At 37.4% G+C, this 71,685-nt stretch overlaps 5 protein-coding genes, 1 long non-coding RNA gene and 1 other non-coding gene across 9 annotated transcripts in view; 5 read left to right on the top strand and 2 right to left on the bottom strand.

Moving 5' to 3' along the window:
- The window catches only part of LOC137730970 (auxin response factor 19-like), a 6,888-nt gene extending 3,606 nt beyond the window's left edge, over positions 1-3,282 (top strand). For both annotated transcript variants that reach the window (XM_068469994.1, XM_068469995.1), the window contains 3 exons: positions 276-2,080; positions 2,185-2,375; positions 2,636-3,282. In XM_068469994.1, coding sequence (XP_068326095.1) covers positions 276-2,080; positions 2,185-2,375; positions 2,636-2,774 — 2,135 coding nt within the window. In that variant the 3' untranslated portion in view covers positions 2,775-3,282. The remainder of the gene's footprint in view (positions 1-275; positions 2,081-2,184; positions 2,376-2,635) is intronic.
- A 34,987-nt stretch (positions 3,283-38,269) lies between these two features.
- On the bottom strand, positions 38,270-43,343 carry LOC137730982 (proteasome subunit beta type-6-like). Its single transcript, XM_068470010.1, has 8 exons — positions 43,103-43,343; positions 42,844-42,920; positions 41,965-42,020; positions 41,425-41,497; positions 41,098-41,209; positions 40,614-40,687; positions 39,038-39,112; positions 38,270-38,583 (listed from the first exon to the last, which is right to left on the bottom strand). Exons 1-8 carry the CDS (start codon positions 43,215-43,217, stop codon positions 38,446-38,448), a joined length of 720 nt encoding a protein of 239 aa, XP_068326111.1. The 5' UTR covers positions 43,218-43,343; the 3' UTR covers positions 38,270-38,445.
- A 70-nt stretch (positions 43,344-43,413) lies between these two features.
- TRNAP-AGG (transfer RNA proline (anticodon AGG)) lies at positions 43,414-43,485 on the bottom strand. Its single transcript has one exon. It is a non-coding gene; the product is annotated as a tRNA-Pro (tRNA).
- Positions 43,486-44,354: 869 nt separating this feature from the next.
- On the top strand, positions 44,355-45,951 carry LOC137730501 (uncharacterized). Its single transcript, XR_011068169.1, has 3 exons — positions 44,355-44,805; positions 45,319-45,414; positions 45,497-45,951. It is a non-coding gene; the product is annotated as an uncharacterized lncRNA (long non-coding RNA).
- An 11,464-nt stretch (positions 45,952-57,415) lies between these two features.
- On the top strand, positions 57,416-58,459 carry LOC137732797 (uncharacterized). The gene has a single exon (XM_068472065.1). The coding sequence runs from the start codon at positions 57,416-57,418 to the stop codon at positions 58,457-58,459; it is 1,044 nt and encodes a 347-aa protein (XP_068328166.1).
- LOC137732795 (ATP-dependent DNA helicase PIF1-like) lies at positions 58,456-59,670 on the top strand. Its single transcript, XM_068472064.1, has one exon. The coding sequence runs from the start codon at positions 58,456-58,458 to the stop codon at positions 59,668-59,670; it is 1,215 nt and encodes a 404-aa protein (XP_068328165.1).
- Positions 59,671-61,452: 1,782 nt separating this feature from the next.
- Positions 61,453-69,722, top strand: LOC137731987 (DExH-box ATP-dependent RNA helicase DExH10). 2 transcript variants are annotated; one of them, XM_068471261.1, is made up of 17 exons: positions 61,453-61,607; positions 61,959-62,990; positions 63,596-63,910; positions 64,047-64,151; positions 64,274-64,342; positions 64,719-64,886; positions 64,975-65,046; positions 65,125-65,241; positions 65,890-66,099; positions 66,215-66,373; positions 66,680-66,769; positions 66,905-66,997; positions 67,180-67,333; positions 67,846-67,994; positions 68,078-68,173; positions 68,620-68,712; positions 69,340-69,722. In XM_068471261.1, exons 2-17 carry the CDS (start codon positions 62,028-62,030, stop codon positions 69,448-69,450), a joined length of 2,964 nt encoding a protein of 987 aa, XP_068327362.1. In that variant the 5' UTR covers positions 61,453-61,607; positions 61,959-62,027; the 3' UTR covers positions 69,451-69,722. The 2 variants fall into 2 exon arrangements, with proteins under 2 accessions (XP_068327362.1, XP_068327363.1); XM_068471262.1 differs by having other exon boundaries at positions 61,453-61,632.
- Positions 69,723-71,685: the final 1,963 nt, after the last annotated feature.

Below are 71,685 nucleotides of genomic sequence, written 5' to 3'. Positions count from 1 at the left end.
ATAATATAGCAAACGATAAATTATACTAGTTCTTTGTCGTAAAATGATCAACGTTTGACCTTTGGATTTCAAATGTATCATTGCTGTGATCTTTTGTATGTTAACGCAAATATGCTAACTGATGATTTGAATCCTTTGGAGGCTTCATTGTTCTTTTACTTGCATGTTTTATGCTCTATTTTTGAGTCGGTCAACAAACCATTAGAAACATCACCACATTTTGGATTTGAAATTTTGGAGAAAAGACATCAACAACTTTGATTTTTCTTTCACAGATGAGGACTCTGATATGGAGAGTCTTTTCAAGAGAACAATGCCTTGGCTTGGTGATGAAATGTCCATGAAGGACCCCCAGGTTCTACCTGGCCTTAGCTTAGTCCAGTGGATGAACATGCAGCAAAATTCGTTCCCGGGCAACACCATGCAGCCAAATTATATGCATTCTTATTCTGGTTCGGCTATGCAAAACCTTGCTGGACCAGATCTTTCTCAGCAGTTGGGCTTGTTGGTTCCTCAAATACCTCAGATGAACAATTTACAATTTAATGGCCAGAGGGTACCTGAGCAAGTGCAACAGCTTGATCAACTCCCAAAGCTGTCATCCTCAACGAGCCCATTAGCATCCATGATGCAACGTCAACAACAGTTGGGTGATAATTCTCAACAACCCCGACAAAATTCGGTTAATCAAACTCTGCCCTCGAGCCAAGTTCAGTCCCAGCTTTTGCAACCTCCAACACTTGTCCATAATAGTCAAAACCATCTTCAAAGAAACCTCCCTCAGAACTTAAAGCAGCATCAACAACAATTTGCGGCTCAAAATCAACAGCAGAGTTTTATTCAGTCTCAACCGCCTGATCAAATGAACCAACAGTTGCAAAATCTTTCCGATAATCAGCTTCAGTTTCAACTGTTTCAAAAGCTTCAACAGCAACAGCAGTCACTTTTAGCGCAGCAGGCACTGCAACAGCCCGGTCAACTTGTCCAACTCCAGGACCAGCAGAGGCAAACGTTTGATGTGTCCCAGAGCTTCTCGAGGCCTTCTCCCACCCAAATGCTAGATATGCCTCAAATGGCAAAAACCTCGCATCCTCAGTCAAGAACAATGCCACAGCAGATGACAAAGAATAATAACAGCCAAGCTAATAGTCAGTTTTCTCATTCACCTCAGCAGCCAAAGCTTCAACAGCAGCAACCTGGTGTGCTGCCTGAAATGTCCGGGCATATGGGACATCTTCCAAAACCAACAACCAATCAGTTCTCTACAGCTGCCAGCAATATGATGACTGGAGTTGCCGGAGCAGGGCAGTCAGGGATTACAGACGAGGTTCCATCTTGTTCAACTTCACCATCCACAAACAACGGTCCTAGCGTAATTCAACCATTGATGAACAACAGAGCCCATCGGAACTCATCAATAGGGGAGGACATGGCTCTGTCTGCGACCACAATATTGAGTTCTGGTGCCATAAACACAATGCCATCTCATGGTAACTTAATGAAAGATTTCCAACATAAGTCTGAAGTTACGCCTTCAGTGAACATTGCTCAGAATCAAAGTCAAGGAATCCTTACACCGCAAGCATACATGAGCGGTGCAGCTGCCCACACAGATTACCTGGACACATCATCTTCAACAACTTCAGTTGGCCTCTCGCAGAACAATGTCCATTTACAGCAGAATAATGCACCATTGCCTTGCCATCCACAATCAATGTTATTCAGGGATGCCAGTCAAGAAGTGGAAGTTCTGGCAGATCAGAGAAACAATGTTCTGTATGGTTCCAACATTGATGGCCAATTGGGGATACCCTTGAATCCTGATCCTATGTTGGCAAAAGGTGTGGTGGGGTTAGCAAGGGATTTTTCAAATAATCTCTCTTCGGGTGGCATACTTGGCAACTACGAAAATTCAAAACATGCTCAGCCGGAGCTTTCATCTTCAATGGTTTCCCAGTCCTTTGGAGTTCCAGATATGACATTCAATTCGATTGACTCAGCAATAAACGATAGCGGCTTCCTGGACAGTGGCCCATGGGCTCCGGCTCCGCCACTTCAGCGGATGAGGACATACACCAAGGTTTGATATTTTAAATTGAAAACTACAATGGAATTGTAGTACTATCTATTTGAAGTATTTCGGATTATGTCTTTAGCTCTAAGTTGGTTGGTGTTTATGTATAGGTGTACAAACGCGGAGCTGTTGGGAGGTCCATAGATGTGACACGTTATTCAAATTATGATGGGCTTAAACAAGATCTGGCTCGACGGTTTGGTATAGAGGGGCAGTTAGAGGACCGGGGGAGGGTAGGCTGGAAACTTGTGTATGTAGATCATGAGAAAGATGTTCTGCTAGTTGGAGATGACCCTTGGGAGTAAGTCTTTTAAGTCTCATTTCTGCTTGAAATTTGAAATACATCATGCGCATACACACATCAAAACATCATTTTCCTGTTTGTATAATTGTATACTGTAAAGTTCAACATTTAATTGTACCAATTAGCATGGCCTCTTTTTGTCCCTCGAAAGTTGAAGGTGTTTTGCATTAAAGATCCATTAACATTGTGGGCCAAAAGAATAGGATCTTGATTTGTCATTTTACTTGTTTCTAAATTGGTTGTTTCGCCTATTCCAGGGAATTTGTGAACTGCGTTCGCTGCATCAAGATCCTTTCCCCGCAAGAAGTCCAGCAGATGAGTTTGGATGGAGATTTTGGTGGCAACGCTGTGCTTCCAAATCAAGCTTGCAGCAGCTCGGATGGCGGGAAGGCCTAATGTTTCGTACCAAAAGCTGACAAATTTTCTCCTTAGTAGGAGCTTTAGATGTTTGTAGGAAAATCTTTCATGGTAATCAGCATGGTATAAGGACCAAAGTTCGATCTTTCCGGTGACTTACCCGTTACCACTTGCTGGAGCAAGCAATTTGAGAAGTCTTTAGTAGTTAAGGTTGGCGTCTAACTTTCTGGCCTAGCTCTTACATAAGCACTGGAGAGGATGAAGTTCTGAACAGATCCTAAACCAAAGTTTCTTGCAGTCCTAGTTGGTCCGGGTTCTGTTCGAGGGAGGGCAAATTTGTGGCCCAGTGAACAACCTAGTACGCCATATTTATATTTGCGGATACAACGATTATATCTCAAGTCAATTTTAACATTCAGTTTTCCACTCAAGTACATTGTAAAAATCAGCATCATGAAATTTTTATCATGCAGCTGTGAGTGTATAAATGTGCAGAAAAGTAGTTTCTAAAATTTCATTTTTGAAATAAATTTCACAACATTTTAAATGTGTTTAACCAAGCAAGAGCAATGCTAGGTAGACTAACTTGCAAAATAAATGATGTGTTACCAATAAAAATTAAGCATTTTATTTTGTAAAGTAAAGGATGTGTCATCGACTTCTATGTAATTTAGATAACAAATTTTAGTTTACAAATTTAGTCTTTCCAGCATTACTTATTCAATAATTTGGTGTCAAATAATTCACCAAGCTCAATGTGCATTAAAGTAAAAAATAGATGTCATCCCAGACTTTGTCTAAGTTGAAAGTAAACGATGAATTAGTTATGAAAAAACCTTCTCATCTAGTTTATTCATGATTAATTCATCTGCCTTCAACCTATATAAAGGTTGCGAGTTTAACGTCCACTTTCTCCTTCAACATGCATGAATCCACTGAGTTATTAATTTCAATCCAATCTTTGACGCCAAACGATGGCTTAGTGTTTGGACCAAAATAGCCTCACTTCCTATGGGTATTTAATTTCGACATAAATAAACAGTAATCGGCTTAGAATTTGAAAAACACTTTTTGATGTGGCAGGTTTGAGTGGCAAGACTAGCCTTGTTCACACTAGAAATGATGTTTTGCAAGCATATTTAGCGGGGAAAAACACTTTCCAGTGGCAAAACTTGTAAATTCAAGAGGATCAAAGCTCGGATATCTAAGACCAACTCCACCGTTGCAAAGGCCCCCCGGGGCTATTCACTATTTAATTCATCCAGTGAACAATAACTGTCTTTTACATCTCCACTCTTACACTGAATAGTAAAATATTAGTATTTATTTATTTATAAAATAATACAAAGTAATTTAATTTGTAATTTCGGATAAGATTTTTAATCGTTCTCGTTGCATCACGTGTCATTATCCAAAAAAACAATTATTGGTGATAGATTTCGATAAGATTTTGAAACCATCAAACCGCCACCAACACATCAGCCTGAATTTCCGATACACAGCAGAGCAGCACACCTGAATGCCTTTCTTAATTTTTGCTGCAATTCTGCAGTCCATGACTTCGCGAAACAGTGTGGTGCAAAGGGGTGCCGTGAAGCTAGATCGCCCGATTAATTTCAAAACGTCATCGTTCAAGTCCTGGCTCCCTCCTTCTCAATCTCCCAGATCCGCCATGTGCCGGAGCAGCCCCACGCTGTTTGGCTCCGAAGCTTCCAAGGACGACAAAGGTCATTTTTTGTTTCCCCAAATGGGATTCGATTGAATTTTGGAGAAAAATGGAAGCATTATTTCAATTAATCATTTAAATAAATGTTTAGAATTTGGAAAATTTGAGGTAATAGAATAAGCATGGCAAATTCAAATGAGTAAACGAAATGTTGCTCGTATGCCTGTTGCTTAACTTTTTTTGAATCGAATAGTACCCGGAAGAGTTCAAGTAGCTATAAGGTTGAGGCCCAGAAATGCAGAGGAGATGATGGCTGACGTCGCCCAGACGTCAACCTTGCGTCACATGGCCTTGCCGGCCTCTCCCTCGGGCCTGCTCAGGCTCCATCGCCAGCACACGCTAGACCTCCCCACTCGAGCTCTCTGACCCTATTTGAGAGCCAGTTCATCTGGCAATAGCCCACAGTGGAACTGCTCTAAGTAGAGACTCATCCTCTACCAACAATCACATCAACCACTTGGATGAAAGAGAATGTATCAAGCCAGAGAAGCTTAATTCACATGGCAGAAAGCCTCTATAAAGGCAACAGGATAATTAGAGGAAATGACACTTAACTGAAATAACCGAAAAGACTTCTAAAAGCTCTACCACTTTTCATACATTCTTTTTGTAGTTCAAACACTTCCTTTATAGCTTTAGCTCTGCTACTTTTCGTTTGTAGTATCGATTTTCTTGCTTTCAATTTCCTTTCGTAAGTATATACATTGTAACTGCAAATGACTTGCCAGACAAGCATCAAAGTTTGCCCGAATAGGTTGAAACTTTGTCTGGTCGTTTGTGTTTATTATTTACTTATGTGCTATTGTCTTTCCATACAGTTTGTCTTTTTAAACTAACACTTTATATGAATTCCTGCAAACTTTTTACCTTTGATTCCTGCTTGTTATCTGCTTTACTTTATTTCTGTCTTATCCTTTCACAAATGACTGTAAACTGATTGGATCATGGTTGATCAGTTTGTGATTATGTTTTTGGCTTTCGACATAAAAGAAATTTAAAGTTCTGGTCTTCAATGTATAGAAAATAACTTATTATGGATTTACCATAAACAATTTTTAGATTAAGAGGCTCAGTTAACTGGTGGCGCAATAAAACGACTTATAAAACATCTAAAACCAGTCTACAATGTGTTGGTCTTGGTCAATAGTGGCACGCCTGACATTCTTATTAACTTTGTAAGTGAGCCTAAAAGCCTAATAAAGGCTTCACTAAGACACCTTTCAAAATTAACTCAAGAGTTCATCATTTACGTAGGGGAAGTTGTGGGAGGATCTTATATGCTAAACATAATTTTGGCACGTCCAGTGGGACCTTTTGTGTTATATGCCAAAACAGAAAGGAAGAAACATAGACTCTGGAGGAAGATTCAGAGCAGCCTTGCCACAGCTCTTCGAGTGGGTTAAGGCATCTGACCAACATGAAGACCTTGCTTCTCCACAAAGCTCTAAAGTTACAGATAGCCCGACTCATTCAGAGGGATTGGGCAAAGGGTGACAAATGAAGACTTCCAGTCCACCATGATTTAAGTGATGAGAAGCATTGGAAAAATTGCTCAGAAACAAGAGGGGAAGTCAGCAAGTTATGCTCTGTCACTGGTGCATTTCATAAAAGGTTGGAGACATATTTTTCTGCCCCATCTCACCAAACAAATGACAATAACCTAGCTGAAGGAAGTCGATAGTCAAATCTGAAAAGAAAAAAAAAACAAAAAAAAAAAAATTCTGATGCTGCCTCTTCATCTCTGCAAGATAAAGGGAGTGGAAAAAGGAAGACAAATGAGGACCACCACTCCCAGCCCGACCTTAACGGTGAAATCTTCAAAATCGAGCGCCCGCAGTGGTCCTAATCACATCTATTAGAGGAATCACAATCGGGCAAAATAGAACAAATGTTGTAGCCTCCAGTTCAAATGGAGGATTGAACGGGAAAATCGTGCCTCCAATAGTGACTAAACCACATCCTTATATGACTCCACCAATGGCCAATAAAGGTGGGATAGGGTCCAATTGGAGGCAGCCTGAGACAGTGTTGGAGATGCTAGTCTACACAGAAAACAGCCCCAAATAGGAAGGAGTACCTATGTCTTTGCCAAATAATGTGGCAAACCAGCAACGTTGGAATGAAGTAGCTGACTTGGGGAGGTTAATAATGCAAAATGCACATCTTAAGAAACCGAAGGAAAATTGAAGGGCGAATTGACTAGGGTTTGAAAAATAGACAATTGGGTGAATGATTTTCTGATTACTCTCATTGTCAACAATACAAGGTATATATACAAATACAACATTCAATTACACCTATTTCTAAGGCTAGGAATTCGTGATCCACCTTCGGTGGGATTTGATCTAGACTAAATTAAGAAAGTAAATATTACAAATACATAACAAAGATAATTATTAACAGCACAACCTTCAACTCACCCAATGTTCAAGATAACCTATTAGAAGCCTTATCTTGCATACATTGATGAGCAAAACCATCTTGCCTTCAACTTCAAAATGCCTTCCTTCCCTACTTTCAGTGGAGAGTATTGTAATGGATCTTCTAGAGATCACATTTTTAAATTCTCAAATCATTATGTGGCATTTGAAGATAATCCCAACTACAAGCTGAGGCTATTTAGGAATTTTCTGGTTGGATTGGCTTCTCAGTGGTACTCACTCCTACCCCTAACTACATTGCTAACTGGGGGCAAATGGAGATGGGCTTCCATGTACAATTTTACAAAGTGGAACCTGAGGTGACCATCAATGATTTAGTAGAAGTCAAGCAGTATTAACATGAGTCCACATAGGACTTCATGATAAGGTTCAGGAATGCCAAAATGAGGTGTCAGTTCCTTGTAAACCATGGAGAATTCCTCAAAGCCGACTCCCTTGTATAAGAGCAAAGTTCACTAGTTGGAATTTGATGATATGGAGCAAGGGAAGGACATGGAAGCCAATGGAGGGAGAGTTGCTAGAGGTGTGTGCTCCTGAGATGGTGCCACCCTTCAAGCCACTAATAGTGAAGGATTTGGTTCAACCTGTCAAGGATCTGAAGGTAGTAATGAATAATAGGGGATTTGTGCCCATTAAGCCCCCAAAGTACCAGCCTTATTCCTTTGACCTCACTAAAGCAGCTGACATATATGAAGAGGTGGCGAGGGCTAGGGTTATCTTGCCTGACAAGAGAAATGCAAAACAGGTTCCAATCACTACCACAATAAAGCCCGCAGTAGAAATACTAGTCTTAACTATGAATGCAAAGAAACATGCAAGAGAAGTACCTCAATCCCAAAATGGCAAATACGACATTATAGGTCATCTTAAATGCATTTTAGCTCTTCTTATTGCGTATGATGCCTTGCGAATGTCAAAAGAGCTTAGGGGAGCACTCATAATGGCCCTAACAAGTTTTAAATTATTCAAAACAAGCTTCGAATCAGCAGAGATGGCTACAACATTGTTAAGATATTGAGGCTTGCCGCCTTGCAATTATCACATTTGATGAGGGTGACCTTATCAATCGACCCCTATATGTTAATGGACTGGTTGGATTTTGCTTGATTATGGATCAGAAGTAAAACATTTGCCTCTACGAACACTTCGTACAATGGGGATGAATGTCCATCAACTCTCACCGTCAATGCTAACCATCCAAGGCTTCAATCATGCTGGGGAAACACAATGAGACTATATCATTAGAAATAGAGATAGGGGAGCTGTATTCAGACAATTTTTTTCCACGTGATTGATGTAGAAACATCTAACAATGTTTTATTAGGGCACTCGTGACTTTATATATATTGCGTAGTTCCTTCCACATTCCATCAGTGCTTCAATTTTTTATTGAATGGTGAAGTCAAGAAGGTTTCAACGGACACTGATCCATTCAGAGGTGAAGAGGTGAATTATGCAGATATGAAATTGTACAAACCATCAAGTGTCACATTTTCACAACCAACAAAGAATGAAGAGGTGCAAAAAGAATCACAATTGCCAGCAACAGAAAAATTAAAGCCACCGAGGCTACTTCAAGTCAAAGTCACAGTGTGTTAAAAAACTCTGCGATCCTAGACGGAAGTTATCAGAACTGAAATATCAAAGAGAACCTGACCAGAAAGTAATGGTGCAAATCTAAAATACATTTGAGATGCTTAAAACCAGCTACACAAAGCCTTTTTTCGTAAAATCAACCAATCAATTCCTGGGGGCTATTTAATGGTCTCAACTAATTTGCAAAGGAATGATCGTCGACGTAGCCGCATCATTTCCTTCAAGTGTAATAAGTCCTTGACTACATCATCAAAAGTTCCACTAAAGATAAAGGTGGGGAAGCGCAAAGCTAAAAAGAATGGCATCAATGTCGCAGTACACCATGAAAATGGTATGCTTAAAGCATCTGCCTTGAAGTCTGAAAAACACGAGTTGGATGGTTTTACCGATCTCGAAAAAGTAATGTTAATTGAAGAAGAGTAAACTAATAAGCCACCTCAAGTGTCTGTCTTCCAAAGACTTGGAAAAATCCCTAGCTCTCAACCCAAGAAATCCCAAAGAAACAAAAGACCGATGGGGGATTTCAAAAGACAACAAAAGGTGGCACGAAATCAAGACAAGAGTGCGGACGTGCAAGAAGAAGCACAAGATGTTGCTCAAGTTTGCATGATCGCTAGTGAAGAATACGTAAATAAGCCAATTGGTCTTGTTAGTAATGCTGCACGGTTTTCCAACTTCTTTCCCGTAAAAAAAGAAAAATGGACAAGCGTGTACTAGCACAAGTTTCATGTTTCTCAATAGTGCACCTTCACTTCCAAAAGGTGAAACTTATGAAATGGAAGAGGAAGCGAGCATAGAAGAAGAAGTTTGTGACATTGCTTAAGTGAATTATGTTACCATTGAAGAAGAGAAAGAGGTGAGTGGTGACGAATAAATTGAGTTTATCGACAATGCTAAACCAGCGACACCTCAAATGGAAAATAGGGGGCAAGCTACTTTTGATGAACTCCGAGAAATTAACCTCGACACTAATGACGATCCTAAGCCCATACACGTGAGAGCCTTATTGACGCAAGAAGAATCAGAAAACTACAAGTGTCTTCTTTAATGAGTACCGAGATGTGTTCGCATGAGGCTATCAAGACATGCCTAGTTTAGACTCTAAAGTAGCAGTCCATAGATTATTTGTATCAAAAGATACGCGTTATGTTAAGTAGGCTCTAAGTCACTTTCGACCAGAGTTGGAAATGCAAATAAAAGTTGAAATTGAGAAACTAATAAGCGTTGGATTTATCAGAGAGGTCCAATATCCTACATGGCTCGCAAGCATTGTACCAGTTAAGAAGAAAAATGGACAAATTCGTGTCTACATAGACTTTAGAGATTTTAATGATGCATGTCCAAAAGATGAATTTCCATTTCCAATTACAGAGTTATTAGTAGATGCTACAACCGGATTTGGTGCTTTATCCTTCATGGATGGATTTTCATGGTACAATCAAATCTGTTGGATTTGTGACCAAGTGGACAACAAGACAAAATACCTTTCGGCTAAAGAAAGAAAGTTGGAACAACTTTCCTTGTTTTGGGGAAGAAAATATGGGTTGTTTTTTCTTTTGTCTACCACCCATGAGTTTTGGCTAAAAGGAAAAGAAAAAGTTGCTTTAAGAAAGGGAGCTCATTATTCGGTTTTAAAGTAGAACAAGAGACAAGAGAGTTAGCTCATTTTCGGTGTAGGGAATACAGAGTGCAAGGAGAGCAGAGGAGAGAGCATTCGGCTCTCCCATTTGAAACAGTGTTGCTCCTTCCCATTTGTTTGTAATCCCCTTTTGTTAGTGATCACTCAATCAAAGATATTAGTGCTACATTTTGTGGCTTTTGGGAGAGAAGGAATTTGGTATATGTTTCCATCTTCTCCATTTGTTCTTTGTGAGAGTGAGAGTTATTGGGTGTATGTGGGCTATTGGGTTTGAGAGTTAAAACTCTATTTGTAATCTCTTTTTGACATTACTGGAATTTCCTCGCCGTCTCGGAACTGGATGTAGGCTTACGCCGAACCAGTATAAATCCTTGTGTATTTTTGGATTATTTGTCTTGTCATATTTTGCCGTATTAGCTTTGGTTTCATATTTGAAGCTTCTGTTCAACAAGTGGTATCAGAGCTCTGGGTTTCGACTTGGGGCTTTGTACAAGTATGTCTATGAAACCATCGAATATGTCGGTGAAATATGATATTGAAAAATTCAATGGGAGGAATGATTTTAGCCTTTGGCGGGTTAAGATGCGAGCTGTGCTAGTTCAACAAGGGTTGCTTAAGGCGCTACAGGGTGTGGAAGCCTTGCCACAAGATTGGTCTGCTGAAGAAAAAGAAGACGCTTTGAATCGAGCACATAGTGCAATTATGTTATCACTATCTGATGAAGTTCTTCGTGAGGTGGATAATGAAACTACTGCAGCTGGTTTGTGGCTTAAGTTGGAGAGTAGATATATGACCATATCTCTCACCAATCGTTTGTATTTGAAGCAACGTTTGTACACTCTCCGTATGACTGAAGGTACGCCTATTCAAAATCATCTTGATGAGTTTAATAAGGTTATTATGGATTTGAAAAGTATGGATAATAAAATTGATGATGAGGATCAATCTTTGATTTTGTTGTGTTCTTTACCTCCTTCGTATGCGAATTTTGTCGAAACTTTGTTATATGGGAGAGATTCTATTTGTATGGAGAATGTAAAAGCCGCTTTGAATTCAAGAGAGTTAAAGAACAAAGTATTTGGAAATTTGAATGATTCTCATTCTGAGGCTTTGATAGCAAGAGGCAGAGATAGGGAATATGGTTCAGGTAGTAATAAAGGAAATTTGAGATCAAAGTCTAAGACCAGAAACAACACATGCAACTATTGTCGCAAGGAAGGGCATTGGAAAGTTAATTGCCCAAAACTGAAAGATAATGCTGGTGCGAGTGCGAATGTCGTCGATGACGACTTCGACTTTGTTCTATGATGACAGTTGGCTACACCAGATTTGAAATTTAAAAAAAAAAAAAAAAAAAAAAAGAAGAGAATCTGGTGTTGTGGGTACTCTTAAATCTCTCCACTACATATGGAGATTTAAGAGTTTGTAAGGATTCCTTGTTATGATTTGAGAAAGTTGCTTAGTAGCCTCTATGTATGTTTGTGTTATGTCAGTTGCTCTTCATCGGTGTTTTTTTATTGTTTTGGATATTGGTATGGTTTTGCTTTTTTTTGGTAAAGTTGAATTCAGTGAGGGCCAATTTGTTGAGTTCTGCAAGTTTGGATAGTGAGGCACCACACTATTTTGGATACACCACATGCACTGCAGAACATTTGTGTGGAACCCTCGTGTAGAAGGCAAGTTATATGCTTTCTAACTTTGTTTGGGCTATGGACATTTGGTTGGATGTGTTTGCCACTGCTATTTGGTCTGTTGGTCTCCATCATCTGCAATTAGTTTTCTTGAAGACTCCAGTTGAGGTATGATTTTGGATCTCCTACTGATTATTTGAATTTGAAATTTTGGTTGTCCTGTTGGTGCTCATGTGATGATGGTAAACTTGAGTGAAGGGCATATTTTCGTATGTGGTATGTGAGACTTTGTTGCCAAATTTGTAATCAGTTTTGACTTGGAGAATGTGCCATGCTATGTGAATGAGTCTATTGGTTCAGTTTAAGACCATGGTGTTTGTGAGCAGGTGGAGTTCATTGTGTGTCCAACTTTGGTATGGTGTACTTGATCTTTTGTTGGTGAATTTCAGTTCTTCGTTTGAATCACCTTTTGTTTTGATCAAGGCACTTATAGTTTGCAAATTTGGGGAAGACGGTAGAGAAATGGTCTACTTTTGTTGGCTTTGGTACAGTTTGAGTCGAGGTGGAAATTGTTATGAGCACTGGTAAGTTTGGGGAATTTGATTTAGTTCCCGTTGTCTTTAGTGTGTACTTTGGGTGCTTATGGTGATTGTTGATTCGATTCTCTGTGATGCTTTTGGAACTTGGTCAAGGTGGAGATTGTTGGATTTGTGACCAAGTGGACAACAAGACAAAATACCTTTCGGCTAAAGAAAGAAAGTTGGAACAACTTTCCTTGTTTTGGGGAAGAAAATATGGGTTGTTTTTTCTTTTGTCTACCACCCGTGAGTTTTGGCTAAAAGGAAAAGAAAAAGTTGCTTTAAGAAAGGGAGCTCATTATTCGGTTTTAAAGTAGAACAAGAGACAAGAGAGTTAGCTCATTTTCGGTGTAGGGAATACAAAGTGCAAGGAGAGCAGAGGAGAGAGCATTCGGCTCTCCCATTTGAAACAGTGCTGCTCCTTCCCATTTGTTTGTAATCCCTTTTTGTTAGTGATCACTCAATCAAAGATATTAGTGCTACATTTTGTGGCTTTTGGGAGAGAAGGAATTTGGTATATGTTTCCATCTTCTCCATTTGTTCTTTGTGAGAGTGAGAGTTATTGGGTGTATGTGGGCTATTGGGTTTGAGAGTTAAAACTCTATTTGTAATCTCCTTTTGACATTAGTGGAATTTCCTCGCCGTCTCGGAACTGGATGTAGGCTTACGCCGAACCAGTATAAATCCTTGTGTATTTTTGGATTATTTGTCTTGTCATATTTTGCCGTATTAGCTTTGGTTTCATATTTGAAGCTTCCGTTCAACAAAATCAAAATGCTGCTTGAAGACGAAGAACTTAGGACGTTCTGCACTCCAAAGATCTTACGCCGTAATGCCTTCTGGACTCAAGAAGGCAGAAGTCACATACCAAAGAGCCATGAGAATCATTTCCAGTGATATGCTACACAACACTATTGAATGTTATGTGGATGATCTTGTCGTCAACACAAGAAAAAGAAAGCGTTAGTTGAATGACTTAAGAAAAGTTTTCGACAGACTATGAAAGAAGATGTACCTTTGGTATGGGATGACTCATGTCAAAATGCTTTCAGTAGTATGAAAGAGTACTTTTTAAAACCTCCATATTGATGGTCCCAATTAAAGGAAAACCTTTTATTTTGTACATTACATCACTCCAACGCTCACTGGGGCAGTGCTTGCTCAAAATAATGAAGAAGAAAAAGAACATGCACTTTACTATTTAAGTCGAGCGTTTGTAGGGGCAAAGCAAAATTACACCTCTATGGAAAAGGTTTCCTTGGCTTTAGTTTTCGCTGTACAGAAGCTACGACAATATTTTCTTTCAGATAGCATTACTTTGATATCTAAAGCAGACCCACTCAGATACTTGATGTCAAAACCGATGCCATCTGGCTATCTCGCAAAATGGTCTCTGCTATTATAGGAATTTGAAATCACCTATGTCTTTCAAAAGGCAATGAAAGGACAAGCACTAGCTGATTTCTTAGCCGCTCATCCTATTCAAGAAGACATGGAGTTATCAATGATCAATCAGACGAAGAAGTATTTGTAAAGTTGTGAATGACAATGAATGATGTATTGGATTACTTGTGTTGTAAGCCACTTGTTTATCGAGTTGTTAACGACATAAGTAATCTGATAGTCCTAGTGAAATAAGGATTATAGAGTCTTAACCTTTGCAATTGACCTCAAAGAAACCTAATAGGTTTCGCTACAAAGATATAGAATCTTGGTAGGACTCAATCACTTAAGTGATATGGTTTGATTTTCACAACCAATAATAGACCGGCTGTGATTAAACCCTAATGATATAAATACTATGGTTAAGTCCCGGCTTCCATACACTTAATCTCTAAGATACGCTGAACCCTATTCATATAGCAGAGATATATTATTGAAGTATTGGAATGAGAAGACAACCTAGAGTTCATCAATGGCTTCATCTTCATAACAATGTATTCCGCATTATACAGATAAGTTTAATATAAATAGTCGATCTATATGTTATATTGATTTGATTTATTCGTGATCCTAATGTCTTGTTGTTATGATTTCAGAATATGTCTTACCGTATTCTCAACAGATATTTCTCCATGGCAACTTTACTTTGATGGAGCTTCAAAGAAAAGTGGAGCGAGGGTAGGTCTTGTGTTCATCACACCATTTGTAAGCTTAATCCCATTGTCGTTTCCACTCGTTGCTTTATGCTCAAATAATGTAGCAGAGTACAAGGCGCTCATTATTGGTCTCGAAACCGCACTTGAAATACATGTTGATTGTTTGAACGACTAGTATACTGTAAAAAAAAAAAAAAAAATATGATGTTGTATCATAACAGAGCAAAACATTTTGGTGTCACCATTCCAAGAAATCAGCATTGCTCACATTACAAGGTCAAAAAATAACAAAACTGATACGTTGGCTAAACTGGCGGCATCTTTAACTCTCATTGAGGAAAGAGAAATTAAAATCACAATTGGAGAACGTCATCTACTTCATTCGGGGTTAGAAAGCGGATTGAAGAATATCAGGAAGTCGATGCGGTTGAATCCTACAAGTAGAAGAATGTTCAGATTGGCAGCAATCCTTAATTAACTATCTTCAACTTGGAAAGTTACCTACTGATCTGAAAGCATAGGTGATGTAAGACGAAGCACCAATCAGTGTGTGTATTTGAATGATACGTTATATAAGAGGTATTTTCGAAACACATGCTGGCATCTGTAGAGCCCATCAATCTGGACCAAAACTTGCAGCTCAGTTAAAAAGGCTTTGGATGCTATTAGCCTACAATGGTCCAAAACGCAATGAAGCATGCAAAGTCATGTCAACCATTTCAATATGATAACAGCTTCTAGGGACGGAGTTAGAAATTTCTTGTAATGAGGGGCAACCTGAAATACAACTAAGAAAACTTTATTATAGTACGGCTTATACTCAATATGATAACAGAGATTATTTTAAACGATGATGTATCACAATTCTAATGTTGCAAAAATTTCAATATAGTAGTGCATAGTGATAAGAAATATACTAATACATGATAGGTAGAAGAGGATTTTTTCTGTCTGAATGACAGAATAAGAGCACTTTTGTTCATATAATATTTGATATGGAGTATAAGCAGTATGAAGATATGTTGGATATTAGATACATATAATTTTCTTCAAAGCTAAGGCATATATGTTATATAACTATAGTTTGCACCTGAACAAATGCATTACTTGAGTGGGGCATCTGTTCCCAGTGAACCTTCATTGGCTCCGTCCATGGATATTTCGAACACCAGCATCTATTGCCTCTCCACGTGACCATCTTATCTACGCCCACTCGATGCACGTCATATAGTTTGGTGTATGGATCACAAGCCTTGCTACCTTTGGAAATTCACTTAACTTCCCTAAAAGTAGCCACACAACTTGAAGCACTTGATGAAAAGTGATTTACAGTGCAACGAAGACTCGAAGGTTATCAAGTTCAAGTGGCAGGTGCTTTCAACAAAAAGGTTAAGGCAGGTTTGGTATTGTTGTTCTTTGAAAAAAAACTACTCCTGTTGTGCTGTGAGAATAAGCTCATTTTCTGCTGCTTCACGTTTTCAACTTTTTTTTTTACCAAAAACTGTGCAAATAAGTTGCTTTAAGTGTTTACCAAACACCTTTTTGAGCTTAGCTTGTTTTTTTATACCCACTTTTTATAAAAGTACCTCAGTACCAAACCAGTACTAAGTTTCGATCTTTCTCTGTAGGAGACTTGATCTTAACCATTCGAAGGCATGTTGTCATCACCAGAAAAGACGCACAGAAAGTTTGAAGAAAAATGGGAAGGACTATATGTCCTCACCAAAGTCTCTACCAAGGGTGCTTATTAGCTCTTCAAAGCCAACAAAAAATGCTTATACCCATGCGTCAACGGAACAAAGAAGTTCTACCCCTAAATCGTGCCTAGTGAAACGCTGAGAAGGAAGCTTATATAGCGGATGAAGTAAAGAAAAGTCCCGCTTTGAACTATGTTTGGCATGATCCTTCAAAAGGGGCACGTAGATAGTCTAGCATTAAAACTAGGTGCTGCCATAAAAACTAAAAATTTCTCGAAAACTGAGGGATGAACTACGTGTGACTTGATCCCTTCGCAGGGTACGTATATAGTCTAGCTTTAATACTAGATATAGCCATAAAAAAAATCCCAAAACCAAAGGATGAAGATTGGATACAACCATAAATTATCAAAAACATATTCTTCCCGCCAATCGTACTGCAAGTAAATTGTTGCATAACTATGATCGAAAGAATACATAAATATATCTCATTCATAGTGAGATCAAATTTTAAAGGGAGTTTCGATATGCAAGTTTTCACAACTTAAAAAAACAAAAGCCGAAGAAGGAAAGTTTATGAGATGTAAGAAATAATAAGCTCTTAAATTTATTAAAAAACTTCCAAGGCAATCACTTGCAAGTTTCAAGACAATTACTTGCAAGAATAAAAAAAACTAAGTAATACGAAGCGTAAAAAAAAGAAGAAAATTAACATAAATCGACTCTAACTTGCTGCAAAAAGGAAACAGGGGAACAATCAATTTTTGAATCTCTTATCAAGCAGATTTTCTCAAAACTTCAGCACGCTCAAATTTTGGGAGCATTTCTTCCTTTGCATTGAGCTTGGATTGACGAAGTTTGTCATCCAGATCATATTACTCCTTTATGGAAGCTTTAAGGTTGTCCATTGAACACATAAGAGAGAATTTCTTAGCATCATATTGTTCTCGAAGCACACAAGCTTGCTCTTCTACTTTTTTAGCAATAGACTCACAACATAAACCTTATCAACATCGGAATAGAATCTGATTGAATCCAAGGCCTTTTTCGCAGCCAAGCATTCATTATGACAACAAATCAGATCGCGAATATGGGACCCTTGCTTAATGGTCTCAGCACTATCAGAAATATTTGAAGCATATGTGAGTTACTGTGCCCATAACCCACTCAAGCTATGCCTTGCCAGAATCAAGAATATCGCACACTTGGCGCAAAACATTAAACACCAAACTCACATCATCTGAAAAAGCAAGAATATTTTCACGTAAGTTAGATGAAGAAAGTTTGACAAAAATACCTTGCACTTCACCAATCATAAACCCGTGTCTAGGGTTGTGTAGAAAAAGGTATGTAGGCTAAAAAATATATTTGTTATTGATACGTGAACGTGGAAAAATGGAAGAGAATGCTTCTTTTCTCATTGTATTTCTCTACAAGATTACAAGGATATATATACATGATACAAATGTGTAGGTAGGACAAGGTAGCCGTCCTAGTGTGTAGGTAGGACAAGGTAGGACGGCTGTAGAGGATAAGGTAGTCGTCCTAGTGTGTAGGTAGGACAAGGTAGGACGGCTGTAGGACGGCTTGACAGCTGTAGGACGGCTTGACAGCTGTAGGACGGCTTGACGGCTGTAGGACGGCTTATTCTTCCAATAATAATATTATATACAATTACACAAGGACTCCAACCATATTCCTTATTTGTCTAACACTCCCCCTCAAGTTGGAGAGTGGATGTCAAGAACTCCCAACTTGCGTAACATACCCGAAAACTTTTCTTTCCCAAGAGGTTTGGTAAACAAGTCTGCCAACTGTTGTACCGTACCCACATGCTTGGTCTCTATTGTGCCATCTACAATCTTATCTCGTATAAAGTGACAATCCATCTCAATGTGACGAGTTCGTTCATGAAAAACAGGATTGGCAGCTATATGTAACGCTGCTTGATTATCACAAAATAAAATGGAAGGACCATCCAAAGGAATGTTCAAATCCTTCAACAAAAAACGAAGCCAAACTATCTCGCAACAAGCACCTGCCATGGCCCTATATTCCGCCTCTGCTGAAGAGAGCGAAACGGTTTTCTGTCGTTTCGTCCGCCAAGAAATCAAAGAACCGCCCAAGAATACACAATACCCAGTAGTCGAACGGCGACTGATAGGGCAACCTGCCCAATCAGAATCACAAAACGCAGTTAACTTGGTCTGGTTGTCAGAACGAAATAATAAACCTTGACCTGGAGTAGCCTTCAAATAACGAACAATACGAAGCGCAGCATCCATATGAGATATCCTTGGCTCGTGCATAAAACGGCTTAGAACATGCACATAATAGGTGATATCCGGCCGAGTGATAGTGAGATATATTAACCGACCTACTAATCGTCGATACTTTTCAGGATCCTTGAGAAGTTCTCCTTTATCAGATAATTTTGTGTCATCCATAGGAAAAGCAATGGGTCGTGCTCCCAAAAAACCATAGTCCTTGAGAATCTCTAATGCATATTTGCGTTGAGAAATATAAATCCCTTGTTTGGAACGAGAAACCTCAATACCCAAAAAATATTTTAAATCACCAAGGTCTTTTATCCGAAAATGATCACGGAGAAAAGACTTCAGAGAATTAATGGCACTAGCATCATTGCCTGTAATCACAATATCATCCACATAAATGAGCAAAGCTGTGAAAGAAATACCAGACTTTTTAGTGAACAATGAATAGTCAGCTTTGGATTGTTGAAAACCGGCAGAAATGATGGCACTAGTGAATTTGGCAAACCATTGGCGAGAAGCCTGCTTAAGACCATAAAGTGACTTGTGAAGGCGACACACAAGATTATCCCCCTGTCGCCGAAGACCAGGAAGAGGAGACATATAGATTTCTTCATGTAAGTCACCATGTAAGAAAGCATTATTAACATCAAGCTGATGAAGAGACCAAGACTGACTAGCAGCAAGAGCAAGAAGACAATGCACCGTAATCATCTTAGCAGTAGGAGAAAAAGTGTCATGATAATCAATACCTTCAGCCTGAGTGAAGCCTTTAGCAACCAAACGAGCTTTGTAGCGGTCAATAGAGCCGTCGAAATTGTGCTTCAGTTTGTACACCCACTTACAACCAATGGGAATTTTGCCAGGGGGCAAGGAAGTTAAAGTCCAAGTACCATTAGCATGTAAAGCTTGAAGCTCCTCAGTCATAGCACGTTGCCAATTGGGGTCAGTGGCAGCCTCGGCAAAGGAGGAAGGCTCCACAGTCCGACTGACAGAGTTAATGTAAGAAAAATGCCTGGGAGAGTAACGGTGATAAGAGAGAAAATTACAAAGTGGATATCGAGTACCTTGTGTAGAACCGGGTTGCGAAGTCGAAGATGGGTGGGATGGCAGAATCACCTGCGAGCAAACGTAGTCTTTTAAATAGGATGAAGGTTTATGGGCACAGGAAGAGGTGCGGGGAAGGGGAGGATTGGTAGGTAGTGGGGGGGGTAGGGATGTCCATGGGTAAAAGGGTGAAAGGTAAGGAAGTAGCGGGGGGGAAGGAGGGGATGCCGAGAGGGCAGGGGCATGGGGAGGAACGGGTAATGGGGCAGCAAGGGAATCTGTGGGAGGCGTGGAAGGGGAGGAAGGTGGAGGAGGGTGAGGCGTCGGGGCAGGAAGGGGTGGGTTATATGTAAAGTCCAGAGGGGGTGGGATGGGTAGGGTAGGCGAAAAGGATGGGATAGGAGGATGAGAAACGGCATAAGGGAAAGTAGTTTCGTGACGTCTCGACTAGTGAAAATGCAGTGATTGTCGAGATCGTAAAGGGTATAGGCCTTTTGTCCATGAGGATAACCGAGAAAAATGCAACGATGAGCCCGAGGGGAAAATTTGGTGGTGGGAGTGACAGAGGTGGCATATGCCAGACAACCAAAGACGCGGAAGTGGTCATAAGATGGGGTTTTCGAAAAGAGAACCTCAAATGGGGATTTATGATGGAGAAGACGGGTAGGGAGACGATTGATGAGATAAGTAGCGGTAAGAACACATTCCCCCCAAAACTTGATAGGAATATGGGATTGAAAACAAAGGGCGCGAGCGGTTTCAAGAAGATGACGATGTTTTCTTTCAACAACGCCATTTTGTTGGGGGGTATAAACACAAGAAGTTTGTAAAAGCACCCCATGATCAGAGAAAAAACTACGAAGAGATAAAAATTCACCACCATTGTCAGTACGAATGCATTGGATGGTAGTGCGGAATTGGGTAGTGACATAAGCAAAAAAATCCTTAATTAATTGTTGAGTGTCGGATTTATGTTTCATGAGGAAGACCCACGTAAAGCGAGAAAAATCATCCACAATGGTTAAGAAATAATGAGCACCAGAAAGAGAAGATTGACGATTCGGGCCCCAAATATCACAATGAATTAAAGCAAAAGGGAAAGTTCATGAAATTGAACTCAAAAGAAAAGGTTGACGAGTTTGTTTTACCAACGGACAAACATCACAAATATGACTAGAATCAAAAGTACAATTAAGAAAGCTAGATGCTAAAGCTTGCAAACGAGTGGAGGAGGGGTGACCAAGACGCCTATGCCAGAGGGAGGAGGGGATGGTAATGATGTTGCAGAGAGGTTGACGGGTGGGGAGAGAAGAGGTAAGGGCCACAAGGTAATACAGATCGCCACGTCACTTACCCACACCAATCATCGCCTTCGAAACCAAGTCTTTGGGCAAAATCAGTAGTGAGCACGGCATTGGCCTGAGGAGGGGTGGTGGTGTCACGTAGAGCAGCTAGAACACGGGAGTGCTGCTCGGCAGAGAGGTCAGGCATGGCAAGCTGCAAGTCATGCAAAGTGGGCTGGGCCCCGTGCACTTGGTGGGTCGCTGGAGCAGAAGAGGAGGCGGGGGCCTGGGTGCCTTGCACGTGATGGGCCTGGGTGAAATTATGGGGTCGGGAAGCAGAAAACCGTGGCACTTGGTGGGTCGCTGGAGTAGAAGAGGAGGCGGGGGCCTGGGTGCCTTGCACGTGATGGGCCTGGGTGAAATTATGGGGCCGGGAAGCAGAAAACCGTGGCTGCCGGGGAGGACTGGAAGGTGCATGGCTGCGGGAAGAACTGGAAGCAGTGGCACGGCGCGGTGGTCGCCACGGTTGGCCATGGAGGGGATGGCCAACGGGATAGCCATAAAGTTTATGGCAGGTGTCTCGGGTATGATAATCAAAATTGCAGTAGGTGCAGTGGAGGGGAGGACGAGTAGAGGAGGGACGGGACGGGCCACGAACAGCCATGGCAGCAGGTTGATCGACAGAGCGGAGGACGCCCAGGGAGCGTTGTTTTTCAGCTTGAGACACCGAGGAACAGGCCTGACGAACAGTGGGAAGGGGATTCATTAAAAGAATCTGGTCACGAACAGCAGCAAAGGATTCGTTGAGGCCCATTAAAAATTGCATGAGTTGTTGACGGTCATGCTTGGCGTTGCAAGAGCTCGTGCAGCCATCATTATAAGAAGCAAGCTCATCCCAGAGAGCTTTCAGGCGAGTAAAATAGGCGGAGATAGAAGAAAAACCTTGAGAAATTGTAGCAAGTTCCCGGTTGAGTTGGAAGATGCGTGGAGCATTACTCTGATAGAAGCGTTCGCGAAGATCATCCCATACAGCTTGGACAGAGGTGGAAAAAAGCACAGATTCTTGAAGGTCAAGTTCCAAGGAATGCAAAAGCCAAGAGAGAATCATGTCATTGCAACGACGCCAAGCCGCGTGAGCATCAGGATCGTCGGAGAAAGAAGGTTCTTGGATATCGCCAGTGATGAAACCAAGTTTATTCTTGGCACTCAAGGAAAGCTGCATGCCACGGGCCCAGGATGTGTAGTTATCACCATTCAACTTCTTGGATACAAGGACAAGATTCGGGTGGTCGGAATGATGAAGGGAAAAAACACCATCGGAAGAAGAAGAGTCAGCCATGGGAACGGCAGAGAAAGCTGCCGAAAAAAACAAAATTAGGGCTAGGGTTATAAACCTGTTCTGATACCATGTAGAAAAAGGTATGTAGGCTAAAAAATATATTTGTTATTGATACGTGAATGTGGAAAAATGGAACAGAATGCTTTTTTTCTCATTGTATTTCTCTACAAGATTACAAGGATATATATACATGATACAAATGTGTAGGTAGGACAAGGTAGTCGTCCTAGTGTGTAGGTAGGACAAGGTAGGACGGCTGTAGAGGACAAGGTAGCCGTCCTAGTGTGTAGGTAGGACAAGGTAGGACGGCTGTAGGACGGCTTGACGGCTGTAGGACGGCTTGACGGCTGTAGGACGGCTTATTCTTCCAATAATAATATTATATACAATTACACAAGGACTCCAACCATATTCCTTATTTGTCTAACAGGTTGTCCACCTTAGAGCCAAAAATTTCAAGAGTAGACTTATTGGCATCAGACAAAGGCAAAGAATCCTCAACCCAAGGAGGAGAAATCACATAAGTTATGGGAGAAATATTAAAAGCCTCTTGTTGAGTGACTTATTCACAAAGAGACATATCAACATTCAAAGAACCAGACTTCTCAACACAAACAGGTTTGTCAATATCAAAGAAGTATCTTTTCCGATGACTTCCTCAACACCGGAGCTACTCGAAGCAGTGCGCTTCTCATAGAGAGCTCGCTTAAAGTTAAAATCCTGAACGCTCACAGAAGGAGAGTGTTTTTGGATTATAGCCCATCATCAACTTGTTTATCTCCTCATTCCCCGGAGCTAGAACTTTGACCTAAGGGAGGAGAACTTGGGGGTAGGTTCTTCACCGAAGCTTCCAAAAGCGGGATAACTTTTCTCAAACTTGTAGAAATCTCTCCTAAATCCAATATTACAAAGGATCTTCTTTTAAGGGTATGGTGCATCAAACCAGTACAAACAGAGGCCACAGAAAAACAAATATATGAAATAGTAAAAGCCATCCACCATCCACAATACAAATAAGTGAGCTGAACAATGCATGTAGAGCGTGGAATATAGAAAAACATCATTCTATTCCTCCTCATAAGCTTAATTTGTGCACTGAACAACAGTATAGTAACTCCTCTGGGAAACAACAAAGTCCAGCCTATTAGTTGGAATTCCCTGATTAAAACCAAATTGAGGACCAAATTATTTGGGTAATATGGCTCAGTCTAAAGATAACTGTCAACCTCACAAGAAGCTTTGCAGAGCATGTACAGATCAACATTTCAAACTTGTCATCAGGCAATTGGTCATCATCAACAAAATCCACTCTTCTTCGATTTAAGGGCAGTTAGACGATATTGCACAAGTATGTTGCTTTTAAGGCCTTCTCTAACCCTGGGCTAAAACTAAAATTTCCACTTCTATTATCCCCCCAAACCCAACCCAAGTTAAAAATGTGGCCTAAAACCTAAAACTCAAATGGAAGCCAAATACCGGCCCCTTTTTAGGCCAGAAACCAGGGTGGGCCCCACCCTTGCAAGTGAAAACGGGAGCGTGAACGCGCAAGCACCGAAACCCAGGTGCCCAACGCCCAGGCTTGTCCCCCGTGTGCCGCACTGATGTGGTAGCCTAACGACTACTTTTGCTGATCCAACGACCAGATTTAAATGGGCCGTTGATTAATCCAACGGTCCACATTCAAATCTTTTTTTTTTAAGTTTTGTATTTATATATTTATTGAATCCAACGGCTTAGATCGAATATAATCAAATCTAACGGTAAAAAAAAAAAAAAAAAAAAAAGATCCAGGGACCCAAATTTAAATCCAACAGATAAAATAATTTAAAAAAAAATATTTAACTCAAAATTCACCCAAAAACTCTATAAATACCTATGTATTTGTTCAAACATCCACACAAAACTCACTTTTCTCCTACAATTCTTCCAATTTTTCTTTTTACCATTTCTTCTCATTTCCAAAATTTTCAAGATGGCAAAAGAGCATCCTTTGAGGAAGATATTGCTTTATGTTTGGCATGAGTTTCTATTAGCGAAGATGGTGTCATCGACATGAATCAACTGCGTTCAAGATGCTTTCAAGCTTGGACTTACAAAATATATTGCTTTATGTTTTGTATGTGCTTCACATGTATTTTGTATGTCTTTCACATGTGTTTTGTATGTGATTCGCATGTATTTTGTGTGTCTTGTGTGTTTCACGTATTTTGTGTTAATACATCTCTATCATAATTTTCATATTTGTCCATAGTGTTTCATGAGTTTCATGTATTGATTTAGTGATTTTTCAATATTTATCAGAATTTAAATATTTTTAAATTAAAATGTTCATAAAATTAATTTATGATAGTCTACATAATTTTTTTTTTAAGTCAATTTAAAAAAAAAAAATTAGCCTCAATTCATTCTTTTATAATCTGGGGCTAAAATTTTAGGCCAAAAGGGTTGGAGCAGAAAAACTGTTTCTGGGCTAAAAATTTTAGGTTTTAGGCCAAGGGTTGGAGATGGTCTAAAAACAACCTTCTTTGAGAAATATATATATCATTCACTAGAAATCCAGCATATCTAGCAAGGCGAGGGTAACTCTTGGGAAATACACTATTAGCATCGATTTGTGCAGACAAGGAAAGTAGCCACTCAACCAACCACATAATGAACCAGGAAAAAAAGCAGAGGATAAGTAAACATTAATACCATGGTCAATAGGCTACCCAAGACCATGATAGAAGTAACACAACAAGGTTGGTGCAAGAGAGACATTTATCCTTTGTGCCATCAAGCTAGCCATGTAAAACGTCTCGAGTTTAACCTGTGAACCTTTGGAAGGCATCACCAACCTACTAAGGAAGTAGGTTAAAAAAGCAACTAGCCAACCTTCATCTGATATCTCTGAGGGTATCTTTTTAGCCATGGCATTCTCTCTCGGCCCTGAAGATATTTAGTGTCTACCTTCACCGTAACCTCCGTAAATTATATTGTCATGATAAAAATGTGCAAGCTATTGGTCCTAGAAGACACCTTGTTAACCATAAAACAAACAAAATTGAGAATGAATATTCAAAAGTTGTTGAATTGTCACTGAATTTTTCCTTTGACATTAATACCCTTGTTCAGAGGAATGAACTCTTCATATGAGACACCTAGAATAGGCAATCCCCCAATAGTTTTCATGTCATACAACGACATTCCCACCTCACCATTATCATGATGCAACGTATTAGATAAGGGGCTCTATAACTCAAGAAAGGCTTTCTAGACTTCCGGAGAATAATCATATGCATAACAAGAAACAACTACTACACCAAACATATCAACTTTAAGTAGCATGTCCTTAAAATCATGCAAAATGGCTCCTGTCCATTCCAGCACGCCATGACAAAAATCAGCGAGACCTTGAATTCCATTCATTCTTATCTTTGAGCATTTTGTGCAAAATGGGAGGACAAGTGTTTTTACGTCTCTCTTTGGTATGATCATTATCATCATAGTTAACATCGATTAGAGACCAAGCATCAAATCTTTCACATTGGACCCGAAAAACTTTGATAACTCCATTATTCGGAAGAAATTTGAAGTATCCAAAGTTCACTTTGGCATACGTCTGCCATGTAACTCTGTTTTCCATGAGGACGACAATGTTAATAGAGTCCAATGGAAGATATTTGTTATATATTTGGCCATTGAAAAATACTTTTCCCTCTTATCAAAGGCATGATCAGTAAACAGAGAGTTTTAATAAGAAGCCCGTGATAAGAGAGGAAGAGTATTTTTCAATGGCCAAACATATAAAAAATCTCTTATGTTGGACTTTATCAACCTTGTCGTCCTCCTGGAAAACTAAGTTACATGGCAGATGTATGCCAAAGTGAACTTTGGATACTTCGAATTTCTTCTGAACGATGGAGTTATCAAAGTTTGCCAGGTCCAATATGAAAGATTTGTTGCTTAGTCTCTAATGGATGTTAACAATGATAAGAATGGCAATCCCGAAGAGCGATGTAAAAACACTTGTCCTCCCCTTTTGCACAAAATGCTCAAAGACAAGAATGAATGGAATTGTGATCTTAAACATCGAGGTCTCGTCGATTTTTGTCATGGCGTGGTGGAATGGACAGAAGTCATTTTGCATGATTTTAAAGACGTGTTGCTTAAAGTTGATATGTTTGGTGCAGTAGTTGTTTCTCGTTATGCATATGATTATTCTCTGGAAATCTGGAAAGCCTTTCTAGAGTTACGGAGCCCCTTATCTAATACATTGCATGATGGTAATGGTGAGATGGGGATATCATTGTATGACATGAAGACCATTGGGGGATTGCCTATTCTAGGTGTGCCATATGAAGACTTCATTCCTCCGAATAAGGATATTGGCCGTTACAGAAAATATTCAGCAACAATTCAAGAGCTTTAGAATATTTATTCTCAACTTTGTGTGCTTTATAGGTAACAAGGTGTATTCTGGGACCAGTGGCTTGCACATTTTTACCATGACAAGATAATTTACGGAGGTTGCGGTGAAGGTAGAAACCAAATGTCTTCAAGGCCGAGGCAGAACGCCATGGCTAAAAATATACCTTTAGAGATCGGATGAGGATTGGCTAGTGGCCTTTTTGACCTACTTCCTTAGTAGGTTCGCGATGTCTTCCAAAGGTTCACAGGTTAAATCCGAGACATTTTACATGGCTAGCTTGATGGCACAAGGGATAAAGGTTTCTCTTGCGCCAACTATATTGGGTTACTTCTATCATGGTCTTGGGTAGCTTGTTGACCATGGTATTAATGTTCACTTAACCCTTGTTTTTTCCCAATTCATTACGGGGTTGGCTGGGTGAATATTTTCCTTGTCTACACAAGTCGCATGTTAATAGTGTATTTCCCAAATGTTATCTTCACCTTCCTCACCTTCCTAGATATGCTGGATTTCTAGCGAATGATATGTATATTTCTCAAGAAATGTTTTTAGAAGCAACGACTGTGTGCAATATAGTCCAACAGCCTTTAAATCGAAGCATATTGGATTTTGTTGATAACGACCAATTGCCTAATGACAAGTTTGAAACATTGATTTGTACACACACTGCAAAGCTACCTGTGAGGGTTGACAGTTATCTTTGGATTGATCCATATTACCCAAATAGATTTAGTCCTCAATTTGGTTTTGATTAGGGAATTTCAACTAATAGGCTGGACTTTGTTGTTTCCTAGAGGAGTCACTGCACTGTTGAATATTTTTCAGAGCACAAATTCAGCTTATGATGAGGAATGTAGAGGTGTTTTTCTATATTGTACACTTTACATGCATTGGTCAACTTACTTGTTCGTACTATAGATGGTGGATGGCTTTTACTACCTCTTATCTTGGTTTTTCTGTGGCCTCTGTTTCTACTGGTTTGACGCACTATACCCTTAAAAGAATATCCTTTATAATATCGAATTTGGGAGAGATTTATACAAATTTGAGAAAAACTATCCCGTTTTTGGAAACTTCAACGAAGAGCTTGGCCCCAAGTCTTCCTCCCCTAAGTGAAAGTTCTAGATCCGGAGAACGAGGAGATGAACATGTTGATGGTAGGCTATAATCTAAAAATGCTATTCTTCTGAGAGCATTCAGGATGTTAACTTTAAGCGAGCTCTCTATGAGAAGCGTGATGATTCAGGTAGCTCCAGTATTGAGAAAGTTATCGGAAAAGATATTTCTTTGGTATTGACCTGTTTGGGTCGAGAAATCTGATTCTTTGAACGTTGATGTGTCACTTTGTGAAAAAGTCGCTCAACAAGAGGCTTTTAATATTTCTCTTAATTTGTAATTTCTCCTCCTTGGGTTAAGGATTCTTTGCCCTTATCTGATGCCAAGAAGTCTATTCTTGAAACTTTTGGCTCCAAGGTGGACAATCCTAGACATAGGTTTATGATTGGCGAAGTGCAAGTCACTTAAGCTTGATAAAACTTTGAGTCTTTGTTGCAGTACAAGTCACTTTTCATTGAGTGCTTCAAGTTCCGCTAGTCTGACTTTTACATTTTCTTCTGGATCTGTCAGTTGTGTGGCTACTCTTAGGGAAGGTGGTTGAATTTCCAAATGTAGCAAGACTTTTGGTCCATACACCAAACTATACAGAGTGTACCTGGTGGACATGCATACAGTACTCTTGTAGGCCCATAATGCTTCGGGAAGGTGTTCATGCCAGTCTCTTTTATTCTTTGCCACCATTTTCTACAGGAGGTTGCACAACACTTTATTGAAAGCCTTTGCTTGACCGCCGGCAATTGGATTGTAATTTGAGAGGAAAGCTTGTTGGATATTGTATTTTTGCAAAGATTAACCATGGCCTTGCATTTGAAGTAGTGAGCATTATCTGAGACAATTTTGGAAGCAACTCTGTAGTGGTAGATGTGTGTTTCTTTATGAAATTTGCAACATTTACCACTTTAACCGCTCTTAAAGATATTGCTTCTGCCCTCTTTGAGAAATAATTTGTGCTTGCTAGGATGTATTGATGTTGGCAAGAAGACTTGGGAGCTATCATGCCTATCGTATCTAAAACCCGTGTGTTGAATGGCCAAGACAAGATGGTTGGGTGGAGAGGCATGGATGTTGGTGTATGAAATCTCCATGTAACTGATATGATCGACATGACTTCGCATGCTTCATTGCGTCTTAGACCATTGTAGGCTAGTATTATCCAAGCCTTTTCAACTGAGCTGCAAGTTTTGGTCCAGATTGATAGGCTCTGCCGATGCTAGCATGGGTTTCGAAAAGAGCATAGGTTGCTTCTTCTTTTGATAAACACCATAGTACTATTCCGTCAAAAGACCCCCTATGTAGCGTATCATTCAAATACACAAATCGATTGGCCCTTCATCTTACATCAATTCTACCTTTCGGATCAGTAGGTAACTTTCCAAATTGAAGATAGTCAATCAAGGATTGCCGCTAATCTAAACATTCTTCTACTTCCAGGGTTACAACCACATCGACTTCTTTAAGTCGCTCTAACGCCGAAGGAAGTAGATGACGTTCTCCAATTGTGATTTTTAATTTCTCCTCAGGGAGATTTAGAGACGTCGCTAGTTTGGCCAAAGCATCAACTTTATTATTTTCTAACCTCGAAATGTGATCAATGTTGATTTCTTGGAATTGTGACACCAAATATTTTTCTTTTTCATGATACAACGTCAAATATTTGTTTTTTACAATATACTAACCGTTCATTTGTTTGACAATTAATTGTGAATCGCCATATGCTTGCAAAGAATCGACATGCATTTCAAGTATGATTTGAAGACGAATAATGAGCGCTCGTACTCCAGTACATTATTTGAGTATTAACCCTCCAAATAGTGTGATGAACACAAAACCAAGCTCCGCTCCACTTTTCCTTGATGCTCCATTGAAGTAAAGTTTCCATGAAGAAATATCTGTTGAAAATACTTCTTTGTCTAGCAAATAACTTGATAACTCTATGTCGTCTAGAACAAGATGAGCGGCTAAGAAATCAAGTAGTGCTTGTCCTTTTATTGGCTTTTGAGAGACATACTTGATTTCAAATTTTGATAGTATGAGAGACCATTTTGCGAGACGGCCAGATGGCACCAGTATCGACATCAAGTATCTGAGTATGTCTGCTTTGGATATCAAAGCAATGCTATATGAAAGCAAAAAATGTCTGTATAGATAAACCAAAGCCAAGGAAACCTTTTCTATAGGATGTGATTTTGCTCTGCCCCTACAAGCGTTTGACTTAAATAGTAAAGTGCATTTTCTTTTCCTTCTTCATTATTTTGAGCAAGCATTATCTCCAATGAGTGTTCAAGTGAAAGGTACTCTTTGATACTACTAAGAGTATTTTGAAACGTGTCATCCAACACAAAAGGCGTATTTGTTTTTCATCAGCCTTGTGAACGGTTAACATCTCCCAGAGAGATTTGAGATAGACCTTCTTATGTATGCCAATCTTCCTTGTAATCCACGTAGTTCTCGCAAGTTTCGGGGAAGAGCATTTCCATGATCGCCTTGATTTTGAAAAGATCAACTTTGATTCCTCGGAACCTTACAACAAAGCCTAGTAGTTTCCCCAATGTCACTCTAAAGGCGCATTTTAAAGGATTCTATCTTAAATTGATGTTTTCGGAGTCTGTCGAAAACTTTTCTTAAGTCATTTATGTGACGCTCTCTTTTTCTTGTTTTGACAACAAATCATCCACATAACATTTAATAGTGTTGTGTAGCATATCAATGAAAATGATTGTCATGGCTCTTTGGTATGTGGCTCCAGCGTTCTTGAGTCCAAAAGACATTACGGTGTGACAGTAAACTCCCTTTTGAATGCGGAACGCCATATGTTCTTCTTCTTCGAACACCATTTTGATTTGATTGTACCTTGAAAATCCATCCATGAAGGATAAAGCATCTAGCATCTACCAATAACTTGGTAATTGGAAGTGGAAATTTGTCTTTTGGATATGCGTTATTAAGATCTCTGAAATCTATGAAGACATGGATTTGTCCATTTTTCTTCTTAATTGGTACAATGCTTGCTAGCCATGTAGGATATTGGACCTCTTTAATAAATTGAACGCTTATTAGTATGTCAATTTCAACTTTAATTTTCAATTCCAACTCTGGTCGAATGCGATGTGGAGCCTGCTTAACATAATGCCTATCTTTTGACACAGCTAATCTAGGGACCAGTATCTTAGGGTCTAAATCGGGCATGTCATAATAGCCCCATGCGAACATATCTCAGTACTCTTGAAGAAGACACTTGTAGTTTTATGATTCTTCTTGCATCAATAAAGCACTCACATATATGGGCTTAGGATTGCCATTTGTGCCGAGATTAATTTCTTGGAGTTCACCAAAAGTAGCTTGCCCTTTGTCTTCCATTTGAGATGGTGCTAGTTTAGCATTGTTGACAAACTCCATTAATTCATCACCACTCTCTTATTTCTCTTCTTCAATGGTAACACAATTCACTTGAGCAATGTCACAATCTTTTTCTGTGCTCGCTTCCTCCAATTCATAAGTTTCACCTTTTGGAAGTGGAAGTGCATTATTGAGAAACGTAAAACTTGTGCAAGTAAGACCATATCCTTTCTTCTTTTTTACGGGAAAAAGGGTGGGAAACCGTGTAGCATTACTAACAAGATCAATTGGCTCATCATCATATTCTTCGGTTCTTTCTTTGCTAGCTATCATGCTAACTTGAGAAAAATCTTGTACTTCTTCTTGCACATCCGCACTCTTGTCTTGATTTAGTGCCCATCTTTTGTTGTCTTTTGACTCCCCACCTTTTGTTTCTCTGGGATATCTTGGGTTAAGAGCTAGTGATTTTTCCAAGCTATTGGAAGACAGAAACTTGAGATGGCTTCCTACTTGACTCTTCTTCAATTAACGTTGCTTTTTCGAGATCGGTAAAACCTTAGAACTCATAATCTTCAAACTTCAAGGCAAATGTTTTAGGTATATCATTTTCATGGTGTACTGTGACATTGATGTCATCCTTTTTAGCTTTGCACTTCCTTGCTTTATATTTAGTTGAACTTTTGATGATGACTCAAGGACTCAATTCTTTTGAATGAAATGATGCAGCCACATCGACCATCATTCCTTTACAAATTAGTTGAGGACAATAAATTGCCCTCAGGAATTAACTGGTTGATTCTACAAAGAGGCTTTGTGTAGTTGATTGTGAGCGTCTCAAATGTATTTTGGATTTGCACCATTGCTTTCTTGTCCAGTTCTCTTTGATATTTCAGTGAATAACTGAGAACTGCCTTCTAGGATCTCGAAGTTTTAGAACATAATGTGATTTTAATTTTTTTGTTGTTGAAAATTGTGATTCTTTTTGCACCTCTTCAGTCTTTGTTGGTTGCGAAAATGTGGCATTTGATGGTTTGTAGAATTTCGCATTTGCATAATTCACGATTCACCTATTCACCTCTGAATGGATCCATGTCTACTGAATCCTTCTTGACTTTGCCATTCAATCAAACTTGAAGCACTGATGGAGTGGAAGGAACACGCCCTATGTATGAAGCCACAGACGCCCCAATAGAACATTGTAGGACTTGTATGCATCAATCATGTGGAAAATAGCGTATGAATAAAATAGCATATGAATACAACTCCCCTATCTCCATTTGTATGATATAATTCCTATTGTTTTTTGCTCTACTTGATTGAAGCCTTGGATGGTTAGCATTGATGGTGATAGTTGATGGACATTCATCCCTATTATACGAAGTGTTTGTAGAGGCAAAAGGTTTACTCCTATTCCACAATCAAGCAAAATCTAATTGATTGACATACTTCTAACTAGTCCACTAACGTACGGGGGTCGATTGTGGTATTCACCCCCAAGCACAAGGTCACCCTCATCGAATATGATACTTGCAAGGTAGCAAGCACAATATTTTGGCGATGTTGTAGCCATCTCTGCTAATTCAAAGCTTGTTTTGAATACTTCAAGACTTTTTAGAGCCATAATGAGTGCTACCCTAAGTTCTTTTGACATTTGCAAGGCATCATACACATTAAGGAGAGCTGGAATGTGTTTAAGATGACCCACAATGTCCATTTGCCATTTTGAGATTGCGGTACATCTCTTGCATGTTTCTTTGCTGTTGTAGTTGAGACTAGTATTTCTACTGTAGGCTCTATTGTATTAGTGATTGAAACCTATCTTGCACTTGTATTATCAGAGTGGTTAACTGAATTAACTACTTCATTATTCTTTTTCTTGTTAGCCGATTGGATCCACTGACCCAAACGAAGAGTTATTTCATCTACCTCATTATCGTCATAAATTTCACATGAGGTCATGCAAAGTTAGCAAGTTCTTCTTCTCCTTCCTTCACCATATTTTTAAAAATGTTTGGATGCAGGTAGTCGACAAGGGTTATTGGCACTCTAAAAGGATTTTTGTACTCATCTTCTTGGGAGATGTTAGACCATCTCCAACCGAACGAGGATCAGAGGGCAAAAACCAAGAAATTAAAATTTTAATGACAGTGCAGGGCCATATTTCTTACCATCTCCAACTGAGGGCCAAAGGGTCAAATGGCTCATTTTAGCCTTATCACAAAAAACTGTCTCCAACCGAGGGCCAAAGGGCCATAAGGCCAAACATAATTTATTATTTAAATTTAAATTCAAATCCAACGGCTAGTTGATGTCAACATGATGTCAGCTAGCCGTTGGATTTGAATTTTTTTTTTTGGCTATAAATAGGATGGATATTGGGCTATAATTCACACACCTTTGAATTCAATTTATTTCATTTCAATCTCTTTCAATTCAAGTTTACAATAAATTCCAACTTTGGATCCTCTTCGAATTCCAACTGGGGGTCCTCATCCAATTCCAAATTGGAAGAAAAATTGGTGCATATGAGACAAGAAGATGACTACTACATCACGGCCGTCAATACAATATGGGGTAGTACTTGGTAGATGGCATCTACCTAAAGTGGGCGACACTTGTCCAAGCAATTTCAAACCCTAAAAATAACGCCGAAAAGTGTTTTACCTTACACCAAGAGGCATACTGGAAATATGTTGAGAGAGCTTTTGGTGTTCTACAAGCACGGTGGAAGATCATCAAGGAACCGGCAAGAGGGTGGAGTCGAGAAAATTTGAAATTCATCATGATGTCTTGCATCATATTACACAACATGATTGTGGAGGATGAGCGAGATGAGTATATTAATGGAGAATCTGATGACGACCAAGAGGATCCAAATAGGTCGAGAAGGGCTTGTGCATAAATATATGATGGGCCTAATTTGCCTTTCAATCCAAGAACTTGTAGTATTTCTATAAATGAGTACATGAGGCGCTATAGGATGATACGTTCCCGTACCACAAACAAGTACCTTCAATAGGATCTTGTTGCACATCTTTGGGCCAAAAGAAGCATGGAGTAGGCTTTTAAGTTTTATGTTGTTTAAGTTTCATGTTGTTAAATGTTTTTATGTTATACAATTTTTATGTTGGTTAATGTTATTTAATGTTGTTTCATATTGTTTAATGTTGTTTCATATTGTTTAATGTTGTTTCATGTTACTTAATTTAATTTAATGTTATTTAATGGCTTAGGAAGTTATAGGAAAAAAATAGAATTTAAAAAAAAATTAAAAAATTTTGTAAAAAAAAATTCAAAAATAACGGCTTGCTGACGACAACAGCTAGCCGTTGGAAGTTTGAATCTTGGCTGTGCCGGTTGGCCCTTTGGCCCTTTTTTGTCCAATGGGGTCCATGATCCCTTTGGCCTGGCCCTCGGTTGGAGACAGTTTTCAGGACATTTTCAACCTTCTGACCCTCTGGACCCTTCGGTTGGAGATGGTCTTAGGCTTCTTCTTGGTTCTCTTCTTCTTCCTTCCATTCTTCAATGTTAGTCCACTCTAGGGATTTGTCATTTTTTCTTTATTCCTTTCTTTCCTGCAAGTGAGCATCATACGCCTCCAAACCCCCCTTACTTCTCTCTTTCTCCCAAAAAGAAGAACAATACTTTGCTACTTAAAAATGAGTGGGAACTCCTACTCAAAATTGTTCGTTATCTATTTATAGAATTTTGTGTTTACAATCAGAACCATTCATATTATAAATCATCCTATAAAGATCGTCTCCGCAAGAAATCAATTAAAACTAAAGTCATTTAATCATCAAACTTTAAAAACAAATGAACGGTATTGGTAAAAACATTATAAACCGTCTATATATTTGCAACAATAAATTAACTAAACGATTTTAGTTTTAATTTATTTTTTGTAAAGATAATCTTTACAGTGTGATTCAACCTCATCTTTGACTAGCCAAGTTCCAAAAAGAAAGTCATCTCAAAGTCCTCGGTTATTTTCTGGGGGGCTTTGGTTCAAAGTCAGGGGAGTTTATTTACTGGGACCACTTTGGAGCAGCTGCAGTAACTTCCACCAACAAGTGACTTCGACAAAGGCCTCGCACATGAATCATCTATGAAATCCTCGTTACTGGAACCATTTGAGAGGCAGGCTCGAATATGGTGATCTGGGAATGCATTCGGCTTCTTGATGGGGTGGTCGTCAACCTTATTCTTTTTTATTTTATTATTTTTTGAGCTGATCTCACGGTCAGTGCTTCAATGTTTGATAGTTTTTCAATCATGGTTTGATCAGCGGAAGCTGGAGTTCCAACAAACGACTTGAATAAGAAAAACTTGAGTGTATAATAGAGACCGCCGCTTCGTCTTGGCCCTCGGTTTTGATCGTGCTCTCTCTTCCAAACTTCTAATTTCCACGAATCTCACAAGCATTAATCCTCCAAATCGCAATAGCCCCTAAACCGTCCATGGCCGACAAGAAGATTGCCTACGATTCCAAGCTTTGCTCCCTCCTCGACGAGTATGGTTAGGTCCTTCTCGTCACCTCTGACAACGTCGCCTCCAAGCAGCTCTAGGGTTGGATTTGGCATTAAATCAACATAAGCCTAAACAAAAACAAGAATCAGGAAAGGTTTCTATATTCTAGGGCATTTTGTATAAAACCCCGTCATCTATTAGTATAAATAGATGGCTTTGGGAGAGGTTTTATATGAGAGTTTGAGAGGCAAAAGTTTGTATAGTTGAGAGCACTTTGAGTTTGTGAGTTCTCTTGTATTCATTCGAATTCAAAAAAACCTCCATTGTTAGAGAAGTACTCCTGTATTAGAGGAACTCTAATTCGTATGTTGTGCATTTGTTTATTGCTTGATTGTTTGGTTTAGTTTACAACATCCAGAACATACACAAGGGGTTGCGCGTTCAGATGGGAAAGAACACAATGATGAAGCACTCAGTCAGGATCCATGCGGAAAGGACAAGCGACAGTGCCTACCTCAACCTCGCCCCTCTCCTTCCCCACCAAGATTAATAAGGCCCAGAGGTTCTTGATCTGACTCAGGATGACTCATGAACAACTTTGCTTCTGCTGTCTCAGTGGTCACTTCATTGGCTTTGGCCGTCTCATATCCCATATCCCACCCTTCAAGAACGTGTTGGCAGTTTTTATTGCCACGGAGTACACCTTCCCATAAGCAGAGAAGGTCAAGGAGTATCTCTGAGGACCCAAGCAAGTTCGCTGTTGCTGCTGCTTCTCCTAGAGGTGCTCCAGCCGCTGCTAAGGAGAAAGAGAAGAAGCTCGAGCCTGAAGAAGTGCCGCTGTACGATTGTACGTTGCTGCTGAAACCACATGTGAGGAAGGTGTCTCTGATGGACTTGGCTGCTCGAGTGAGCGAGCAAGTTTACAGAAAGAATGGAGTTATTACGGACATGAAGTCTTTCGGTGCCGTTCAGTTGGGTTATGGTACTAAGAAGCTTGACGGAAAGTAACATCAGGGCCAACTAATGACTACGCCCACATAAAGAGTTCGAAAAAGAAAAAGAAGAAGCGTAGGGAAAATAAAAGCAATCTACGAAAACAATCATCAACAAATCAAGATTAGAAAAAATAAAACGTAATGCAATCTCACCACTTTTCTCGAAAGGACGACGCGAACTTCCAAATCCAAGAGAGAGCACTGCCAAATGATGCCTGCAACGAAACAATCAAGAAAAAATAAGTTGCAAATTCAAATCAAAACAAAGAAAACGAGAAGCAAAGGCAGCCGTACTCGGCTTTGTTTCGAATTCTTTTCTTCCAGAAAAGCACGTTTGAAAGAGACGGGAGAAGTTTATGAATTAGTCAGAAGAGCCTCCACGTTTGGAAGAGAAAAAACTGAAATAATTAAAAAGAATTTGAAACCTATCAATTCCAACAGCGTTCAAAGACATGGTTAAGGACTCCCAAAGGAAATCCAAATAGTTGCATCACAAAAGCTTTGTTTGAAAAGTGGCGGAATCAACATGGGGTCATTGGTTGTCCTTGATCCCAACAACTTCAAAAACCCCATGTATATTTATTTGTATATTGTATTTGACCACTATAAACAGCTAAGGAAACTAAATTACAACATTCTCCTCCTACTTTTTTTTTTCTTTTTTCCTACTATCATATTTGTCTTCCTTTTCTCTCTTGTTGAAAAAAAATACTTTACTTGTGCCTTGGCAGTCTTCAGAATTACTGCACAGTATCTTGCAGGCACCGTTGACAAGCCTATACAAATTTCGACGTATGTCAGAATAAACCTTCGGCATATGTTGACAGGAATTAGAAGGTGCGTACTAGATGCTTGACGAAATAGCTCAATAAAGCCTTTTTTATTGATATTATGGCCCCATTATTTGAAAATCCTAACTACGCCACCGCTTTTAGCCGACGTGTGTAGGAAAAATCCTACAAAAGATTTACCAAATTAAGATAAGATTTAGCACAATTCATCTCTCAACAAAAACGAGTGAGTACGCCAGACAAGATCAAATTTTCTGCACTCAAAACGAGTGTGACGTCTTTATGACCCTAATTAAAGACTGAGACGTATGTATAAATTTAATTTTTCTTAATTTTATTGTCATAAATTTAATATGTGTCAAACAACAATTGAGGTGAGATCAATTGTTGATTCAGAAGATTTGATCTCATGCCGCCTCCACAAAGAGAAAAGTGTCCGGTAAAGCAGGCAAAAAAGCGCATGACTCTCTTTCAAATACAAAATTCATGTTAACCATAAAGCATAGCGATACCAGCATCAAGTTAAGCTCTGATCTTCTTGTGGACCAGGGCATGTTCAAGATTGTTCAGCACAAATACATCAATTGGTCGTCTTCTCTCGACGCCACAGGTAACTTCAAGTCCAAATCTCTCAAATGGTGCAAAGCCACTAAATATCAAACCAAGACCAAATAAATTTTAAATTCGTAATGAATGTCAATTCCATCAAGGATACGTAAGCAATTTAATACCACATTCTAAACTTGACCGCAAAACAAGAATACCAAATAAAATCCTTGGCTTTTATGAACCAAATTGACTCCGAACACTCTTCCAATAAACCAAATACCTTTTCTTTTTTTTTTCTTTTTTTTTTTTTTTTTGAGTGATCATTCACTCACTTAAAATTTCAAATCCATTCCAAGAACTACGGGTGGATTTATCCCTCAAAAATGGTACATAAGCAATCTAGGGCTCGACTTAGGTGCGACCGCAAAGTCAAACAAACACCCAAATTCCCAAGTTACAATTCATATTAGAATAAAGGGGCTTCCTTTTTAATGAAGGATTGTGATTAATAGACGCATAATCTAGAATGGGTCGAACTCAAATTAATAAAGCCTTCCTCAAAAAATGAATGAGGGTGAAACTATGTCGAGTGAATCAGTTGTTATACTTCTTGTACAATTTTTGCTCAACACAGAGAGTGTATCATTCATGGTATCTGTGGGAATTACCCAGTCTTAAGGGAGACGACAGTCTTCAACTTATCATCATGTCTGGACCAGATGAAGATGATGACAATATATCGAGCAAAGAATTCTGGGGTTCCAGTTCCTCGTGCCAGAGCGGAAGGGCGTCTCCGGGATAATAGTTTCTTGTCACCCCCTCTGAATTTATCTGCAATAAAAGCAAACAACACCAGAAAAGATGAGGAAAGATAGAAAAACAACTAAATATAATGAAAAACAAACCGATACGTACTCAGCAACTTTGGGAACAAAAAAACCAGAAGGTTCGAATTCAATCCTCACAGAACTCAATTAACGTTACTGGAAGGTTTGAGTTCAACAGAGGCACGAGTATGTGCTAAATAAGTAAATAGCTAGATGCAAGCATCATATACAACTTCATTTCAACTCACAAGAGAACCATGTCACTGCGGTAACAAGCCTTACACTAATGGCTTTGTATTTCCAGAAATCAGTATCTTGAACTAATAAGACAGGCTAGAGATAGAAATCAGAAACCCGACAGAATACGGCTGCAGGTACATCAGTGTGGAACTAGGAGATTTCTATTCCCAAAACCATCAAGTAATTGCAGACTAGAGTATAATAAAAGAAAAACTCACAATGACTGTTCGAACGACACCACCACTAGCACCATCTCGAGCAATAGCAAGGGAAACTGCTTTCACCACCAATTGCTGCAGTAAATTAATAGCAGCTGCTTTAAGTAAAAAAATTCAAGTATTATCTCATCAAGAAAGAAATTAATTTCTATGGACAAGGTGGATGCAATCATGGAACTATACACCGGTAAAGATGGACGTTTTGGGGATCCGGAAATATAGCAGTTGCAGATGAATATTCTGGAGATGCGGAAGTATAACCAAACTTTTGAATGGAAAAAGCAGAAAATTAAATATTGGGACCAAACTATTATTTTGGCACTCCAAAAATCTAATTGTGCACTCCTCATAAGAGCATTTTTCTTTCTAAATATAGAAATTTTGGACTGCGAATCTCAATTCCCTATTGGAATACATTCTTATCTTGATATCGATACTCATTAAGAATATAATATCATAAATATTTTAAACATTTCTAGATTTCATAATTATTCAAAGATAAGAACTATGTAAACTATCAATCATTTCTAGATGTCATAATTATTCAAAGACAAGAATTATGTAAACTTAAACCGTTATTTTCAACAATAAGACTGAGATAACATTCAGCCGGAACCAAAAGGAATTTGAGCAAGTCTATGTAATATAACTTTGAGAAAGAATTACAGAGATTAAACAACAATAAGAAAAACCGTTCATATTGCATTTCTTAGTATTAACTATTAAGCAATCATCAAGTAATCCAACATTTAGCAACAGACACAAGCAATCACACGCATACATCTTTACCAAAACAATCACACGCATATAACCTGCAAAACATAAGCAAAATAAGATTCCAGGAAAAACGAAATCTGAGTGTTAAGTAGTTGAAGTCCTGTAAATCCACTCAAAAAGCCATCTTAACAAGTGATCCCTTCAATTATATCGTAAGTGTGTTCCTTCAAAGGCTCTGCTACTTCTATCAGGCCACAAACACCACAGACTACAGCATAGGCTCCACCTTCCAAACAAATTGTTAAATTTACCCCAAAATCATCTGTCAACAGACCTTGGCATAACCCATATAACTACAAACTAAGAACACAAACTCATAGCGCTCAAGCTACTGGACATATGAAATGTGAACCACAGACTCTTCGATCATCTTGTGCATACATCTTCAGCCACAAGGCACAAAATCATCCCATGTAACATCAAATAATAATTTATAGTCAAAATCTTCCCTTGAGCAGTGGCCACCCTAAAGAGCCATTCACAAGCACACTGAGTCCACATTTCCTTCCAAGAAAATAAACCTATGTTCCATCCAAAATACCAAAAGTAGCACTATTAAGGAAACCACTTACCACCACACAAGGACCATCCACCCCACCTTCCCCCTATTACCCTAACTAAAACACCATACAACAAATTAAACATTGTACACAATACTAATAAGCAATTTTGGATCTCATTATCTCTCATTGTCACTATGATGAAGGAATCAAACCTGGGCACATTACTAATAAGTAATATCAAGGAAGCCAGCATTGAAGCAGTACCAAAAGATGTCAGTAACATAAAGACTACATACCTCAGCTTCCTCTTTGGTCATTCCTTCCTTCCACTCTTGATCAAAGAAACCATACAGATAAGTGGAGCCGGATCCTGGATGACACAAGGATCTTGAGAACTTAAAGCCACTAGTTTATGGTAATTCAATAGCATTAAGTGGCAAGAAAAATTGTTACATGTGCATTTACTCAACTATAAAATTCAAGTAGAGTTGAAAGTTAAATTAAAATTACACCTTAGGATGATACCTTGTCAGAAAGATTTGCTATGAACCCTAAAATATAACCTTATTATGCTCAATGAGAAAGTAGCCTACGAACAAGAGTAATATAGAAATTAACCAACTCATAAGCAAATGCAGAAAACTTACATATGAAAAAAAGGAGAAAATTTTTATTTCAGGGAAAACCATTCCAACCATGACAAGGAAACCAAGAAGAGTAAAATAGAAAACAAAATAGAAGATCTTTATGAAGAACATAGGAGAGTTATAAAAAACACACCTCCAATAGCAAAAGGCTGCTCTAAAATTGTCCCTCCGAGTGGCACTCCATATATTTTACCTCCTTCATACTTGTCCCAACCACCAATAATCAAGCCAGTTTGTAGCATATTCTACCAAAAAGAATACATAAGGAATACAAAATATACTAGCAAATTATTACATATGAAGGCAGAATCATGACTTAATGATGAAATCACTAACAATATCCTAAAGGAAAAAAGTTACAACTGATATCGTTAAAATTTTATATTACAAAAACTTTAACACTATCAGTTGTAACTTGATGCATGGGTTGTGTAAAGAAAAATGAATACCAGAGACAAACCTTGTTATTGTATGAGAACAACCTGATAAGGTTTGCAGCAACCTTGACTGTTGCAGGCTGGCCCAGCTGTACCCTACACAAAAGAGAAACTTGGACTGATAATTCCAAAAGAAATTTAAAATTCCTACCGCGAGTTTCAAATATCTACAACTTCAAACTCTAAACCATAACTTTGTAAAGTATTTACCAGGTTACATGATTTCTAACATATCTTATAGTTTTAAGCAAGAAAATGCAATGTCAAACAAAGAAAATGCATTCTGCAAACCCAAAAAACATATGATGCCACAAAATGAAGTCCAAGATGAACGAAATATCTTGATCATCATAAGTTGGGTGCAACAAAATGCTTCCCAAAAGTACTTCAGCCTGCTTGGAATTATGTCTTTAAGATTTATTGCCAAAATTCAGCATGTCAAAATTTTACATTTGAAAGCCACTGAAAACACTAACGAAAATAAGAATAAAAAAACTGCACAATTCCAACTACAAAAGGGAAGACAAAAAACAGTTGTTAAAAACCAGAGGTCTGTCACTTACGTGTGCTGATGAAGAAAGTGACGCACGTAATCAGACACAATTTGAGAATCAGCAGCCTGAGAACAGAATGTTAGACAGATTAATGACAGAATAGAGCAACTACAAAGTCTTTTATCAGCCACCCAAAAAAGGGCCTTGTTACTTAGCTATCGAACAATGTTCCCGAGAGATTGAATGATTCAAAAACAAATTAAGCAGGAGTAAAGAGAGATAAAGAATGAAATAGGTAGAAGTGGTTAGGAAGCTGCGTCCGCAAAGGATTCTGTGGATGATATTAGGTCTAGATACGACTAGGAAACATAAGAGAATTCATGGGGTTGATTGAGCTTAGTTTCTTATGACAATCCATGTAACCAACCCCAAATACAGTTTAAGGGTGTGTGAAGTCGAGATATTCTTTTTACTATAACAAAGCCCAAAAGATCTAACCAGCCACCAACCAAGCCCTCAGTTCGCCTAAAAGCCTGAAAAACGTAAGCTTCTACTTCTACACAAACAAGAGTTAAGAGATCTAAACAGATGACATCAAGATGACTTTATCTTACTTAACCCTAAGAATTTTTGTTGTTAGGAAATTGTATAATCAAACTAGTTTTCGTTTACAGATACTTAAGATGGTTCAACTATTTTACTACCAAAATTGGACAAAGTAAACTAATAATACAAGATAATGTTTTAGCAAGAAAGAAAACAAAACTAACTAATTGATCAAATCTCTTGTTTCTCTTGCCTAAAGCCAACAGCTTGAACGGCGGAACGCAATTTAATCCTCCCACATGTATGCAAACAACAGAAATCGCAAGCATTTACAAAAAAAAATTGACAATAATAATAATAATAATCTGTTTAGCAAACAGAAAAAAGGAACCAGAGAGATACCGATCCGGAGCGACACAAGTAGACATTGTCAGTGAGCTGAGTGATCTTATCGGATGCTCGGTTTGCAACATAAACACCTAATAATCATCAACAAAAATTAACTAAATTCCACCGAAAATCAAACACAAAATGGAAAAAAAAAATCTCTCTACGGGAATTCCAAAGTTATGTAAAATTCCGCAGAGCTTAATGGCTTTGTTCTATCAAAAGTGAGAGAGAGAGAGAGAGAGAGAGAGGGGGACGATAGATGGTATTTTACCGGTGCTGGTTCGGGAATCGGCGCCGAGGACGACGCCGCCATTGTAGGTGACGCCGATGATGGTGGTGCCCATGGAGTGAGGAGCATTAAGGTCATTCTGTATAGACTGATCCATCTTTCAGGAAAATCGGAACACCCAGTCGAGAAGGGAAGAGAGTAACAAAATAGCTAGGAGAGAGGGAGAGCTCAAGAACAATTAGTGGGAGAGACAAAATACTCCTCCCGCTTTGCTTTCTTGCACAGGAGGAAAAGACAGAAGAAAAAAAAATTAAATAAATAAAAGTGAAAAAAAAAAAAAAGGTAACCTTTTGGGGGCATTCCGAGAATTGAACTCGGGACCTCTCGCACCCTAAGCGAGAATCATACCACTAGACCAAATGCCCTTTGTTGCTGCTCTGTACAAACTCATATAAATAACTATATATGATACTAATATATAATAACTATATATGATACTAATATATAATTATAAGAATATTGTAATTCATAATTCACACCGTGCGTCTCAACGCTCAAAACTTGCAGGCAAAACCCAAACGAAATCCCAGTGCACACTCAGAGGTTCTAAATGAAACAATCAAACATACTGAAACCATGGTGGGCTTGGAATATCAACTGTAAAATATTGGGCTAAACATGAACACAAAGATATATAGTGGTTCACCCATAAATGGAGCTACATCCACTTTATTCTGCCTATAAATTTGCTGAGATTAAATACAAAGTGGCTCAAAACCCTCAGTTGACCTAGTGAAGTCGTGGAGCAAATGCCCCCATTTCACCCCAACTATGTCAACCACCTATCCCCTCTGCCTTGCTCCCCTTAAATGGGCAAATAACCCTCTTTACAATGTGTGGTCTCAATGAGAAGGTGACGTGGCCTCCTCTTATCCACCCAATAAATAACTAGTCTAATAAATATCTTATCTTGGTCAACGTGCCTTCATTTAATAAAAGTCTAGTTGTAAGGCTTCTTAGGAAGCTATCATATGTGGAGTATCCTCCTAATGGTCTGCCTAGCGCTTCATGTCGAGCGCTGCTTTGGTTCGTTATTCAATTATACGATGATGAAGTGATAGTTGTACATTCAGGTGTGCATCGCTCTCTAAATGATGGGAGCCGTGCAACCTTCTCGAGCTTAGTTTTCCAATTCTATCGATTGAGTATCGTTCCCTTCACTTTTACATCACGTCATAAACTTTGATATCAACTAGTGATTGTCACGTGTCTTGAGTTGACGGTTTGAGTTAGCCTATTCCTTGAGCCTTATGGTATAAAGTTGTCAGTCTGTTCACGTGCTCATGTTGGTCGGAAAGTACTTTATGCAACCTAGTCGAGCCCAGCTAGTGGCGGTCGGCTATAGCACTCGACGAGATCCATTTTCTATCTCCATGGGCTTTTGGGGTCTTCCTTCCTCTTTAGGCATTGGTCTTCTCCTTTCCTGGGCCTTAGCGGGGCCATCTCTTGGGCATGTATTGTTCATAGGGATCGAGAAAAGACTCTACCTTCTCCGAGTCTCATCTCTCTCAAATTTTATCTCTGTCAACAACCTAGAAATCACCAAAACCTTCCTTTAACTCAATCCAAATCTGAGCCGACACATCCCTCAGCCTTCGAATTGAAGAATCGTTTCAAAAGAAATTGATGTTCTTTTTTGTTTCCACAGATCCCCACCTTCAGCGTTTTGGATCCATGATCTAAAGGTAATGTACAGTGATATCTGCTTTTCATTTTCTTGTCCAGAGTTATTATTTAATGGGAAAATCCTTGTAAATCCTCATGCATGGGGTTTTTCTCGGTAAGGAACCGTGAGCAAAAACCAAAGGTGAAAATGTCAACTGAACATAGCAGGTCTGAAGTCTGATGGACAAGTTGGGGATTTGGGTTTGAATTAGGGGATTTAAAAAAGGGGAATTTGGGGATTAATTTTCAATTGAGGGTTTTAATTTGAGGAAATTAGCAGGTTGGGTAGGGGATTAATTTGATTAGTTTTGTTTCATGGTTTGCTTTGTTTAAAAGGAAACTGATAAAAAGGATTCGAAAACTTTGAGGTTTAACGATATGGACAAAATAAAGGGTAAAGTAAATAGTATCAGAATTGAATTTTTAGTGTAAAAATATAGTTTTTCATTAAAGTAAACAGTACCGAAAGCTTTTCGTTAAAGTTCTCTTATTTCAAATCACAACTTCTCTCTCCTTTCGTGAAGCATGCGCAGGCCTTGATCCGTTCGACCATTTCCCCAACTAATTTTGATGATGTAATTGCCGAGTCTGATCATGTGGTAAGAAACTACTACTAGAGCCGATATGCGGTGAGTCATCTTTATTTCTTCTCAACTTGTCATTTCTTGTTTTAATCCTTGTATCTAACACATCACGAATACCTCCTGCTAGGCCATACTTTGGATGGAGGCTGCACTCCAAAGTCATACGGACAACATCTTCAAAATGGAGAGGCAGCTGCAGGGGGAATTGCGGAATTGGAGAAGCTTATGGCCAAAGAGAGGGTGACAGAGCATTCCTGGAGCAGTGAACGGGACAGTCTGATTAAGCAATTCTGTTGTAGGGAGAAAAGGGTCAACGAACTTTCAGCGCGGATGACCCAACTTGAGCTTAGGCCTCGTTTGGCAGCCTGAACTGTACTGACTATTTCTGTCGGATATGATAAATAGCCACCGGATAGTACTGACTAAATTAGTCAGGTGTTTGGTGCAGTATCGGACTAGTGACCGTATTATTTATACTGTGTTTAGTATTATACTAGATAGGAGGAATCAAACTTAAAAAAAAAAAAATTTAAAAAAAGTGAAATCATTTTTTTGTTCCCAGATCTCTCCGCACCCCCCAAACACCCTTCCTCTCTCTCCCTTCTTCTTCCCCGACTATAGAAGAATCTCAAATAATTGTTCCCTAGCTCTCTCCGCCACACCCCCCAAACTCCCTCCTTTTCTCTTCCATATTCTTCTTTCCCGACTAAATAATCCGGGCGTTTTGGTTGGTTTTATTAAGCGGGTGTATACCGTATTATTCTATCCGACCGGTTAAATTAATCTGGCGCTTATTTAGTACGAGTGAACGCCAAACACCCGAGTCCGTATAACTAATCATATTCGATTCTTTATCCGATCTGTCAAACAGGGCCTAGGTCTACGTAGCTGCTGAAAGCAAAGGACAATGCTAAGTGGGTACTTGCAATTCACATTCAAAATTCAGTCAACATTGCTTTAATCAATTAATTCCGTTCAAAAGCCATCGGATATGTTGACGTGGATTAAAAAAATGCATATGTAAAAAATAATAATAAAAAATAAATAAAAATGGAAGATTCAAAGCAGCATGAGTATGCAACTCAGGTTGCTTTGAACTTCTCCCCTTCACTCTTTCTCTAATGACGCGTTTATATAACCGTAATGAAAATAGAATGAGTTGAATTGAAAATGAGTTATAATGCAGAGAAGTCAGAATCAGATTTCTATTGAAGCTGTTTACTTAAATGTTCTGGAATCGGAATAGAAATTACACTAATTCCATAAAGTTGTTTACTAAATCAGCAGAATCGGAATATAAACCAGTATGATTACTAAAATACCCTTTGTCCCAATTCAAATATTTTATATATATTTTTTTTAAATAAAATTTGATATAATATATAATAATAAGAAAAAATTAAATTGTTTTTTATTTCATAGACACACTAAAATGCTTTTGTTATTTTTTTTTAATTTAAGTATTTACTTTAATATTTAAATTCTCGCTCAAATTGTAGTTTCTTCTCTTCGGTATATGCATGGAGTTGAGCATAATGTGAATGAGCATGAAGTTGTGCATAATGTGAATAAGGGTATGAGAGGGTACAGAAGAAAAGAAAACATTGTAAAGTTGAACAAATTTTAAGTTTCAAAGATTAAAATGGTGACTTTTGAGTTACAGGGTGCAAAGTGAGATCAAATCAAGTTCCGAGAGGCGTAGCTAAAAGTAAGCCTTCCTATTTCAACAGTTCTCCATACTCGTCTGCCGTCTTCATCGTGAGAATGATGTATGAGTTTGATTCCTATATAATTGATATCACACTCAATTTTAAGGTGCATTATGGAAGGCCTAAAGCTCGTTTTGTTTGTGATAATTCAATTGAATATAGGATCATATGATAAAAGAGATAGATGACATAAACTATTACGATTCTAAAACCTCATGGTACAATGTCATAGAACTAAAACTTTGCAACCCATTTAAAAAATAACCTAAAATGTGAAATGTGTGTTACTTAATACCACAATCTGATGATAATCCTCTTCACTCGTATATGTCTTCAGTTCTAATCTCGTGAATGATGAGTTCGATACCAATTTTTACCCTTTAATGTCAATTTACTGATGTATAATAAAAATGTAGATGTAAAAAGTAATTAGCCTTGTAAAATCTTTGATTTATCGTTCACTTATTTATTTTGTCACATTGAGTATTCTCAAAACATTATCTATATACTAAAACCCAAACCAAATGCTACTGTTCATTAAAAGTAAAGTGACGAAAATGTCCTCCAAATTTTTTGTTGACTTCGCTTTGTTTTAGCTTTTCACAGTAAAATGGTGCTTATGCCCTTCATTTCCAGGTGTCTGTCATCGATGGATATCCTAGCTTTTTCGATTGGTTTTCACCCTTTTCTGTGGAATTGTCTTTCCATTATTTTCGGTTCTCTGGTTTTGCCGTCCTTTTGCTATCTCTCGCTATCTTCTCTGGTGGTCTCAATCGCTTTCAAACTTGATCATTTTCTGATGAGTTATTCGAATATTGCATTTGGGAGGTTTTTTTTTTTTTTTTTTTTTTACCAAATTCCTGCGTTTGGTTTTGTTCAATTTTAAATGCTAAAATTGAAAGAAAAAAAATTGGGTGAAATTTTTATTATAGTCTAAGAGATTTCTATTTTTCATTTTGTCAAAGCAAACAAACTAGCGGATATTAGAAAAATCATGTCGAATAAATTATATCCGACACATCATTTAATTAGTGGCGGATATTAGAAAAATCATGTCGGTTATATCCGACATAAATTCCTGGCGGATATAAAAAAAATACTCCTTTTTTTTTTTTTTTAATATTTTTGACAGATTCTAGCGGTTTTTAAGTTAATGGTGGCGGTTATAACCGGCAAAAATTGACTATTTTATTATTTTACTTTCTGGTGGTTATTATTTTAGTATTCTGGTGGTTATAACTGACAAAAATGAAAAATTATTATTTTAAAATGTTATATTGATTATAAATAAATAAATAAACACACATTTTAAATATATTTTTTTCACTCATGACCCTAGAGTCTAATGAACTCAATTCCCACAAGCCATAAATTTTCTAAGAGAATAGTAACAACATACTACAATCTGAAGCTCTATCATTTTTGTAATAAGGATTATGCTCCCTCATAGGCAAGCAACAAGATACAAAGAAATTCAAACAATTTTTTTCAATGCGTCACAAAGCACATTGTCTAGCACATAAACACACATGAACGTCTGGCACATAACCAACACGAACAAAGTTGGACCGCCGTCAGAATAATCTCTAAATTTTTTTTTTTTTTTTTTTGCGATTTTTTACACATAATATCTTGGAGTATATACAAACATATTTGACGGTTGGATCGTTGAAACTAGTTTCGTAGAATGTGTATCCTATCAAATTGATAGATTTAACAAACACTTAAGAGTTAATGTTATACTTCCATTAAGTATAAAATAAGATTTATCCACTAGTGTAAATATTTTAAATTGAAGATCGAATTCATTCATTGCATTCTTATAGGATCGAGGAGTGTACTTGCAAAAAAATCATCAAAATTGGAGCTAAAATAACCGTTAAATTGTGATTTTTCGTTTATAACCATCGAAAATTTTGTTCTGTTACCTAATCTTTGAATGTTTGGTTTTTGCGATTTTTTACGTATGCGATCTTGGAGTGTATACAAAAAACTTTGACGGTTAGATCATTGAAAAATGTTTCATAGAATGTGTATTGCATCAAAACAGTAGATTAAACCAACACTTAGAGTTAATGTTATACTTCCCCATCAATTATAAAATAAGATTTGTGGTATCCACTAGTGTAAATATTTTTAATTGAAGATCGAATTCGTTCAATGCATTCTTATAGGGTCGATGAGTGTAGCTGTAAAAAAATCATCAAAATCGAAGCTAAAATAATCGTTAAATTGTGATTTTTCATTTATAACCGTCGAAAATTTTTGTTTTGTTACCTAATCTCTGAATGTTTGTTTTTTGTGATTTTTTTTCGTATGTGATCTTGGAGTGTGTACAAACAAGTTTGACGGTTAGATCATTGAAAGAAGTTTTGTAGAATGTGTATCACGTCAAAACGGTAGATTAAATAAACACTTAAGGGTTAATGTTATACTTCCATTAAGTATAAAATAAAAATTTGTGGTATCCACTAGTGTCAATATTTTCAATTGAAGATCAAATTTATTCATTGCATTCTTATAGGATCGAGGAGTGTAGTTGTAAAAAATCATTAAAATCGAAGCTAAAATAACCGTTAAATTGTGATTTTTTTTTTTGCGATTTTTTACACATGCTATCTTGGAGTATATACAAACATATTTGACGGTTGGATCGTTGAAACTAGTTTCGTATAATGCGTATCTTATCAAATTGATAGATATAACAAACACTTAAAAGTTAATGTTATACTTCCATTAAGCATAAAATAAGATTTATCCACTAGTGTAAATATTTTAAATTGAAAATCGAATTCATTCATTGCATTCTTATAGGATCGAGGAGTGTAGCTGCAAAAAATCATCAAAATCGGAGCTAAAATAACCGTTAAATTGTGATTTTTCGTTTATAACCATCGAAAACTTTTGTTCCGTTACCTAATCTTTGAATGTTTGTTTTTTGCAATTTTTTACGTATGCGATCTTAGAGTGTATACAACAACTTTGACGGTTAGATCATTGAAAAACATTTCATAGAATGCGTATTGCATCAAAACGGTAGATTAAACCAACACTTAGAGTTAATGTTATACTTCTCCATCAAGTATAAAATAAGATTTTGTGGTATCCACTAGTGTAAATATTTTAAATTGAAGATCGAATTCGTTCATTGCATTCTTATAGGGTTGAGGAGTGTAGTTGTAAAAAAATCATTAAAACCGAAGCAAAAGTAACCATTAAATTGTGATTTTTCGTTTATAACCGTCGAAAACTTTTTTCCGTTACCCAATCTTTGAATGTTTTTTTTTTTGCGATTTTTTACGTATGTGATCTTATAGTATCTACAAACAAGTTTGACGATTAGATTATGGAAACTAGTTTCGTAGAATGCATATCTCCGTTAAATTTGCCTAAATTTTGAAGTGGGAAAAGTAATTTGTGCTAAATTTTTATTTATGTTTTTCAAGTATTGGTTAGACAATATTTAGTTTGTGTGATGATATTTTCATTGTACAATTATTTTTTTTGTTTCTTACATACTTTACATGGGTTATCTATATATATAAAGGGAGAATCTATATATATAAAGTGAGAAGGCCAGTTTGGTGAAGCATTCAGAAATGCCAAGAAAGTCCATTTGTTTCCTTCACAAACAAAGTCCAAAAAATCCCAAAATCAAGGACAAAAACGTAAAAAAGAATTTAACTTATCAGAAACTGTATTGGAAACAAAATATGGTAATTAAAAAAATCATGATAATTATCCTCTAAATGTTAGCAGTTATGGAGAGCAGTTAGAAAGCAAGAATAAGAGTTTGGTATCTCAAGACTTCACCAAAAAGTTTTGGACAAAAAAACCCTCCAAACAAAAAAAATCAAAACTCGCTGAAAATAGTAGAAACAAATTCGCAAGGGTAATTTGTCATAAAAAAAACTAAAATAATAATAAAAAAAAAAGGATTGAAACCACGTGGGTTAAGCTGTAAAGAGAAGAAGTTTTGCGGAAAAAGAGACAAATGGTAAATACAAACAGTTAAAACCGGATGAATTTCACTCCACTCCATTTTGCACGATGCACTTGCCACCTATAATTCCAGATGATTTTCTCTCTTAATAATAACAAAATCAATAAAAAAAATTAAAATAATTAAAAACACCACGTTTATAAGATTGAGGATCCTCTCCAGATACCTCATTCAAATAAAACTGTAAATTCAAAATTTGTTTTATTTGGAAAAAAATAAAGACCCGTGCCTCCTCTATTTTAGGAGGGAGAGATATTAATATCTCACAAAAAAATATATTCAAAAATAAGAAACCAACCAACGTGGGAGAATCCTACTTATCCTATCAGTCTTCTCTCCTTGAATTTCTTTTATTTAATCAATTTCAACTTCCGTTAGATCAAAATTTTCACCCACTACCAAGCAGTAACTCCCCATATTCAGTTACTTGCAGTTTACAAATTTCACTTCAATACCTTTCATATGCTCAGCCAAGGGAAAAATTTCTAAGCGTAAAATGAAAAGGACGTTCAAAATGGTGTCATTAGTTCCAAATTCAGAGAGAACCATGAACAACCGTAGAAACAAAAACTACCAAGAACCCACGTACCAGAAGATAAATGCAAAAATGATATTGTTTTGCTGGAGAAGATGAAATTGGAAAAAAACCAACAAGAACTGGTCCTTTGAGAAAGTCGGTAATAAAATTTCTTTTGTGGTTAATCTTTTGTGTTTTGTTCTCTGCTCCTTATTCCTTAATGTTAATCTTCTCATGCATTTTCACAGGATTATTGATACCATCAATCAATTGCTAGAATTTTCATAATAGTGGAACAAACAATGAACAAGGTTTGAAATTTGTTTTCTTTGTAATCAATATTGCCATTCTGTTTTTGCCTTGGGGAGGCTTTGGAAATGGTTAAGTTTTTGTTTTCGTTTTTATCTTTTATTACAAATTATTCATTGTTTTATATAGTAGTTATTATATTTCCAGTACTAAAGTAATTTTCATTCATCATTTTACCATCATATGTCAGACTTAATGCAAAAGACAATAAAGTATGAACGTGGCATTAGATTTCAAACTGCTATGAGCAGTTGCCATTTGATTTCACCTTTAATTGATCGTCAGTCTCTAATCCTCAGTGTCTGAGGTATTTGCTTCCACCCTTTTCTTCCTTTTTGTCTTCTTTGGCTTTTAACTTCTATCTCTCTTTTTATTCTGCATTTTAATTTCGTATTCTGGGATAGTTTCTATTAATCCATTATCCCCAGTTTTTCCCAGTCTTTTTCCTGCTTTTTCCCGTACAAAGTGCATTGCAGGAAGGCGGAGCATCATATGGCCATTTTTAAAGGTAATTCCCCGGAATCTATTGCTTAATTTATATTTTTCTTATGGGCTGGATGTGATTTTGGAAAAACGAAACTCAAAAGTTTCTCTTTATTGATATTACGGTACCTTAATAATTTGCCCCTTTTCTTTGAACATGTTTGTTAGTCTTGATCTGACATTGGACATATTAGTTATACATGCCATGCAATTTAAATTGATTGCAAGCTTATTTGCTTTCTCTGATGTACTTTAAATTCCTCCCTTGGCTTTGTTTGCAATCTTTTTTGGATTAATTCTTCATTTTCTCCCAAGTTTGTATCTGTTTGACGTAGGAATTGTACTTTTATGTCTATCATATGTCTTAATTGTTATTATTTCAATGTAAGTCCTTCCTGGGAGAGTCTAACATATGCTGCTCTTCTCAAGCATCAAAAGAAAGAAATTGAGAAGCTTCGAGCCAAATTGCAGGCTAATTTTTGTATTAATTGTCGACATCCATGTATGATAATAATTATAAATATAGACTGTGTACACAAATTAAAGGAATTTAAATATTCCGCATGTTTTAGGTATCTCATTCAGAACATTGGCGAGAGGAAATCCTCAATCTGCAAAACACGTTAATGCAGGTTTGGAATATACACTTTATGTTTATTGTAATTAGTTGAATGCAAGTGTCTGGAATATGCGTACTTTCTGTGTAGACTGAGTTAGAGAGGGAGCGTATGGCTTTGGAGTTGGAGGGAAAAAAAAGCCCAAGCTAAGAGAGAGAAGATGGTGCAACAGCAAGCTAAGAAAATTGAGAACCTGAGGTCAATGGTGTTGTATTCAAATGGAGATGAGAATCGCGATTGCTTTAAAAAGGTTTGCATGACTAATTAATCTGTAAGTAGATTGTACATATTTGATTCTCTGGGATATTGTAACTGTATTTCGGTTCATACTGGGGAATAGATTGCTTCTAATTAGAGTCTTTATGATGCTCACTATCAGTTCTCGCATGTATTGGGCAATGCAGTTTTGTTGGTTCATGTTAGGGAATAGGTTGCTTTTACTTTAAGCCTTTCTGATGGTCGCTATTAGTTCTCGCACATATGGGCAACGAAGTTTTGTTGTTTATCAGTTGTAGCAACATACTAAGTCATGATTGTTGCAACCTCTGACCTTGAACTTTCTTTTTGCTTATTTAGGTGAAGTTTGCAATCCAATACATGCGAAGAGCTATCCAGAAAAATGCAAATTTTGACATAAGACCGTGAACATCATTAAGGTATCTTATCCATGAATATTTATTCTATTTGTATCCTCATAAACTAAGTTTATCTTTATCGCTTTCCTCGTAACACTACATTAGGGGAGCCTCATGATCCTTATTATCATTAAAAAATAGATGTGTCATACATCTAATCATCCTTATTATCATTAAGACTTAGATTTTATCCAACAATTTTACATTCAAATTCCAGCCAGTAACTGGAATCCCCAATCTAACCAACTCAACATACATATCTACAAAAATAGAATACAATATAGTTTTAATGAACTCATCTTTAGCAGATTTTGGTAAAATAAAAGTGTTCAAAGAGAATCAAATATGTAGTGAGCTTGAATTTTGTGGTATTGTAAGGATAAGATGATATATATGCCTCCGTTTTTCTCAACAGGAAACTAAGATTGTATGATGTCGTTGAAGACGCCAACATAAATGCAACAGAAAGAAGAGTGACAAATAAAGAATAGAGGGTAAATACATTAGCTCCCTTCGGTTTTGTTAGTTGGTACTTTTCCTATTTTTCCCATTGTAATTGTCAAGATATACTTTAAATGTATTGTGCAAAGAGGAACTATTTTTTTTTTTATCATGCACGTCCTAAAAAGTTATCATGTTTTTCGTTTTTACTTTGTGTAAAGTAATGATTTAAATGTTATTCATGCACTTATCAAACAACATATTATTTTAGATGCAAGTTCCTACTTAAAGACCATGAACAATAGCAAGTATATGTAAATAAATAAAAAATAGTAGATGACAACATTAAGTACTCATTCAATAAAAAAGACAACACAAAAGTAACTGCTTATAATAGGGGTAACATAGTGAAATGAAACACAACACACATGGGAGATGCTTACGTGAGATATACTTTTTCTACACTCTTAGCCAAGATTGTTTTTATTCGTTGGATGAATCAAACCCTCCCTCAAAGCTTCATCCTAAATTTCATCAATGAATGTGGCCCCTTAGATTAAAAAAATGGACAATGAAAACATCACTCCGATTTTTTATATAAGCACTATCCAACTATCCAACTATCCAAACAAACGGCAACTGTCATCTTCATGTACAACCCACGTTCTCTTATTACAGGTTACACATTTCTAAAAACTTTTTATATTATGTCCAGCCCACATTCGTCATTTATGATAGGGTTTAGGGGTATTAAAAAAGTTTAAAATTCTACTCATCCAGTTGACATAAAAATTATAACTCTATAAACAATGCTAATTTATAAAAGAAAAAAACATGAAAGCTAAATCATATCCAAGTCCTAACACCAACCGAGAAGTGTATATAGGCCCGTCATTTCCTTGCACTAATACCTATTACACTTCAAAAGTATTTTGTGATCATTTTATTTTGTTCTTTTGTATTATAGTGATGTGTAGATAAATGTTTTTTCTTCTTCTGTTCATAGGCATCTACGTAGACTTTTTCGTATTTATGGAATGTCACAGAATTTGTATTCAATTTAGGTTCATTTATTTTTTAATTTTTTAGATAAATTTTTCCATGGAGCGTGGTCAAAGTCGTGCAAGACAATGGCGTCAATCATTGAGTCCTGAAGAACATCAAAGATATCTAGCTCGACGACGTCTAATAGCACAAGAAAAAAGACAACAAATTCCAACTCTATATGATGATCATACTATGACATCCCCCAGTAACATACAACAAGAAATTCATGGTATTTATTTCATATTCCTTTTTCTTTAACTCATACTAATGCAAAAAAAAAAAAAAAAAAAAAAAAAAAAAAAGAATCTAATTTCTAATTTTTCTTTTAACTATGCAACAAGTAGGTCCCAATAATATACAAGAACGGGTTCAGTTGGCTAACTATGATGTTGAGGTCGACCCCAGTAATATAGAACAACAAATTCCTGGTATTTATTTCAATTTCTTTATTTGTATTTGTTTCACACTTAAAAAATTAGGTTATTTTTTAAGAACAAAATTTTGTGAATTGAAATCTCATTGTATTCTTTTCTTCGATACTTTCATATTGATCTCAATGTTGTAGTTATTTTTAGTGGTAGTCTTACGAAATATTAGACTCACAACTAAATATATTAAATATTAAAGACAAAATTTTTAACTAATCGTATTATAATGTGGTCTATTTATTAGAACAAATTGAGCATGAAAGCGCGAATTCAAGGGTTTTGTCAGATATCACAAATCATGATGACCAAACTTCTACTAGAATGCGTACTCATACAGGACAGTTGGCACATTCAAATAGGTCACAAATATCTTATGAGATGCTCTCAATTCCTCCCCACAATGGTGAGCTTAGTATATAATTCTATCTTTATATAGATATATGATTAGTTACAAAGAAAATTCTTATACTGAATGTTGGATATTCATGTAAAAATATCAGAAGAAGAACATGCAAATAGAACAAATTGTCATGTGCGCCAAACCAGAGGAAGAAGAAACCACAATTGTGCTAGAAATTATAATGAGAATCGAGGTATCCTAGGTTGCCAATTATCTGCTCCAAACACATGTCCGTACTGCTATGCACAATTGTTTGCTCGAGAAACTTTGAATATGTGTTTCTTGAAAGGAAGAATTGTTTTACCCCCAATACAGTCCCCACCAGAAATGGTTGCTCTTTTCTCTGACCAAACAAATGAGGGTAGACACTTCAGGCAAAATATTCGAGCTTACAATCATGCATTTGCATTCACTTCAATGGGAGTACACGTGGATGAAAGAATTAATATTGGTGGTCGTGGGATTTACACATTTCGTGTTCAAGGTGCATTATATCATAAGATTGGTGGACTTTTACCAAATGAAGGGAACAGACCGCGATTTTTACAAGCTTATATATATGACACTGAGCATGAAGTTGAAAACCGAATGTGTGAAAGTGAAGTTTTAGATAGACGTGTGGTTGAAAAGATACAACATATGTTGAACAACCATAATCCTTTTGTTCATACATTGCGAAGCCTCGGACAACGCCAAGATTTGCCGAATTGCAAGTTGATCCTAAAAGAGCAACCAATAGATCGGCGTCAATATAGTCTACCATCAGCATCACAAGTTGCGGCAATTATAATAGATGGAGATAATGCCACAATTGCAAATGGAAGGGATATCGTGGTGGAGACAATTAGTGGAAGACTTTCTCACGTCCGAGACTATGTTGGATTTTATGATCCTTTACAATATCCACTATTGCTGCCTTACGGTACATATGGATGGGATGTTAACAGTCGTGATGACGGTGGAAGAGCAATAACATGTTGCGACTATTATGCTTATATGTTACAGGTTTGTACTAATAACATAATTTACTTCCCGGTATATATAGATGAATGATGATTCCTATATTAAAAGCAATATATGAAATTTGCTTTTGTAGATACGCCATACTGGATCATCACTTTTGCTTCGAGGTGGACGTCTCTTGCAACAATATGCTGTAGATAACTACATTAAAATTGAATCACAAAAACTTAGATGATTGCGTTTTAATCAAGCCACAGTTAGAGCGGATCTCTACAAATGACTTGAAGACTCTCTAAATGCAGGTCAACACAATGCAGGTATATATATCGTTTCAGTCATCGTTATTTAGAAATATAACTTTGTGTTTAAAGTGTGTACAATATATACAGCTAATTGAAAATAAAATATTATTAGGTAGCATCGGGCGTAGAATTATTTTACCATCATCATTTGTTGGAAGCCCACGTGACATGTACCAACGATATCAAGACGCAATGACTTTGGTTCAAAGATTCGGAAAGCCAGATTTTTTTATTACCATGACATGTAACCCAAGTTGGGAAGAAATCAAAAGCGAATTACTCGTTGGACAAACTCCACAAGATCGCCCTGACTTACTCACTAGAGTATTTCGTGCAAAACTTGAGCAACTAAAAGAAGACATCATTGAAAAGGGGGTATTGGGCAGTGTTGTTGCTTACACATACGTTATTGAGTTTCAGAAACGTGGTCTTCCACATGTGCATATGCTGGTTGTGTTAGATGAAAATGATAAGATCAATAACCCAGATGAGTATGACCGAATTGTTAGAGCTGAAATACCAAATGAAGATGTAGAGCCTCAACTTTATAATGTGGTGTTAAAGCATATGATTCATGGCCCGTGTGGGATTCATAATCCTCAATCTCCATGTATGAAAAATGGGAGTTGTAAGAGAAAGTTTCCCAAAACATTTGCACCAGTCACTGTTCAAGGGAATGATTCGTATCCAATTTATCAAAGGCGAGGAAATCGATTGCCCGTCTCACTTAATCGACAAGGAAACATAATGGTTGATAATAGTTGGGTCATTCCATATAATCCATGGTTGTTGTTAAGGTATAATTGTCACATCAATGTCGAAATTTGCGCAAGCATAAAAAGTGTCAAGTACTTATATAAGTATGTTTACAAAGGCCCAGACAGAGTGACAGTTGAAGTGCAATCAGACCCTCAACACGATGAAATAAAGCAGTTTCAGGATGCAAGATGGGTTTGCGCACCAGAGGCATTATGGAAGATATTCAAGTTCATTATTAATCGAATTTATCCATCTGTTGAGCGAATGCAAATACATCTTCCTAATATGCACCAAGTTCAGTTTTGTGTCGATGAAAGCATAACAAATATTCTACATGATGAGAGTACAAGAAAGACAATGTTACTGAATTTTTTACACTTAATCATGTGGATGCAGAAGCGCGACATTATTTATACATGGAGATACTATCACATTACAGATGGATTCAAGCTCAAAGAAAGTGGTCTAAAAGAATGAATCGTAACAAGGTTATTGGGCGAATATATGCAGTTTCACCTGCTGAAGGCGAAAAATTTTACCTTCGGATTCTTCTTAATCATGTTAGAGGACCAACATCCTTCACAAACTTGAGAACAGTTAATGGGGTTTTGCATCCAACATTTAAGCAGGCAGCAGAACAACAAGGTTTGTTAGAAAGAGATGACAATATTCGACAATGTTTGTTAGAGGCCTCCATAATTCAGATGTCGTCGGCTTTAAGAAGATTATTCGTCACCATATTGGTATATTGTGCACCAATTGGTGTTCGAGAGTTATGGGATGAGTTCTGTCCATTCATGATGGAAGATTATGTTTCCATGACTAACATAACTCCCACACTTGCTACCAACATACTCTTGCGTGAGTTGAACATACTTTTGGTTCAATTTAATAAGAGTATAAACGAGTTTGATTTGCCCCAAATGACAAGAGGAAATGAATCAAGTTCAGGAATGACCAGATGTATTGAAGATGAAATATCCATATGTATTCCACAACAAGATCTTGATGCAATTGAACGCTTAAATAATGACCAAAAAAGTGCGTTTAACATAATAATGGGTGCAGTTCAACGATCGGATAATGCGACTTTTTTTGTGGATGGTCCCGGTGGAACTGGAAAAACTTACTTGTATCGCGCATTGTTAGCAAGCTTGAGAAGGTTGGGGCACATAGTATTAGCAACAACATCATCTGGAATAGCAGCTACGATATTGCCTGGTAGGAGGACAACACATTCTAAATTCAAGATACCACTTAGTCTCGATGCATCATCGATGTGTTCGATCGGTAAACAATCTGATTTAGCAAAGCTAATACAAAAGGCAAAGGCAATTATTTGGGATGAAGCAACAATGACGCATCGTCATGCATTTGAAGCACTCGATCGAACGTTCAGAGACTTAACAGATATTGACTTACCATTTGGGGGGAAGATAATGATATTTGGGAGAGATTTTCGACAAGTTCTTCCTGTTATCCGGAAAGGAACCAAGTCCAAACTAATCCAAGCAAGTGTTGTTAAGGCATCATTTTGGTCACAAGTAAAGATTTTAAAACTCAAACAAAACATGAGATCCATAAATGATTGTGAATTTTCAAAATTTTTACTTCGTGTTGGTGATGGGAATGAAGATGTTATTATGGATTATATGGTAAAACTACCTGAATGCATGGTGATACCATGAGAGAGTGAGCATTCCATTAATCAATTAATTGCCAAAATCTTCCCTGACTTAGAGGATCATATAAATGATGCAACCTACATGGTGGAAAAGGCAGTGGTAACTCCTACAAATGAAGACGTTGATATGTTGAATGAAAAGATAATCAATATGTTTCCGGGTTTAGAAGAGACAATGTATTCATTTGATTCAGTTGAGGATGACGCAAGGAATTTGTATCAGCCAGAGTTCTTGAATTCAATCTCACTTGGTGGTTTGCCTCCGCACAAGTTAACTCTGAAAAGAGGTGCTCCAATCATGCTTTTAAGAAATATTGATTCGAAATTGGGATTGTGTAATGGTACAAGATTATTGTGTCGTGGTTCTTACCGAAATCTTATTGATGCTGAAATTCTAACTAGACAATTTGCCGGATCCAGAGTTTTCTTACCAAGAATCCCTCTCAAAAGTACTGATACTGCTGGGCTTCCATTTGAACTTACAAGAAAGCAATTTCCAGTGAAACTAAGTTTCTCTATTACTATAAACAAATCTCAAGGTCAGACAATACCACATGTAGGCATTTACCTTCCGCATCATGTCTTCAGTCATGGACAATTATATGTGGCTTTATCGAGGGCGGTCTCAAAGTCAACCACAACCGTGTTAGTAAAATGCATTTTGATGTTGAATTTTAGCGTGGTGATCATGAATTATTTTTCAATTAGGTTGTATTAATGGCATAAAGTATTTAGGGTGTGTTTGTCTAACATTCTAGCTTTTACTGGACTAGACTGGACTAACAGCAGCAAATGTTTAGCTTTAATGACGCTAGCTCGAACTCGCTCAACTTTGGGCCTCGCTACTTGTCGTTAGCTAATCTTAACCAAAAGCATGGTATTAGCTAGGACTAGATGTCGCTGCCTTCTTGTCTCCCCAAATCCGTCTCAAGCCGCCTTCATCAGTGATCGTAGCCCTCTCGACCTAAAATCTTAGAATCTGGTAACCACCTATAATCTGATTACTACTCAGGGAGTTGGACGAGAAAAGAGGAAGAGGGAAGAGAGAGGGATTTAAACGGAAAAACAAAGGGAAGAGAGAGGGAGCTGAACAAGAAAACTCACCATGACCGCCATTTTTTTGGGGAATCGGGAATTTGGGAGGCAAGTCTCCATTTTTTGTGATTTTAATTCAAATTGTGAGTGCAACAGAGAGGAAAAGAGCAAAGCAACTTGGATATCCAAAGGGAGGAAAAGATTAGACGTTAGATGGAGAGGGGAGAGAGACGGCGGAGAAAAAAAATGAGAGGTTAGATGGAGAGAAAGATGATTGACCTGGTGTTCTACAAAATAGGAAAAAGATAAATTACTAATAGGAATTAATAAATATATATATTAATTTAATAATAAAATATTATAGATATAGATTAAATAATATAATATTATAATCTTACTTCTTTGTCTACCTTCAAACACTTCACTAAATCAGTTTATTTTAATCTAGTCTAAACCAGTCTAGTTTAATTTTTGAAATTAGTTTAGTCCAAGATAGTCCGGTGCAAAAAACGTACCCTTAGTGTACAAATAGCGTGAAAGTTTTGAAATCAAAACCTAAATCATATAAAACCGAACCGCAACCAAATAGTTTGGTTCCATTTCTATTAGCAGAGGGGGCTAAGCAGGTAAACAATAATATGATTCAAACTTGCATTTAATGTAAATCAAATCTAAAATCTCTTACCTGAATACTATTAAAGCATAATACACTTTGTTTTTTATTTCGTAAAAAATAGGCGCTGTTATTTGGTTACCACCTGCAACTGAAGGTGAAACCCTAATTGCCTACAATTGGATCTTCCAATAAAACCCTAACTTTGATTTGAACAGTTCTCCTATATTACCGTACACTATATGTCAAGCTAGGGCATTGGCTAACTGGGAAATCTCCGTTTCAGCATTCAGGTTCGCCAATTTCAGAGCAGAATTGGTTGCTCCCTCTCTCTCTCTCTTCCTATTTTCTTGTAATTTCTCACAGTTTTCATAGAATTTGCGTTTAACTTAAATACTTTGAATCTTTTTGGGGAACCTAGTTGACGCTGGTCATAGGTGCAATGGTTGTTCATACCTGAAATCCAAAAGTAGTTCTTTTCAAAAAAATTAAAAAATCAAGCTTTTTGTGTAATTTTGAATATTTGTGACGATTATATTCTGCAAGTATTGGGTTTTATTAATTTTCCTCCAATAAAGAAAAAGAAGATTGCTTTTCTGTTGAACAAACGACATTTTGATTCATGTTTGGTGTTTTTGTTGCAGAAGGAAAGCTCAACATTATTAGTAGGAGAATTTTGTTTGGTTTAGCTTGGAAGCGGAATAGTTTTAGGGATGGAAGAATCTCCAACACCTGTGAAACGAAAAGAACCTGAAGCGTCAGAGATCACAGAAACTCCCACCGATGAATCTTCCCTGAAGCGAAGGCATTTGACTCGAACATGTGTGCATGAGGTTGCAGTTCCCAGTGACTATGCTTCGACCAAGGATGAGTCGGTTTATGGAACCCTTTCGAATCCTGTGTATAATGGCGAGGCGGCCAAGACATACGAATTTACCCTTGACCCATTTCAGCAGATTTCTGTGGCATGCTTAGAACGGAAAGAGTCAGTTTTGGTCTCCGCCCATACTTCAGCAGGTAAGACTGCAGTTGCGGAGTATGCAATTGCCATGGCTTTTAGAGACAAGCAGAGGGTTATATATACTTCGCCATTGAAGGCTTTGAGCAATCAGAAATATAGAGAGCTCAGCCAGGAGTTTGAAGATGTTGGATTGATGACTGGAGATGTTACACTCTCACCTAATGCTAGTTGTTTGGTTATGACAACTGAGATCCTTAGGGGAATGCTTTACAGGGGTTCCGAGGTTTTAAAGGAAGTCGCCTGGGTTATCTTCGATGAAATTCACTACATGAAGGATCGTGAAAGAGGGGTTGTTTGGGAAGAGAGTATTATATTTATGCCTCCTGCTGTTAAAATGGTTTTTCTTTCAGCCACAATGTCCAATGCGACTGAGTTTGCAGAGTGGATTTGTAATTTGCACAAACAGCCTTGTCATGTGGTGTACACAGATTTTCGACCAACTCCTCTGCAGCATTACGTTTTTCCAGTGGGTGGGAATGGGTTGTATCTTGTGGTCGATGAGAATGAACAATTCAGGGAGGAAAATTTTGTGAAGCTACATGATACTTTCTCAAAGCAGAAATTGGGTGATGGTCACAGGAATAACAAGGCAAGTGGGAGACTTGCAAAAGGTGGGACTGCATCTGGGGGTTCTGACATATTCAAAATTGTGAAGGTGTGCTCTTCATTTTAACTTTCGTTCTTTCTTCTTGAAGGTTTGCTCTTCCTTCAAAAGGTGGTTTTTCTTATATTTTAAAAACACCATGAAATAAATATTTCATCTTTTTACCTATTATTAGTACTATGATTGCATGGTGTTTTTTCACTTATGGAAAGTTTAGACCATGTTTGGCAAAGATGATTCATGAAAACACTAGCGGTAGCATTGAGAATCTGGATGGCAGTTTTCATGTCGAATAATTATTCTTGTCCAGAAAGTGATTTGGTCACTGTTTACGGTACTGAGAGCAGGACATCTAAAGGTTATACTTATGTAAACAAAGAGAAAGAAAGTAAAGTGAAAAGTAGAGTATAAAATGATCTCAGATCCTAATGTTTTCTTTAGTTGCCTGTTTGGCAAGTTGCCTAGAGGCTGTTCATCACATGGATTGTTAGAAACAAGGTTGCTTCCCACATTGAAGGCTCTTAGTGCAAATACTTCTATATTTAATATTTATCCACCAACATTGGTGCTTTATTTAATCGACATCACACATGTGCTTATCTTTCTTTGTTCATTCATTTATTTATTTAGTTACGCTTTTCTGCCCTGAGTTTCAGATGATTATGGAACGGAAATTTCAGCCAGTTATAATTTTCAGCTTCAGTAGAAGAGAGTGTGAACAACATGCGATGTCCATGTCTAAGCTTGATTTTAACAGCCAAGACGAAAAAGATGCTGTTGAACAGGTTTTTCGTAATGCAATACTCTGCTTAAACGAGGAAGACAGGGAGTTGCCTGCTATTGAGTTAATGCTGCCACTCCTTCAACGAGGAATTGCTGTTCATCATTCTGGCCTTCTACCTGTTATCAAGGAACTGGTAGAACTTCTTTTCCAAGAAGGCCTTGTAAAAGCCCTTTTTGCTACTGAGACAGTAAGAACATTTCTTAAACACCTTTTCTCTCCTGTTTCGTTTCCTTTTTCATATATTTAGTTTACAGCTGTACCTTATTTATCTAGCTTAGATGATAAGATGGAATAACATTTCAATATCTGTACTTTGTGAACAGTTTGCAATGGGCTTAAACATGCCAGCAAAAACTGTTGTTTTCACAGCTGTTAAGAAGTGGGATGGTGATAGTCATCGATATATCGGATCTGGTGAGTATATTCAGGTAAGTGAAGATTTTGTTGCTTTTCTTTAAGAGAAATAATAAGTGAAAAAGACACATGTTTGTATATTTGTGTGTGGATTATTTCTTTTTCTGATTATTAACTATTATCTTAATTGCTCTAGATGAGTGGAAGGGCTGGGCGTCGTGGCAAAGATGAGCGGGGTATTTGTATCATAATGATTGATGAACAGGTGATGCTACTAGTAGTCATCTCTCTTTAGTGTACAAGTGCCACTCACTAATTTCTGTATAGATTCAAAATCGATAAATTTATCATTATTCATTACACATCAACCATTGGAAGTCCTTCCACATATTGAGGTCTTCCATTTAGTCACCTTGAGTTTTGACTGTTTGTTTGCTTTATTATGTTTTATTGTCTTATATTTTCAGAGCTAAATTCATATTTATAAAGGGTAAAACAGAATGATCCCTTTTATTTTATTTGATTTATATTTGATTATATCGCTTGAATTCTATCACAGCCCAGGGTGATGTTGAACAAGCAAGAAAGCCATTTACCATCTTAAGTCATGAAATTAATTCGAAATTTGTTACTTTTTACAGATGGAAATGAACACACTAAAGGATATGGTTTTGGGTAAACCAGCTCCTCTAGTTAGCACTTTCAGACTCAGTTATTACTCAATTTTGAATTTGTTGAGCCGTGCGGAAGGCCAATTCACAGCTGAACACGTGATAAAGAATTCATTCCACCAATTTCAGTATGAAAAGGTTTCTACTGAATCACATATTTTACTTGTTCCGCACCGGAATCTGGTGCATAATGACTAACCACTCCGGATCTTTCTCTATGATTTAGGCTTTGCCTGGTATAGGGGAAAAGGTTTCAAAGCTTGAGCAGGAAGCGGCTTTGCTTGATGCATCAGGAGAGGTAGTCTTTCCCCATTGATCTTAAATATGTTTTTTCTAGTTATTGTTACATGCTTAGAGTTTAATGTTTTATGTGCAGGCTGAAGTTGCTGAGTATCATAAGATAAAACTTGATATAGCTCAACTTGAGAAGAAAATGATGTCAGAGATAACGAGGCCTGAAAGAGTTCTGTATTTTCTTCTTCCTGGCCGCCTGGTATGTGCTGAGAATGGTCATGCTGTTTGGAATTTTTTGTAAACTTATCCTTGTTGATTTCTAATAACATTTAAATTGGATTATGTAGTCTCTTAGTTGAAATTTGGTTTTAATTTGTATAGGTGGATCTTTAAGAGCATTGGAACTGAAATTGCGGTCTAAAGTTTTTTCTTCTAATTTCTGTTTGATACTTGTTTCTGGTTGTAGTGCTATTCTGCTAGATACAGTGAGAAAAGGGTGGTGCTATCCAAACACCCCTTTTTACCTTCCACACACCCCCTGTTAATTTCTATCCTTTGATCCTCTTCAATTGGTTCAATCCGACGGCCGGAAATTGAGAAAGGTGTTTGGAAGGTAAAATTGGGTGTGTGTATAGCACCACCCTACGAAAATATTTACTGTTTTACTTGTCGCACTGATGTCTTACAACTCTTACCTAATCATTTATTGATATTAATATTTCATTTTATGCCTTGTCCTCAAGCTTCTATGCTAACTTCGATTATATTGTATATAAACTCGCTTAATACCAATGATTGTGTCATCTTGATTGCTTGTTAAACTTAGAAATGCAGATGTTGATTTTCCAATACAAGGGTTGTAAGTCATGTATTTGCCTGTTCTCAGGACGTGTTTTTCTTGTCGCAGGTCAAGATTAGGGAAGGTGGTACAGATTGGGGCTGGGGAGTTGTAGTTAATGTGGTAAAAAAGCCTTCATCCGGGTTAGGCACACTGTCCTCGCGTGGTGGTGGGTATATAGTGGATACTTTGCTCCACTGTTCTCCTGGTTCAAGTGAGAACAGTTCACAGCCAAAGCCTTGCCCTCCTCGCCCTGGAGAAAAGGGTGAAATGCATGTAGTAAGTTCATGCACTTGAAGCAACTGAATTTTAAAGTTCGATGTGGTTCATTAAGTTTTTCAAGTAGTTAAATTGGTCCTCTGGGGTTCTGATATTTCTTTCGATCTGTTTTAAGGTCCCTGTACAATTGCCCCTGATTTCTGCTCTAAGCAAACTCAGAATATCTATTCCCTCTGATTTGCGGCCGTTAGAGGCAAGGCAAAGTATTCTTCTAGCAGTTCAGGAGCTGGGAACTCGTTTTCCACAAGGTCTTCCAAAGCTGAATCCTGTAAAGGTAATAATGATCAACTGTCTTTGGTACATTGGGGCAAAGACTTTTTTCAACCATATTATTGCTACAATTTTCTGTTGTCAAACTGTAATGTTTTGGTTGTAACTCTTTAAAATATCACTGGTGTAAGGATTTAATCTGCAAGTCTGCAACTTAGCAATCTGTTCTATTTAAGGCCCTATTTCCTTGCATTAAAAAAAAAAAAGGATTATATCCGTTTCACTAAACCATGTATTCGTATCGATATCTGCAACAATACCATCTTTCCTATTTTTCCTATGTTTTTCTCAAAGTTCATTTTGGTTTTAGGATATGGGCATTGAAGATCCTGAAATTGTTGAGTTAGTCAATCAAATAGAGGATCTTGAACGGAAATTATACGCACATCCACTGCATAAGGTTTGTCATTTGTTTAAAATACTGTGTTCTATAAAACAAATTATTAAGGAACTCTACCGTCTGGAGAAAAATTTCTTTTCTTGATGGAATTTACCTCACTATTACCCTTTGTGCTTACTATTTGGTTCGCTGCAGTCTCAAGATGTGAACCAGATTAAATGCTTTCAAAGGAAAGCAGAGGTGGATCATGAAATTCAACAACTTAAGTCCAAAATGCGTGAGTCCCAGGTACGCCTCGTCTTGATACTTCTGTCATAAACTGTTTTAACGTTTGCAAGAAGTAGAACCATGATTTGTATGGGATGATGAGTCAGTGTTACGCTGCATGTATTACAACCTTCTGATGTTGCATGTAAAGAAATTTGCAAAAGAATATGCATATTCAACTTTAACTATAATTGATTCTGCAGCTTCAAAAATTTCGTGATGAACTTAAGAACCGTTCACGGGTCTTGAAGAAGCTTGGTCACATTGATGCCGAGGGTGTTGTCCAGTTAAAGGGGCGGGCAGCCTGCTTGATAGACACGGGAGACGAGCTCCTTGTTACTGAACTGATGTTTAATGGTAGTTATCTTGCACTTCTCTTTTCACGTTATTACTTAAGACCCGTTACAAGACAGACTATTGGGATGAATTTGGCCAATGCAAGAACAGTAGAAAGATGGTATCCAATTCGATTGGAGTACAGAATATCATAATATAATAATGGTAGAAATTGAATCACTTTTCGTTTTGATATTCTATACAAAATTCCATAAGTCTAAGTAGAATTATCAATTCTGTTGCAAATTCCAATTTTAGTAAAAAAAATTATCCTTAATCCTCCGTTCATACGTATTATTTCATATATGGAGTTAGGTAATAAGATATTGGCTACAATTGAAAAGGTTTTATCAATAAAATTTCGATTGATAAGATAAGGAACTCCTGAAAGCTAATATAACTGATTTTGGCCTTAGCCAAGCCCACTGAGCCAGTGAAACTGGTCATATTATCTATTTAGAACACCTTTGCTCTTCAGCCATCGCATCAATACTGTTCAGCTTTCTGTAAGTATAAATGCTATATGTGATCAGGCACATTCAATGATTTGGATCATCATCAAATTGCGGCAATCGCAAGTTGTTTTATTCCAGTAGATAAATCAAATGAGCAGATACAATTGAGGACGGAGCTTGCTAGACCATTACAACAACTCCAAGAGAGTGCTAGAAGAATAGCGGAGGTCTTATAATGTTTAGCTTCACACTGTTCATACGTACAAATTTTTATTTTTTCTATTCTGTAACTGTTGCTACATGACTGCAGATACAACATGAATGCAAATTAGATGTAAACATTGAAGAGTACGTGGAATCAACAGTGCGACCATTCTTGATGGATGTGATTTATTGTTGGTCAAAGGTTAGTTTGTTATATTTTTGTGTAATTTGTTGCATGTGGGTGATAGAAACTATAATTTGCCAAAGGTGGAAATGTTTTACAAGATAGAACATGACAGATTTTTTCCTCATCTTTGCTCATGCAATGGTTTTAAAATTTCCTGCTATTATCTCATTTCTACCAATTTGTTTTCGCATCTACAAGTTTTTTATTTGTCTGTTGCTCATACTGCTCTCATTTGACAAAATCTTTGTTTTGTTTTTGTTTTGCAAAACACTGTAGTTTACTGGACGTTGTAATGTCTGGAGGGTTCAACTTTGTTAATGTTTTTTTGTTAGAGGTTTCATCTTGTAGCCCTTGGATTTTTCCAAGCCAATAAAAATGTAAAAAACCTTTTGGATTGTTTTAGCAAGGACTTTTTGGACTAATCTTTCCCTTTTTCTTTTTTCTAATAAATATTCCATCAGGGTGCAAGTTTCGCGGAGGTTACACAAATGACAGATATATTTGAGGGTAGTATCATCAGAGCTGCTAGAAGACTTGATGAATTTTTGAACCAGGTATTGTTTGGGAAGTTGAACATTATATCTCGTAAGTTGGTTTTGCAATCATTCAAGGGCCTCTTTTACTATGTTCAGAACCATCAGAAGGTTATTCGCCCAATATAACGCTTGTGATAGTCAAGGAAAATTAACATTTAGGATTGGTAGTAGTATAATAGATTCAGTCATAGTCATTTGATAAGCATAGAGGTAAGAATAAAGTACGCAAATCCATGTTTACTGTCCGTGTCCTTGCTATAATGACCTTAATGCTAGGCTAGCGTTTTGGGCTTAACCTGGCCTGGTCAATTTATGTCCCAACATGTTATTAGCTTTTATTTTTAGTTATTGTGATTTGAGTTATGATGAAATATAACTTCTCATGGCACAACTGGTATTCAATTTTGAAAAGTGCTTTCCGAACGGTGAAAAAGGGAATGTAGCCTATCCATGTTTGTATAACATGCTGAAAATCTCCTACGGTAGGTGTAGTCTTTTGTTCTGAACACAGATTAGATATGCACGGAAATTTCTGAACCACTAATTTTTAGTTCTGAGAAATGTGCCCTAAACATTAATTGCTTGAGCACTTGAGGCAGCACTTAAATTATCAAGTGATTCTAACTGACTGGCCTTTATTTTCAGTTGCGTACTGCTGCTCAGGCTGTGGGAGAAGTTGCTTTGGAAGAGAAATTCACTGGAGCAAGCGAAAGCCTCCGGCGAGGTATCATGTTTGCAAATTCCCTGTATCTGTAGATTTCTTCCTGCAGGCCATCTCAGGCATGGTGGAGACAAAGGTTTCCGTCACAGTAGTGATGACTGGTTGCCTAGGCTGATATGGTAAGTTATGTTTCTATTTGTTCCCTATAATTTTTGTTACTGTATCAAGTTTCTTCCGTTGGCCCATAATTTAGACATGTATTCTAAGATTGCTTTTCTTCAAGCTCTCAAAGTCACTCGCGTCCTTCATTGTAGAACAAGACCTTAACCACTAAAAGCACAAAATGTGGAAAAAAGATTATTTTTCATCCTCGTTCTGTAGATCTTTAATTTGCTTGATTCTCTGATAAGAGAAATTTTGGAAGTGGAGAAATTTTGGTGTGAAGGTATCATTGGAAAATATGTGGGGTGTATTAAGATAAATTTTTATTTTTAAATGCATAAGCACTTAATTTGTTTTTTCTTTTTACCAAACATTGTCAAAAGCGCTGTTGGTGATTTTAAAGTGTTTTTAGTTATTTTGAAAGCACTTGCAAGTAATTTCAAACGCTTGTTTCGAAACTTCTTGTTTTAATCATGAAATAAAATTTTGCCATCAAATCATTCCCTTCTTGTTTAATCTACCACTTGTGAACCACCTACTTTTTTCACTCATGTCAATCTTCTCCACCCCTAGAGGAGCCTTCATGTCAAAATTTGACACAAACTTTGCAATCTCAAGGCATTGACAACCGATCGTCTTATTACGTTTGGTATCTAAGGATGAAATTGATTGGATAAATCCTTGGATTCCAACTCCCAAGACACTTTGAATATATTTTGAGCGAAGAAGCGGATACGAATTCTCAAAATTGTATCCTATTAAAAGTAGAAGATGAATTAGTCGTGAAGAAAACTCATACCATGATTAGTTTTGAAGTTTTCTTCGCAACTAATTCATCCCCTACCCTCAATTTGGACACAGTTTGGAAGTTGGTATCACTAAGTCATTCAAGATACGTTGAATCTAAAGAGTTTGTCCTATCCATTCCAATGCTAGACAACAAACAAGGCCTTTGAGAACCTTAGGGCCCGTTTATTACGACAAAATGTTTTATCTTCGGTGGAGGATTATGATTTATGAGATGAGATGGATTAGGGTAGTAAGTATGCCTTCTTGCATCCATCCAAGTTGTAAATTATAGTCATTTAGAAGAATGTCTTGCCACAAAGAAAAAAAGAATTAATTGATGATTTAGAGACCCTGTTATCCTTTACACGTGGCTTACCAATCCACGTGTTAGAGATACTTAGACTTTCATGGCATCGGAACACCGCCACTGTGGCCGAAAACTTAGCATCATAGATATGTGACGTGGCGGTGGCGGCACAGTAGCCGTGCAGTCTAAGTAGCTTACCTCCGTCAGCCGTCCTCCACTCCTCTTCCTCCCATCACCTCCCAGCTCACCCCACACTCCTTCATTAGTAGGAAGGAAACGATTGGCCCTGGGGGAAACTCGAATCGGCGAGAAAACATGCTACCGTTCTGAGCCCACCCGCAATTGGATTTGAACCTCCTCATGGTTACAACAGGAAGATCGAGTAAAACCACATCCATAAACCCCTAAATTGTAATCATGACGGTTGAATTTTAGTCGTCAACAGAATCTCAAATTTGCTCTAGGAACGAATATTTCTTACTCGATTTGCCCCCCAAGTAGGAACACATATTACCAAGAACGAATCAACAAAACCGATTAGCCAAACAGGAATCAAGCAATTGTGCTCGAAATTCCCATTTGGAAACCATAACACCAACCCGAATTTTTCATTGTCATTGGAATTAGGTTAATCTCATTTATTCCCTTTATTTTTAAATTATTTACTATTTTTATAGGAAATTGTTATTAGCAATCCAAATATTCTATAATTAGAAAGAAAAATACACTTGTGAGGAGTGCATAACTAGATTTTTGAAGTATTAATAACAGTTTCCTATATTTATTTTATTGTTAACTGTTGTAAGGCAAAACAATTTGAGAGAATGAGATAATTTTATTAGAGAATTTTTTTAGTGTGTTACCAAGTGAGGCATAACCACCTGTTGGGGTGTGGCTATCCTATTAAATTACACAAGTACCCTTATTTCAATAAAGAGAATCAACTGACTAATCAAGTAAAGCATGTGAGAAATCCCGTCCTCGGATTTTACTATTTAAAATTACGTATTTCGTATTTGCAATCTTAGTTTTGATGCGTTTGTATTTGCGGCGTATAATTTTTTTAATAAGT

This window comes from Pyrus communis, chromosome 4, assembly GCF_963583255.1.
Source record: "Pyrus communis chromosome 4, drPyrComm1.1, whole genome shotgun sequence".
NCBI classification, from domain to species: domain Eukaryota; kingdom Viridiplantae; phylum Streptophyta; class Magnoliopsida; order Rosales; family Rosaceae; genus Pyrus; species Pyrus communis.
Note: the sequence above shows the minus strand (reverse complement) of the source record. Positions and strands in the feature narration are given on the sequence as shown.

Excerpts from the sequence above, each read along its gene's own strand:
- LOC137730982 (XM_068470010.1), bottom strand. The coding sequence starts at position 43,217 with ATGGATCAGTCTATACAGAATGACCTTAATGCTCCTCACTCCATGGGC. Across the intron at positions 41,210-41,424 it reads TGTTCTCATACAATAACAAG|AATATGCTACAAACTGGCTT; the intron begins GTTTGTCTCTGG and ends TCTTTTTGGTAG. Across the intron at positions 39,113-40,613 it reads TGACCAAAGAGGAAGCTGAG|CAATTGGTGGTGAAAGCAGT; the intron begins GTATGTAGTCTT and ends AATTTACTGCAG.
- LOC137732797 (XM_068472065.1), top strand. The coding sequence starts at position 57,416 with ATGACTTTGGTTCAAAGATTCGGAAAGCCAGATTTTTTTATTACCATG.
- LOC137732795 (XM_068472064.1), top strand. The coding sequence starts at position 58,456 with ATGAATCGTAACAAGGTTATTGGGCGAATATATGCAGTTTCACCTGCT.
- LOC137731987 (XM_068471261.1), top strand. The coding sequence starts at position 62,028 with ATGGAAGAATCTCCAACACCTGTGAAACGAAAAGAACCTGAAGCGTCA. Across the intron at positions 66,374-66,679 it reads CAAAGCTGAATCCTGTAAAG|GATATGGGCATTGAAGATCC; the intron begins GTAATAATGATC and ends TTTTGGTTTTAG. Across the intron at positions 66,998-67,179 it reads CCAAAATGCGTGAGTCCCAG|CTTCAAAAATTTCGTGATGA; the intron begins GTACGCCTCGTC and ends TTGATTCTGCAG.